Source organism: Hippichthys cyanospilos, chromosome 10 (assembly GCF_059441005.1).
Source record: "Hippichthys cyanospilos isolate Australia breed blue-spotted pipefish chromosome 10, RoL_Hcya_1.0, whole genome shotgun sequence".
In the NCBI taxonomy this organism is placed as follows: domain Eukaryota; kingdom Metazoa; phylum Chordata; class Actinopteri; order Syngnathiformes; family Syngnathidae; genus Hippichthys; species Hippichthys cyanospilos.
Genome location: NC_142378.1, coordinates 10,821,431 through 10,891,716, shown reverse-complemented (window position 1 = coordinate 10,891,716; position 70,286 = coordinate 10,821,431). Strand labels below are relative to the sequence as shown.

Below are 70,286 nucleotides of genomic sequence, written 5' to 3'. Positions count from 1 at the left end.
TTTTATTTGTTGAATCATCTACACTTCAGAAAATGAAATACATCTGTTTTTTTATGTTGAAATAAATCACAGTTCAACTTTATTGTGGCTGTTCTAGGTGTATTTTTACATGACTAGTTGACTATTTTAGCCTTTTTCAGCAAAGGAAATGTAATATTCTGTGTATAATTAATTTGTTTTGAAAAAAATCATGTAAAATAATACCTTGAAAACCACATTTTGATTTTGCTACATTCAGGAGAAAATGACATCTCATGTACCCAGGGCTCAAAATAATGTAGCTGTAAAATTATTAATAAGAAAAAATATGAACTTGTTTTCTGCTGAAATTGTTTGAATTAGTAAAGTATTGCTTTAATAAGCAAGCTGTAAAAATATTATAGTGAATATCAATGAAAGCCACTGATTCTCTCTTGAATGTTGTGAATAAAATTTATTATGTATTGGAATGGAAAGCAGACACAATAAATGTGTTAGTGCCTTTCCAAGCACAAGTATGACAGTGGCCTGCAAGCATGACTAAAATCTGTTTTCCATAGTAAACAAGTACATTAATATTCATTTATTTTATCCGACAAAAAGTTTTTAAATGTTTTTTTTAATCACATAAATGCATCACGGTGTTTGAAACGTGTGCATATTTCCAGTGGCAGCCAGCCATGTGGCGCTCTACCTGAGAGATTTTATGAAAGCAGACTCGAGCCCTGACAAGAGATTTCCTTCTTCAAACGTTGCATGGAACAAATTACAACATCTTAAAATGCCTGCAGATCCTAAAGATAGATGTAGGTAGGTCATTGGCCTGATGAAGTCCCTGCATCACGCACGTGATGCTGGCAACCATAACTTGTCCCAGCCCACCAACCCCCACAAACATTGGTCTTCAAACAACAAAACCAAAACTCACACCAAATCTGCGCTGATCAACACACATTCTGTTCAAAAGCTTAGGCAGGCTCGATTGTGAGGAATCCTCAGGAGTAATCATTGCAGGCGTCTACAGGAGAGGTTCAGTGAATTAACACTTATTTTCAGTGCTAATAATGTTGTCACCGCTGCTTCTCAAGTGGTAAGTGGCTCAACATGCCTCTCTGAGGTCATATCCTCGAAGGATTAAACGCAGACAGACCCCTGCCCCCAGTACTACGATTATACATATCCATTGAGCTCACATAGCCAAAAGCAAGCTTGTAGGGTGGTAGAAGAATAAAAGAAGTGAAACACACTTTTCTTACTTTTTTAAGGCGCAGCAAGAAATACTTGTTGCGGTTTGTAGTCGTTTGCGTCAGAGAGGCCAAACCGATTTGTATTGCACTTTACTTTTAAAAGTTTTGTAAGTGAATGTAATCAATTCAAAGGGATCATTTGTAGTGTTCGTGCACCAAAAAGGCATTCTTATGTGATGAATGTGGATGGAACTCAACTGAATCAGTCACTAAATGGGCCTTCTTCAGGGATTCTGTTTGTTTGTTTTGTTTTATTGTACACGACACAGGTTACTTACTATTTGGACCAGATTTTACATGATCATGATTTTTTAGGCTGATCACCGAACAGTTTAAAAATAATCACCAATCCAATTACAAGATGGTGCCATGCATCAATTTCAAGATGAGAGAGAGAGAGAAATATTTTTTGCAACAATTTATTGTAATGAAGTGACTTTATATTAGTTAAATTTCTTTATAGCACATTTTTTTATGTGGAGTGAATACAATAGCAATGAATTCCTATATTAAGTAGTATGCAGTATATGTGAGCTGAAATGAATTTGTTTTTATTGGTGAAGTCTTTACCCAAGCAGATCAATACTGTAGTGCAGCATGTGCCCTAGTGACATCTGTCTGGTGACATGGTGTTGTAAAGGAAGTCAGACAATGCTTCAAAATAAAATGTGAGATAATCAAGTAATGTATGAAATGAATATCATTGGGACCGTTTTATTTTGAAGTTAATCACAGAAGCATGATGTGAGAAAGTTGTCAAAAGTGGTAGTAAGTTGTCAAGTTTTGCTGAGTAAAAAAGTAGATTGATGATGATTAATGTTTTGATGTCAAAAAACAATGCATCCGGGGGACGCACGTTGATATGATAGTATGCGTATTTTTGAGGGCACAGTCTTGTGAGGCAGAAGTAACAACTGTCAATCGGTCATGGTAAAGGATGTGCTTTGTGTCATAGTGGCAATAAAGAAAAGTAAATGTACCCACTTCAACAAATGTGTGTGCTCTACTGAGTGTCCTTCTAGTTTTCTATGTGCTGCAACTCAGTGTTAGGTTTTGCACTTTTACTAAATTATCCCATCAGGGTCACTGATGACTTTAGAGATGAATAAATCCATGAATGGAGACAATGGGATCTGAAAGTGACTTTCCAACTCTATCTGGAACGTCTGTGCTGCATTCATGCTGACCATTGGCTCTTGTCAACTGTCAAGGTTGCTCGGTGACCAGGCTGCTTTGTGTGGCAGGGGTAAATGTGGGAAAAGTTAGTGACGCATAAAGACATAGACCAGACTTTCTCCTTTAAGAAGGCTCATTTCCGCTTTTTTTCAAGGATGCGGTGTCGGAATGGGGACACGAGTTGCACGTTGCACTAACAGTGGCGGTAAAGTGTTTGCAAAGTCATTTGGGTACCAAGTGGATGCAAAAAGGAATTGGAATTACTGCTCAGTTTCATTTGTAATTGTTTTGGCCACTAATTGCTAAAACATTGGTGGAACCTTTGGAAAACTCAATGCAACAACAGGCTGTTGTGTCTTTTATGATAATTTGCTGAGACACTGTGTGTATCTAATGCCACAACCAGTTCAAACAATCATTGCAATTCTTTAGCCAATCCAATTTTGTAATGTGGCAATGCCACATCAACTCACTGACCACACAGTAGTTGACAACTCTCAAGGAAAATTTGCAGTGTGCTTGTACAAATATGTGTGTAACACAATTTTCTCCATGAAAATCCTGCCAGAGTTCAACCCCTCGGTGTCAGTTTTGACCCATTTGGGCCTTTGAACTTGATGCACCAAAGCCAAAGCATTCAAAGAAAAACACTAGGAGCCTAAAAAAATTACAATAGATTATCAAAACTAGACAATCCAGGGGTTCTAAACAGCATCATATGTTCATTCTAGAGTTTAAACTAGGGACCTAACTAAAGTCACATAAAACTAGCATTTCGGGCTCCTATCAAGTAACATCATTCACTAAGTTATACTAAAGGAGGAATTCCCTTTTATCATTTGACGGACTTTAATGGCTCTAGGATTGACATCTAGAACTCTGTTTCTAAAGTACAATTTAATATTGGCAGATAAGTGCAATCAAAACCAGAAATGACATCCTGGAGGCCCTGCCGCTGGCAAATGACGAAGGACAGACAGGCAAAACTTATGGAATGAGGCAATTTATTGGGTTTTCAGCTCGGAACGGATTGCAGATTTGAGTTCTGGAACTTTGTCTTCTTTTACTTTTTTAGAACACTTTTATCCATAAACATCATTCATTCACCACATATTTTCACACATTTATTTAAAAGGTGTGACATTCAATCCCAGGTACTTAATTCTTTTTTTTTTTTTAATTGTTTGGATAAAGGACTGTCTAAAATTGGTCGGTACAAAATAAATTAAGTATCAACGTAATCAATTACTTTAGGCAATCAACTACTGAAATAATGGATTATACAATAATCCTTTACTTTTGGTACATTAGTAGGTAATTAGGTACAAAAGTACCTAATTACTTCAAGTAATTGATTAATTTAGTGCTTGGAGTACCTAAAGTAATCAAATACATAAGGATGTAAGTAAACAAGTCAATACTTAAGTATCTAAAGTAATTGCTTTCGTATCTAAAGTAATTGCTTTCGTACATATTATCTAAAGTAATTGATTACCTAAAGTAATTGATTGTCTTAGTACTTAACTGTGTAAAGTACTGTAGTCTATTATCATTTACTTTAGTTTTTATGATATTAGATTTAGTTCAATTACTTAATTTTGCAAAATCCCTCCTACCTTTGAGCATTTCTATTTTAATTAGTGTAGCTCTATGATCTCATTTAATATATTTATCATTTTGCAATATTTTTTTCTTTCATGGTTTTCTTCGAAAGAGCCTACTGTGGCATGACCATGGTTCTGTGCGATGGGTTCCGGCTCTGGGGGGCCCATGTTTATGGCCTGAATCCATGACTTTTGGTCCTGTCTCGTCACGGAAAGGTCCTTAAGTTGGTGATTTCAGTTTGTAAATGTCCTACAAACAGTAAAAACTGTTCAGAGGCCAAACAGATGTCGATAACGCTTTACACCTGAGGAATCGTACTTTTTCAAATATTCTGTAAGTCTGCCTTCAACACTAGATGTTCTGATTTTTTTTTTTTTTTTAACCACTGAATGTCCTGACTTTTCACTGTCCAGATTCATGGGTCAGCATCTTTACCAATGAATAAGCTATGATAAAAGGTTCGTCAATTGTCCTCAGACGTAGAGTTCCTTTCTGACTCACAGTACCAGTAAAGCGCAGCCTCTCAAGCTGTAGTCACCCTTGATTTAAAAACAGGGCCTCAACTTTGTTAAGGAAGGATATGGGCAACATTCAGTGGACTGCCGTGACTACCACGAAGACTGTCGTCATGGAACAAGGGATTTGTGTCACCGTTCTCTTCCTGTTGGCTGGGAATCTCAAACCCCGAGATAAGGGCTACCCCCAGAAATTGTAACATTGCAGGTGGATGAGAAAAGAAAAATACTTAACAAACTGAAACTTGCTCAATGATGTTGTACTGTATACGTCCAAGTGAGAGAAGCTTTGAGTTCTTTTGGCTTTCCCTTCATGTGTTGCCATAGGGAGTCAATGACATTAATTTTAGGTGAATGCCCTTCTCATTTACCAAAAGTATGATTAGAAAACACAAAGCAGTTAGTCTACCCAATGCAATACCTTTAACTTTCAGTATCTTTCTCTGAATCTGGCATTGTCACACCCACAAACTTCTGAATGAGAGACTTTCCTTCGAGACCCTTCAGAATGGCTCACACCCTGTGAAGGAAAAAAAATTCAGCTGCTTGATCTACTGACTTTGACCTTTTGGCCACAATTTAGTGCTCGAGCTCATTGAGAGCTTTTCCATGTTGGCAGAGCTCTCCCCTCTCCACTAAATTTTGATACAGCTACTGCATTATGTTGCACGCTGGATCAATCGGTCTGTTGATCCCATGATCTAATCTTCCCTCATTCATGAACAAGATGGCCAATACACATTAACATAAAATTTTCCAGTTTCCCTTGGATCATGAAAAACTTCTGGTGTAATCTGTTTCAAACGCCTTAAAGTTTAATAAGATCCAACAGCATATACGCATGACAATTTACAACCCAATATGATGAGATTGAATGGAGTTATACCATTTCTGTTTAAGACCTATAAACTCTGCCGAGTCACAATTAGCCATGCAAAAGTGAATTGACGAGGCAAAAGAGTTTGAGCTGTTCTCCAGAGGGTGAAACTCCACATTTGAATCGTTGGTGACTCTTGCCCAGTTCAGTCAGCCAAATTTGTTCTAATACACCATTCTGATGAACATACATGATGGAGGTCTACTCCAAATGACAATGGACTGATTTCTGTTTTGCCAAGACTAGATTTAAATACACCTCTTAAAATATGTATACACACCTTTTGTTATAACAGAATTAATACAGTATATTTAAGTATCTTTCAAATTGAAACGTTTTAAGAAAAACTGATTAGTAATTAATAATAATCCAGCTGGATCTTCGCATTAATGAAGAAGAATAGGCTGCTCACATTAGGTTAAAGTAAATCCAAATGTAATGTAATGTAATGTGAAGTAAATGCAGAATGTAGATGGATAGAGGACTGTGATGGTTGGACAAAGGTCTTAACAACATTTTCTGATTGCATGCTACCATGTATAAAATTTAACACTTTTGTTTGTTTTTCCTACGCCTGAATCCATTCAGACAAATGGCAATGTACACATAATTGCATTCTTTTATTATAATGCAAACCCACAAGTTGCAATGAAACAAGTCATAAAATATAATAGTTCCTCAGATTTTTATTGACAATATATACTATATGCCGGCCATTGGATTTAATGACAAGTACTTTGTTTTTATGATTTAATTTCTTCCCAAAGCCTAAAGAAGTTATGTTTTATCGCGTTGTTGTTTCATATAATAAAAGTGTATCACACACACACACACACACACACACACACACACACGTACGGGTTTTTAGGTTTAGCCAATGTATGAGTATTTTGGCCTTCATTTCCCTCCAAAGAGCTCTGTAATGGAGAAAGAGTTTTGTTTCTTCCCGCACTCAGTTTGTGAAAATGACAGTTTCTATAACACTTCTAGGTTTTACATGTAAACAAACAGGCAAGCCCAAATGTCCACTGGTTGGAGACAAAGAAGTATCACTATTGAGGCAAATTGGTTTTAAGGTAACTACACAAGGCGTACAATATACACTCACTCTAAAAGTATTAAAACAGGGAAATCCATTCCCTCTTGCTTTCTTTATGCTGCAAACTGAAAATATTTTGGTGACTGCTTATGAAATAAGTGATCACCATGTCCAATTTCATGCCATACCATTTGGCCTCTTTTTTTTTTAAATGGGGTGGAAATAGAGTTAGGCCTAGGTTAACATATTCAAAAAACAATAATTACTAGGATTACAGTTTACTGATTGAGAATCAGACAAGAATTACGGCTTGACCTGTGTCAGGATACAACATAAAACTGAAAGTGTGTATGTGGGTTCACAAGTACCAATCAAGAGAAGATTATTTTAGGAAGTGATAAGGTAAGTAGGTGGGGAAGAACCAGGAAAAGGGAGAGTCTTGGTTTGACTTAAGCACTGAGTCCCAAGCGTTTCCACCTCCTAAACAATTGTTGAGGTTCCTGCCCAGCAACAGTGTGCTTGAATTCAAATGTAAAGACATATATGTAACTGGGTCAACTCAGCCCAAATTTTACTCTGCCAGAAAGCATTCAAAAGAGCCTGTGAATTTGTTTATTTGGAGGTAAAACAACATACTCAAATTTTTCTCCTAAAAGACAAAGGTTTGAAGGGGAATTTGTGTCTTCATTTATAAAATGCATATTTACCTGAGTTAATACAAAAGAAATAGTCCTGTCTTCAATTTGCTTCCCGATTGTATAGTCAAATAATCCAGGATGTACCTCATGTAGAAATCTTGTCTAGGCCTTTTTATTCAGCATCTCGTTTGATGTTATCTGTTTTATTCCGGGCTTGTCAGTCGGAAAACTGCGTCTCTAATGACAATGTGCATTTGTATGAAACATACAAATACATAAAAATAAAGGTCTTTTACTTGAAAACTTTTGTTCTTTTATCTCAGTCTGACGAGTTTAACTTGGCGTTGAAAGCCATTGCCACTGTTACAAAGGCATTATATATGTAATTACAACAGTAGAGGAATCTGCATTGACTATGTGAAGGGATGCTTTCAAATGGTCCTGCTTGAGCAAAGTTCCATCTGGATGTGTACTTTAATGCCCCTGATGCACTAATTTGCCAGGACTGCAATGTCAAATTCTCAAACCAAATGATTGCCATTATTTGCTGGTAATGCATTTAGTTCACAAATCTACATAAAATTGCTATCTCTTTACGGTTGCTTCAATGTTTTAAAAATTGCGATTTATCACTTCAAGATTTCTGTTATGTAAGGGTTTTACAGGTAATTTTGTTCTGTTCCTGCTCATTCATTGTTTCCAGCGAATTAGCCAATGACTTTCTGAAAGACAGCATGACCAATCCACACACACACCTTCATGCACGCTTCCTTCCAAAATCATCACCAGCGTACGATTGTAATGTCTCTCTGTGTTTGTGTGGGTGGTATAGTCGGTTTTGCGTTGGGTGAACACACATTCATCAATTAAGTTGAGTACGGTTCCCTGAAGCACACCAGCGCAAAGCCTGCAGTGTACCAGGTTACACAGAGGACAGCACAGCTGCACAAAAGCAGGTATGTGGAAAACCAAGGTGATACAAAACAGAAACGCTGAGCAGAACACAAAAGGGGGTTAGTAGGCAGCAGAGGGCTCTCCATCCAAGAAGGGATAGTCACTCAATGGACATGGTGGATTTAGATTTTTTTTATACTATAAATCATCTACATTGACATAGGATTTGGCTGAATGATCATTATGATTTGTAGTCCTGTTGAAACTAGATATCAACTAAGTTTTGGAACTAAAGAAAATGTGGAAAAACCTGTTTTGGTTTAATGAAACCAAGGCATTTTGGCCACAACTCCCAAAGCTTTGCCGCAAAGTTTGGTGCAAAAACATTGTGTCTTATTTGAAGAACACCATATACCCATGAAGAAACATCATTAACCATTGGGCTTTTACTTCTTTGGCCTAAGGTGCGTATTTAGTAAGTAAGTAAATGGTCTTGTACCTTTTAGCAAAAAACCTTGAAAAGTCGACAAGAAAGCTCGAGCTGATGAGGAATTTTATTTTGTAACAGCGGTGTCGCAACACTGGGGAATAGCCCCAGGTGTTATTGCTCTGGTACAAATCTGTGAAGCCTTAGGTAATACGCCCAGCATTTTGGTATTCATTAGGGCTGTAAAAGTTAAAGCATTAAATATGAAGATTAAATTTGACTTTACAAAGCATTTAAAAAAACGTATACAAGGATACGCATTTAAGTACTGTAGTTTTATTTTCAAAATTGGCTCCACAACTTCATCGAAAAAAAATATTTGTGTGCACTTTACAAAGCTCAAAGTTCAAACACCATAGTATGAGTACACCTTTAGCGTACCATCTTGGAGCAAAATAACTCTAACAACCACAATCAAATTTGGTAGTTTTGTTAAACAGTTTTATTTTAAAGCTATTAAAACTGCTGAAACAAAACCTTTTTTATTTAATGATTTTTACACTAATTCCAATATTTTACTCAAGAAAATATGAACTTTGTAGAAAATTGTCATTCAGAGATAAAACTCACTGTGATTAATTATGGAAAATGTGCAATTAATTGGTCAAAACAACAAGGCTCCAACAATATATCAGGACAACCGAATAAGGAGAAGGCGCCAGATGGACTGTCATGTAGGGACAAAATACCGAACTTGCAAGTAGTGTTCAAAAAACATTTTTTTTTGTTCCCAACCTGTCTTTGAACATTTTCAACCAGCCTCTGGTGTCAAAATTAGGTAAGTGTGTGACTAACACCCTTCAAATGTATTCCTGCCCTCTGACAGTAACTATAACTACAATATGGCCCACAATGACTTTAACACCCCTGCCTTAATACATAAGTTACCCATTGAAATTAGTTGGTTAATGTAAAGACACAGTTTTCAAAAACAAATAATGACCACATTCCTAGAAATACACTGGATTAAATGGCAATAGTGTTTCTTTGTCTTCTGGAAAGTACAATTATTTATGAATTTACTTCATTTATTAGTCATCATGTGAGATCTGCTCTGTCTCAGTAGACGATTTTGATGTTGTTCTGGACCCCTTCAATCAAAACTGGCCATTCTGTCTGGACACCTGCACAGAAACCAGCTCAAACAGACAAATGCACATTTCACACACTGGAAAATATTCTTCAACATCCCGGTCGCAGTCCAGTTAAAACAGAATGTTATAAAACATTTGTTGTATGACAGTTGTATTTAATGTTTGTCATGTAAGATTTCCCAAGTTATTCATGGCATTCTTTTAATTCATTTTCAAACAAATGCGTAAACCAGAACTTGTTCCATGTCTGGAGGTGTTATTTAATTTAACACAGTTAGACAACTCTTAAATGTCACTATAAATCCTGTTTGTGAGTTACTTGCTGGGGTTTACTTTTTGGTTGATTTCACTCTCCATCAAAAACAGATTAAAACAAGGATATGGCATTTTGTTTTAAACCAGCTGCATACCAGTTAAAGAGAAAGGAAAGGGGTAGCATGAATGGAATTGAAACTAGCAAGAAATTCCAATTTTAAAAAAAAACTGAAAATGAAGAGCTGGGAAAATGATGATACATTCAGTCACAAATATGATGATGCAATGTAGAAGTATGTTATCACCAAGATATAATGGTCTTGCCTGACACAAAACTTTTTATTCAGTACCAAATTGCACTAGGCTAATGCCCTTGGGTGATTTCCTCCAACTTGTTGCACCAATATTGAGTTTCCCGTCCATTTTTGGTTCGGAACAACATTCCCGCCCAGAACAAATGGTCTACCTCAGATGACTCTCCAAATACAAGTTAGGCCCAGGTCTCCAGCCGTGTTTCCTATAACCTTTGATAGCCCTCGGAGGAGCCTCTTCTCATCGAGTGTTAGAGCGGAGGTTTTGGTGTTTTTCTGTCTGCTGTGCGTTTCCTGTCTATTCACTTGGCCAAATGACTTTAATTCAGATGGAGTACAGATGAAATTCAAAATACAGCTGTCATGTGCACCACAAATGAAACATCAGTGAGTGAGACCATTGTGAACTACAAACACATAATAGCAGAAGACCACAGTCTATCCCAGTGGACATCTTTTCTCATGGTATTCAACACATTAACTCAAACCAGCGATTGTAAGGCGTTTGCTCAATTTAGTGTAAAATTGTTAAATGAGATGTATTAAACCAAAAGTTGTATTTTTCTATTCACTATGAGATTCAACATTTGCAAAAAAAAAAAAACAAGATTTAACATAAAATGATTTTTAGTATAAAATGATTTTAATTCATTGAAAATCAAGAGTCAAATGCCCTGAAATCATCCAGTTCAGAATTCGACCCATAAAAGTGGAAAATTAAAATTATGATTTTATGAAAGTTATATTGTGTTGTAGACTTTCATTGGCGACAATATTAGCACATGGAGCTCTCCAATAGAAAGGAACAAAAGAGCTGAGCTTCCCAAAAAGCACTAGGGCAAGAAATATATATATATATATATATATATATATATATATATATATATATATATATATATATATATATATATATATATATATATATATATATATATATATATATATATATATATATAATCAACCATTCAACCGCTAGGTGGTGCACCAAAATAGCAAAAAGAGGTGTTTGTCAAGGTGGTTTTGCAATAAAGATGGGTTTTTTTGTTTATGTGCGGTAACAGTCGAAGTCATGGATGTTCCAATCATACACTATGCAGAGGGACGAGAAAATTGACGATGGAATTTCCACACAGATTAGGACAACCACCTTAACTCATACTGACACAAGACATTTTTAAGCACTACAAAGCATAGGTTCCACTCATGGAATAACAAGCAGGATGGATGAAGTGGCCAATTGCTAACATAATTGAGTTGTGGAACATCACTCTCTCCCATTGATGCCTGCCGTTTTTTCAAATGTGTTTGTTGTTTTAGTTACTAATCTTCTAGATTAGCTCGTAATGAAACAAAGCTGACAATCCAGCTCAGGAGCAAGGACCAAAGGAAACACACATGGGAAATGTGAGGTGGACCCACATCCTTGAGTATAATGCTTTAGACATGGACTTTAGGGCCATTACCAGTTCCTAATTCCGCCGAACAATCTGGAGCAATCAAGAATAGCCTCGTCTTAAAGGACAACTGGTAAAACTCAGCCAATGGAAAAGTCTGCCTGCATAGCAACATGGAGAAGATGCAATAACAGGCTCATTCGAACCCCTCTCAAGTCAGTTGTGTCATGAAGAAACAGGCTGGGTAAAGCCTCCACCTGAAGTAGACAAAAAGCAGTCTAGATTAGCTAGATTAGTCTACCATCAAAATGACTGAGTAGGCTACTATAATGAGCCTTTGTGGTTAAATATTCATGTTCACTGCAGCGCATGCATCTCGAGAAAATGGTGCACCACATTACGGCTGTACGATCGTGCGTTAAATTCAACTTCCGATACAATATTAAGCAATCTGTTTGATTGCATTGAGGAAATTAACTATTTTTGTGCATCTTTTCACAAATCATAAACACACTTAAAATTGTAACATTATCAAGATACTGTATTGTGTTTGTTAGGCATATTTTACTAAATCTGCTCAAAATTATTGACCTACTCTGTGTTGTAGTGTCAGGCAATAGCAGAGCTGGTGTAAGCACTACCAAGACATGTCTACATCTATTGGTGAACCGTGATATAGCAACTTAATACTACAATCAATTCCACACCCCCATGTGTCCATCCCTGGCATAAGAAATACAAAACCTTTTTTTACACATATTAATTCAACATTTAAGTCAATAAATAATTAATTTTACCAGGTTTTATTCAAGAAATTTTGTTTTACATCTTGATGGATATATTGTACGCTAAGGATGAAACTTTTTCATAAGAATATCTGTCATCTTAAAACCAAATAAGTCATGACTTAACTATATTTTAACACCGCTAACCTGTGTTTGCCTCACACAATCAAAATGACCAAAGTGTGCAGTAAAGTGATGCAGAGGTCATGCAAGACTGCATTTATTAACTTTAAAGACATATTTTTTAGTAATATATATTCATCTTTCGTGTTGTCAAATGCTGTGGTTCTACAGTCTGAGATTAATTTCCCAAGCAATATCACTGAGCCACACAGTAACAGTGCTTACTTAGCAAAAAGACAAACTAACAAAAATGCTGTCCTTTCTAAGCCCCTGACAAAGCGCCGCTACTTGCATTCACAGAAACAATACCCAGCCATACTTAAGTGAGCATGAAGCATAGTAGAGCGCCGGCTCCAAGTTTGTTTTACTAATAATATCTGTTGCTTTGGTGTTTGCCAACAGCTGTGAATGAATGACTTCACGTGAACACACTAGTATGCTGCCTTGCGTTTCAGCCACATAGTCCACAACCGCACCCTGGTTTTCCTCGCCGGCCATAATCTTACACTTGGAATCCAAGATGACCTCGCATGTTGGTTGATGATGCGCTTGTGGTTACTTGACTTTATCGCAGATGCGGTTAATTCAAGTTAGGGAAACCTAGACATGCAATGTCCACTTGTGAGCCAGGCAAAATAGTATGTCTGTGAAAAACACTGACCACTCTCATCTGGAACTACATTTGACCCCTGAAAGTACGAGGGAAGAGGTCACTCAGAGGTTATAGACCACTATCAGGAGTTTATGAGAGCAGTTTGACAGCAGAGCTGAGATTGTCTTCAGTACTGCCACTCATCCGCCCTTTCACAGCACTTGAGATTACCGACTCCTTTCTTCTCGTGTTTTGCGCTTAGCTGCCGCAGCGCATGTGATGAAAACAGATCTTTATTGAATTACTGACATTACTGACTGTAAAATTACCTGCAATCAAGCGAGGGACTTTTTCTCAGGTCTTACGCCAGCATGTTACTCTTGATACCCAAAAATCCAAGAGCCTCGCTCTGTCCATCACATACAACTGAATGAAGTTTTCATGCATGTAATTCAAACAATAAAATTTTAGAAACACAAATTCAACTAAATATTTCAATAAAAAAATAAGCTCATAGGCCAAATCTCAATTGCAAATGCGTTGTATTCACCAAAACAAAAGACGGAATTAAAAAATACGCAAATTGTATTTTGTGGATGGCCTGTGTTTTGCCGCTTGCCGACTTACTCATGAGAAACATGTGTGGCATTTGCGCAGGGCTACAAAGTTTGACGTCAGCAATCACCCGTTCAATCAGAGGCACACGAAACAGAAGAGTGAGCATTAGTTTGAACCCCCTCCTACCTGCCCATGCCAGACATGATTGATTTGACTGATTTGGGCTGGAATTCACATTGGTCACATTGAAATTGTGTGGTTATCCCTGCAGCCAGGGGCAGGTAGATTGCAAAATAGAAAATGCAACAATGCTTTAATGGCGCCTCGTTTTCAGCCAGCTAGAATGTTCTGCAACTTTTTTTTCCCTTCTGATTGGCTGTAATAACAGGCTCCTGGATTTTGGCACTACCGTTACGGTGACGAGAAAAATAATCTTTCTTTTATGACGAAGTACACCATGATACCCCCGATGAGTATCCAAAGGGATCAATTAAAATCTGATAAAGAACTTTTGATGGACAGAGGCACTTTTTTGTGGGGGTGCAAATGCCACCAACCATTTGGTCATGCAAGGAAAATTATTGATTGATTGATTGATTGATTGATTGATTGATTGATTGATTGATTGATTGATTGATTGATTGATTGATTGATTGATTGATTGATTGATTGATGCACTCCCCCTTGTGGAGGCACCAACTCGTCTGTAGGATTACCTGTGCATGCATTTAGTGAAGTGATGCATCTCAAGATACGACCTTCAAAACCCAGGAGCACTATTTGTATTTTTGAGGTGATACCAGGTGAAAAAAAAAAGATATGAGCAGCAAGATTATACTGTGCGAAACCAAATACAAGACAATCAAGAAGAAGCTGAGCTGAAAGCTGGTCTTGAGTTATAGATGATCAATGTGCATCGGTGAACTGTACTTTACTCTTTGAAAGGTTCATACTTATGTCCACATAGTCTTCACTCTGTTTAATGATGGCATGTCCAGCGATTAATTCATGACCAGCTTACGTAGATTCTCGATCTCTCGCTAAAGGTGGTAGTTACACCTTACATCCAATACATAGAACATTGGGGGGAAAACATCTAATTGTGTCTCTAATGTCAGTTATAGCCAAATGTTGTCTAATTGATGGACTTCCCCATCCACTGATAAAGATTAATACTAATAATAAATGCAACATATCATTTCTTAAGGTACCTGTTTAGATTGATTATGTCCAACTGCTCTATGTTCTAGGACTAGGCTCTTTATTTCAAAATTATACTTTATGATACTTTACTTATTTTCAGCAGTAAAGGGGCAATATTTTGTCTGTATTTTGTTTTCATGTACAATTCTGCTACAATCGATGATAGCGGGAACTCAAACTTTTCTGACTGAAGGAAAAGCGCACGAGAACACCCTTTTGAGCTGGGAGGTCCAAGTTGCAAAGTATGAAAAAATTGTCCGAATCAGCCATCTTTGTTGTTTACGTTTGCCTCAATCCAAGAGGGATAAAGCAGACTCGCCACTTTCCTTGAATGCAGCATTAAAGGACCTAGATGATGATATTTTTTTAATTTCCACAGTTAAATATGTGCACATAATTTACATTTGTCACACTGGCAGTTTAGTTTCCTATTAAATATCAGATTTACATGATTGACATTTCTTACCAGGGAGTAAAACGTCTCGTTGGTGGGATGCGCCTCCCATCGTATGGCAGCGACGCCCCCTTTGTGATGTAGTTCGATGCCGCCGACAAATGAATGTCCATCCAGCCAGCATTTTGACCGCTTATCCTGACAACGGTCACAGAGGGTATGAAGAAGACAAAACCAGCCGTTTTACTGACATTAAAATGCAAAACAGTGTCTATACACACTGACTTGAGATCCTTGTATCAAATCGGTCCCTGTAGGAACCACTTAATCATAAAAAAAAGATCTGCCCATGGGTGACTGACATTGAATATTCACCACCTAGGCATTTTCTACAGTAAATCATTGTTACTAATAAATGAAATGTTCCTGCTTACTAAGTCAACTAGGTGCAAAAGCTGTCCTCCTCCACCCCACAACTAAAAGGAAACTAAAAAACGCGGATAAATTTGACGTGGATAAGGTCGGCATATACGGCAGTGTGGGGGAGGTACGAATTTCTTCTGTCTTCATAAGCTTTTCTCAAGTCATATTTACCTGCTCGGATGGAGCCGGAGTGAGAGCGCAGAATAGGTAAGGAATGTTTAGTAAAATAACACTTTGGGGTGTTTAGTGTGAGAAATCAACATTCTACCATTGTTAAAAGTTACAAAAAGTTGATTTTTCATGACAGGCCCCTTGAATACCTTAAAAAACACATCGACTGAAAATGTCTTTACACGTACTCATGCCTGAGGTAACACCCAATCGCTGCTCAGTTTGCTGAAGTCACATGACCAAGCCCAAAATACAAGTGAGCTGTGATTGGTCTTTACCAGAGACTTGAACGTAAGTGATGTCAAGGGCCAAATGAGTTTTTAAAGCCATTATTTGTACATGACAAATATTCAGATCTCAAATTGTTCAGGCAAGATATTAACTTTTTACTATTGAAAATGGCTTAAGACATATAGTATCCCCTTTAAATTTGTTTTTGTCCTTGTTTTGTTCATGATTTGTTTTCTGTGTTTGCTAATTAGACTCATTAGTCTCACCTGCGTCTTTTCTGATTAGTTTCTTCTTTCCCCTTGTGTCCGAGCGCACCTGTTCACAGTCTTCACAGAAGACTCTTCAGTGTTTTTGGCTCCCTGCTTTTGTTTGGTTCTTGTCAAATCTTTGTTTCGTGATTTGTGATGCTGTTTCATGCTGTTCTCTCGTACTCCTTTTCAGTGTCTATGTCCAGTACTTTTCTGATGAGTTTCCTTGTTTATTTCAAAATCCATTCATACAGCCTTTTTGTTCTTCATCCACTCGCTGCTTTTCCTTCATTTTGTTCTCCTGGCCTTTCTTTTCACTGACAATTTATGTCAGAAGGGATCCTTCCAAAGAAAATGCACCCAGTGGAAAGAGAAATGGAATTAGTGAGCAAGAAATGTTTCAAATACCTCGACTATTTGGGAGTATCTAAAGCAAAATGAGTGGAAGAAGGTATCAATTGACACAATTTTGGTCATTAAAAAAAGCAATGTGCACATCAAATGTCATATGATACTAAAAGATGGAAGTTCTGTATGATGCTAAACTTGTTTAGCCGTTTTCCACAGTTAAAAGGTTCTGTTTTGCCAAAATAATTGATAACTAAATTATGATTCATGTACTGTTAAAACCTTTAAAAACAAATGACCACTAGCTGTCCGACTAAAAATGACAGCACGTGTTTAGACTTAGGTAAAGAATCAAAACTCACCTGTTTTCTGGATTTGGTCATGTGACTTTCGCAAGTTGGGCCGTGTTTGGTTCTTACCTGAGAACATGTGACTACAAGTGGAAAAATTTTATTTTCAGTCGACAATTTCAGTCGACAATGAGTAGAAAATGTGTTTGAATGGTATTAATTGAAAATAATTGAATCATTAAATAGTTTCTATACAAAATATTTTCACTACTTATGCTATAATATTTGTTTCATTATGTTATATTCCACTGGTTGTACTATGTATGCATGTGTCCCAGTGTAATTAAAAGGGCATGTACATTGAGCATACGTGCTCAATAAACTTTGGTTCACCTCTAATAAGTTGTGTCACATTTTACACAGAAAACCTCTCACACTATTAACTATACACTATTGTGTCTATTGCCCAATGATTCATTGTAAAATCAAGCAATGTGTCCATATCCGTAAATGTGTGGTTTGTGCAACACACTGACTGATTCAGTCTCACATAATAGGGTTTTCCCCAAGCATGAAACGTTTAGGGTCAGTTTTTACAGTGTCTGGTTGCTATCTCCTGCAGAAAAGTCAACTCAACTACTCCAATATTTATTTCTGGGAATATTAGGATGGATACAAGTCCTCGGTAGTATGAGCATGCCACCAGAATACCGCAATTGCTCTCCGGGAGCTGGAAAGCTCCCCGCTGCTCCACTTTCTCACTCATGTCTGTACTCAAGATTAGGTTAAAAGCGGAGGTCACATTTTGTATAGTGTATATGGCCAAGACAATAAAAAAGGTCTTGTCGAATGTGAAATGACGTTTGAAGACAGGTTGAGGGTCAAATCACTTACAGGTTTACGTCAAACTTGCTAAGTGTTATCATGGGCTGCTATTAATCTCTTTCACTTTGGATGATATTGATCCATTAAATCTGCCCAATGAGTGCAATTCCCTTCCCGGCACAGCAAACACTGCCACTCTGTGTCTCAAAACGACAGTGCTGCTTGAGAATGTGTAACATTCAGACTCAAAAAGTGTTCCCAGTGGTAAAGATCAAGGTTCTTACAATTTACTCTATTGTTTCTGATGTATGTGTCAACCGCCTAATTTTACATGTAATGTTTGTAAAACATTCAAACTGGTTATCATTTGAGTTTTACAAAAGCTGCATTTATATTTATGTACAACACAGCTAGGTCAATTTATAGTCTTGACTATAACTTTAGATTCTGCTTAAAATGTTTATACTGTATTAACAAGTAACGAAGTATCAAGTTCTCACATATGTGACAGTTTTATATAACCTTGTGTGCACTTTTATCAAAGAAAGCGCTCCTATATAGTGTTGTTCTCCTTTTAAAGAGATAAGGGTTTTAGCAAAAAAAAAAAATGCATGACATCTTGAAAACGTCTGTATTTTTGGAATATAACGCTGAACAATCCGAGTGGAGATTGCTATAACTTTTTTAGTTTGGAATTTTAGCTCCTCTATCATTTAAAGCTGGACAGCGTTAACTTAAACGTTAAATTTCTGACTAACTTGATTCAGCTGCATGTTCAATAAGGTCTAATTGCAAGATTACTAGTCAAAAGTGTGATATGTTTACAAATGATCATTTTTTGTGATCTCCACTTAGCGAAGAAACATGATCTAATTTTCAGTTGTGCTGTCATCCTTACACCAAAGTTGCTCCTACAGTTCTCAGCCTTTGAAACTACCTTTAGTTTCAGATGCTGCGTCCCAGCCAGCGTTTTAAAGTGGGGTGAAAAGAATGGATGCGTAATGATGGATCAAAGTCTTTCCCATTTCCTCCAAAGCCCCAATGACCGGAGCTTGTATCATTCAATTAATCCTTGGCATGACGTACTCAGGGGCAGGTAGAGAAAACAGGGAATTGGCGAGGAAGGACGACTATTACGCAGGTTGTCATGACATCACCGTGGGCTGGCTATAAAGTGCTCTAAGGGTTCATACACAAAACCAGAGGAGCACTTGAGGCGCTTTGGACTACAGGACGAATCTGAAGCTTTTATTGGCTTCCGTGCTACGTACGCCCATCCTCTTGTTGCGCTCTGACCAGAGGAATCCCCCTCAGAGTAGTATTTTGAAGATGAACTTGTCCTACTTGGTAGCTTGTGGACTTATGGTCACGCTGCTTTCGGGGAGGATGCGCGCAAAACCTTTATCTGAGGCGCAGCAGAAGGTAAGGTAATCAGACGGGCTCAGTGAGTGGGGAATTGATGCTGCCTCGGAGTTATTTACCTCCACTTACATTTCACGTTACGCCCTTTTATGTAAGGACTAAATATCTTTGCAGTTTTTTCTTCATTAAAAACTGAAGTTATCTCGTTTACACAACTTGACATGCGACACTTTTTTTCCATTCGTTCGTAAAATTACGCACCGACTTAAAGTTTAAGTGTTCCATTTTGGGCTAGTTGGCATTTTGTTCCTTTTTTTTTTAAATATATACATATGTATACAATGAGACTTCCATATATTTCTGTAACCTGATCCCGACTAGAAGAGCGGTCAAAAAGCACCTGCGCCGCGAACTAGAGGCTTTAAAGCAAAAATCCCGGTTCAAATTGTTGTCTTTTTTGGCGTCATTCAGTCATGTGCACATTGCAGCATTTTTTTTTAATCGCCCAAACAAAGTTATGCAAAACAAGCCCTTCCTTGTGACGTCACTAATATAATATTTCTGCTACATGTGTTTCAGTCTCTCAGAAGTTTGCTAGGGGACGAGCTGACGGAGCTTTTGGAGTCGGAGGAGCGGGACAGGCGGGTTGATGCTGTACGCGCTCGGATGCGCTTACTGCGAGATTTACGCATGGACACCCGGAGAGGGATGTGGGCTCGGCTGCTCAACGACCAGCCCACACCGAGGAGGCACAAATCCGGGAGCAAGAAAGGGGGCTCCACGGCAAGGAGTGGCTGTTTCGGACATAAGATGGATAGGATAGGGACCATCAGTGGCATGGGCTGCTAGTACTGGATCACAGCTTTTTGACGGTGAGTATTGACCATACTTCGTTTAGATTCTTTGCACTACTGGTCTTTATAAGATGATGCAGGAATACTAAAAATATTTAAAAGTTAGAAAAAATGAAGAGAATTTCTGTACTTCAATGGGTTGCAGGAAACTGAGCGTCTCCAAATATTCTCTGAAAAGCAAGATCTATTCCCTTATGTAGGTATAGAGGCTTTCAATTGAGCTGCTTCAGTACACATTAACAATACCACCAGAGGGACACAATTTTATTCCTACTCGACACTCTTCTTCTTTTGTTTTTGTCATGGTTGTATTCTACTACTAGTCTAATTGAAAAGCCAACATAACCATCACCTTTGTTATTTACTATTGTTGTCTTGACAACATAACCATCACCTTTGTGATTTACTATTGTTTGCTTGGCACCTTTAAGATGTCAACTCCTGTGCTGCGCATGAAACTGAACTCCCAAAGGGAAGCATGAAAGAAATGGGCCTGTCACTATTGAGAATATATTCAAAAGAGAGATGATGGTTGCAGCAATAATAGTGGCGTTTCATAATAGGAACATGCCTAATAGTTTATTATTATTGTGAAAGTCTGTAAATCTATCATGAGTACACTATATGACTCTGTTACAGTAAGTCATCGTTGTAATGAAATGGGGAGTGTGTATTACTAACACCCATCCTCCCTTCCATGTATTGTAAATGCATCATATGAGTATTTTTCAGCCTATGTGTGTTCAAAGGTGAAATGGCACAATGAAAGCACATCACAGTAGAATCCACTCAATATCTATGTCACAATGAATGAATCAATAAATAAAAATGTGTAACATTTTCTATCCTCTTCTCTTCTCCCCAGATCTCTGAAGGATGGGTTTGGAAAAGTTCATTTTATTCTCACCCTGAAGGGAAAAAAAAACTCAACAAGTGTCAGATTTTCGGTACGAAAGTCATCTTGACCAGCATTAATAGAGACTGCAATGACAGCTCTACAAAAGCCTCTTATAAAAAAAGATCTAATATGCAGGTACCTGTATATATAGAGATACATACCATGCAAAATGTTCCGACAAAGGTGTAAAAACTACAAACCGCAAAGCTGTATATTGTTGCTGCTGTACATTTGTGTACTTCATCTTCTCCCTACAAAAATGTATTTATGTTAAGAACTATTTATATGTTTATAAAAAAGAGATATTTATAAATGACTTTTATTTATGTAACATTATGAAAAAGGTTGCAAACTGCAGGTCAATTCTGTTTGTAACTTTTTCTTTTGACTGGAATAGTTGTAATTGTTTTCAAAAACGATATAAAAAAAATCCGTGTGCACTTTTTGTGTCTTTTCAAGCTTTTATGTTTTTGTGAATGGAGTAAAAGTTTAAAGAACACACTTGAAGTAAAATTATATGTGTTGTCAGCTGATGACAGCAACGACACAAGTGTCACATGAGAGACGATCAGATGTGCCACCATAAATGATCCAACGCCACTTAATTTGTCTGAAATGTGTTATTCATTCATTAAAATGCATCTGGTTCTTTTATTAATGCATTTGACGTACTAGGAACAATTATATGCTTCTCCACCAGATGGCACTGGTAACGCTAAACCTGTGTGTCCACCTTTCGTAATCATACAACTGAGAAATCATGGCCTCATGTGAGATTATTAAAATCGTACTCAATCAAACAGGCCCAGATTGCATACCATATAGGTCCGTTTGTTAGAACAATTCCCTTTCCATAATATAGTTCAATTTTCATACTTTTTGGCTTTTCTGTTTCGTGGTGTGCCTTGAAATCTTTCTCATGTAAAAGGTGGGTCAAAGCTCAATACAGGTTGGGAAATACTGCCTCAGTATTTCCACAACTTTGATGAGCATTGTTCTGATAAAAGACATTCATGACTACTTGGTGGCCACTGAGTGCCTACTTCACTCCTGGTCATTCTCCCAGCATTTTCACACAGATATGACATTCTTAATTAACTGTATAAATAAAGAATGAATATGCAATTACTCTGACTGCAAATGTATAGAATCTGTCTGGTTTAAAAAAAAAAAAAAAGAGTCAGGCAATGTCGAACAAATCATTACTTTGACGCTATAGCAAGCAAATAACAGAGGAGGATCTAATGTTTTTCATATCGGTCACTTTCATTTTTTTCTTGAAATAAGATGTACACAAATACAAATCTTGCCCCACGGTGTCATAATACTGTACAAACAAGAACTAACTCAATTTACAGGTGACATTTAGAATTATGAAGAATTAACAGTCTCATGTCAAAGTAATTTACCGATATGATTTGAAAGAATGAGCCATCTATTGTCGGGCCTCAGGGATAATTGATCACTCTGATTGATTGCTTCTCCAACTAGCAAATCAGTGAATGAGATGAGTACATGAAAGCAAAGCATCAGATAATAAAAGAGCAGTAAAGCATGATGCTGTTCTTCAGTTATCCTGCTTGTATTATGAGTGTGTTGAGCAAGTGTCTGTATATGTGTGCATTTGTTTTCATGAAACCTCAGCTGTGAATGATAAAGAATGACTTCTCAGTTACAGAGGGACAAATGTGTGCCTATGGCCACCCAAATGAAGAACAGCCCACTAAAAATGTTTCAGCAATTTATGAGGATTTTGTCAGTTCAAAAAGACAAGCATGAAAACAATGGTTTTCAACAAATAAAACAAGCAATCCAGATCTAAAACGAAAACATATGAAAGAAAAGTCCATGAAATTGGTTCAAGAGAAAACATAAGAATGAACTACAGTAGCCTATCTGATGTTTATTTTTGCCTGTTTATATTTTTAAACAGATTGTGCCACAGTGTCAGGCTAATCAACAGAGGTAGAAGGAAAATCAGGAGCGCAAGCGTCTCCTTGGCATCCACATATACTTTTACACCTTATAATATGATTGAAAACGTATTGGTTTAGCTAAAGCTCGACGGAACAATGGTTAGCACGTCTGCCTTACAGTTCAGGGACCAGAGTTCAACCTTGCTACTGTCCACCTTGCTACTGCCTTCCTGTGTGGAGTTTGCATGTTCACCCCGATCCCGTGTGGGTTCTCCCGGGGTACTCTGGCTTCCTCACACATTCAAAAAACATGCACGGCCGGTGTATTAGACAAAAATTTCCTTAGGTGTCATTGGGTGCATGAATAGTTGTTTGTCTCTGTGTGTCCTGTAATTGGCTGGCAAGCAGTACAGAGTGCCCCCCCCCCCCCCCCCCCCACTGCTTGAGGTCAACTGGGATAGTCACCAACAAGGATGGATGGATGGTTTAGCTGTTAACTTTAAGAACTGACACATTTACAAATTCTATTATACTAGGTTTTTTTTTATAGTATATGTATTTGTTTTCACTTTTGAATCCTTTAAAACATAGTGTACATTACTGTACAGCCCAGTGTTGTTAAACGATGCTCTGTAAAGATTGAATGTGAAGTACAGTTGTCCTCCACTAGAGGGCAAAAAAAAAAATCTGAAATGAAGAGAAGAAAACACATCAGCGACCAGTGATAACTTCTCCAAGTAACGCTCTAAAAAATGGTCGTCATCAATACAGTCTCGTAAATAACCCAAAATATGTGTTTACCCTGCAAACACAATCACGTCACACTAACTAACATACATTTTGTTAAAAAATTTACTAAAAACATAAATCTCATTAACAACTGTTACTGAGGCAGTAAATTGTTATTAAAAAAATATGTTGGCATAATATCTTGTGACATGCTGTATATACCTGTTATACTATGCATGAGCACAAAATTCAATCAATATAACAAAACTTAAACATCAATCCTCCCTTTCTTGGATTCTCTAATGCAGGGGTCACCAATGTGGTGCCTGCGGGCACTTGGTAGCCCCCGAGGACCAATGAGTAGTCCGCAGACCTGTTCTGCAAATAGGGGTAGCCCTTCGTATTACTCAGTACCAAAGAAGTAGCTCTCGGTTTCAAAAGCGTTGGCGACCCCTGCTCTATTGAGTAAATATGAATTTAATACAATTGTAAAAACATAATTTCACAGCATCATTGTGTCCTAATAGTGAATATCTGAACATGGGACTATGCGTATATTATAAAATATAGAGAGTGAATTGCTCTTCTACACAGTACAGTATACTGGATGTGATTGACTGGTGACTAGTCCAGGCTGTACTCTGTTTGTTCCCGATAAATCAGCTGGAATAGACTCCAGCAAGGTAGAAAAAAACATGGATGGATGAATGTTGAGAGGAGTTGGGACTCCAGTGTAATTGTTTATTGTTCAAAAAAAAAAAAAGAGTTCAATAAAGGAAAGTGCATCACAAGCCACCTTTTCTTTGCAGAAACTGTCTTGCCATCTATCTGACTCTTCTTTCAAACCACCTCTTCTCTGTCCGGAATGGGCACATACAGTATTTCTCATTTAAAAAACTCGTATTTCTCTGAGATGCAGGTAGAGCACATGGTCTGATGAAGCCCGCTGAGAGTTGAGGTGAAACATCTTGAACCAGAACAGTCCAGTTGCAATAGATTTAATGTTTCAAATACAGCATTTCATCAAGATTTTGGAATTGCCAACCACCTATCACATTAGCCTATGTGACTATATGTATGTGGATAAATATCACATATTTAATCCTTTAGATGCCAGAGTTTTTTCCCCAATATATTTTCATAACACTATTTGAAAAGGTTGTAGCTTGATATTGGTTAAACGCATGTGTAAATGTTGCTTGGTACGGTTTGCTACTTGCTGCTTAAAGGGTTAACGCTGCAATTTATAATCGGGGCTGTACGATTTTCGGTGCAACAGTAGTTTGTGGCATGGTAAGGTACATGTGCTACTTTTAAACACGTGGTTCTACGACAGCTGCACTTGGAAGACATACTCACCGCATGCTCACATGTAGAATGCAGTGTGGAGGAGGTTTAACAATTTGATTACTTTAATGTTAATTACCTTTCAGCTATTTTTTACTACCACTAGTTCAATCTGTATAATTTAAATCTCGTAAGAAAAATATAGTTGCAATATTTGATGGGCTTGAGAACAACTGTTTTGTGTTTTCGCCATTAGGCGAGGCGCGGTCACGAGTACAAAGATCTCCTTTACGATTGGACACCGCAGTCACGAGGGAGGGTCTCCCGTGAACGCGCTCAGCAAGAGGGTAGCGAGCGCGTCGTCTTCTCTGTCTTTCCTGCTCAGTACACCATCGTGTAGGCGAAGCCACGTGCATGCTGTAGTTTTTTACTTGTTTGATTTCAACGTCCATTTCACCGAAACGCACGGTACCACGATGGTGAAGTTAGCGAAGGTAAGACCAGCCGAAGTTCATTTTTTTGCGAAAAGGTTTGCTTTTTCAGTTGATAGTAGAAGATGGGTTCCGCGCGTGAGGCCTTCATGCTGTAGTTACTGCGTCTTTTAAGAAATGCCATGATTAACCTGCGGGGAATTACGTTTTTTTTTCCTTCGAAATAAATTGTTGAATTGAATTAAACATCTTTTGAATGCTAGACGCGAACCCGTCCAACGAGCTATTAAAGCGCTAAATGCACATCTTCCTGGATTTAGAGCGGCCATGTTGCCTTGCTACCGCGGCCTGCTAACAGTTAGCCACTCAAGATGGCATTCATGCGCGTTCTCGTCTTGATCCTGCGATTTCGACGCAAGGAAGACTTACAATTTACCGCCCGATTTGAATCGTTCGAAACGAGCCCGGGTAATAATGCGGCTTTTAGTAATATGTTCAACTAATTCATTCGCACGAGTGTTAGCTACTGAAATACATAACGATGATTTGTCTCTGTCGGGCGTTGTGAAATCGTCCTCTAGCTTTATAGTTGTTTATTGTGCAGCCATTTCGCTTCGTGTTTTTCCCGTTGACAATGTAACGCTCTAGCCCCAGACTTGGCCCACCGATTCGTCTTTATAGTGTAACTTTAGCTTAAATGTTAGCACGCAGATGAGCGGTGTTCCACGTGGGTTTTGCGCCTCCCCCACCGTCACACACGAGGCAGAACACACGTTGCCCACGCTGCGCCTCCAATTTAGCTTCCGATATTCATGCATGTTCATCTTAATCTACAGAATATCTACATTTTAGGTTATTATTTAGGGTTTCACCAGTAATTAAGTAGACAGAAAATTCCGCATTATTTTAGATTACGACTGCAATTGTCAAAATGATGTGAAAGAAAGAAACCGGGAACTTTGATTGAGCCACATTTCTATCCAATTTCAGGCAGCAAATAAACAGGTCAACCAGAAGAAAAAAGCCCCTCCGCCTCCCAAAGAAGTGGATGAGGAATCAAGTGAAGAGGAGAGCGAAGAGGAAGAGGTATGGCATGATTTCATGTTAAATGCTGTGTGTGGTTTTGTCATAAAACGAAAAAGATTAATTTTCATTGCTGTCGTGTTTTTCAGGCGCCCCCACCAAAAGTGGTAAAGAAAGCTACACCAGCCAAAGCCGCCAAGGTTAATGCTAAAAATGGCAAATCTGTCAAGAAAGCAGAAAGTGAGGAAGATGATTCCGGTGAGTTGTAGTATAGGCAAATACTAACATTTCCATTGATCAATAAAGTGAATTAAGAGAAGCCTGTTGCTTTTGAAACATTTTCCATTGATACTAAAGGCAGTAAATATTTCCATCCTTTACCTATTCAGAGTCTGAAGAGGCCCCACCCCCCAAGAAAACCCCTGCCAAAAAAGCAGCAAAACCCACACCCCCTGCGGCTGAAGAGTCTGATGATGATGATGATGACGACGAGGATGAGGATGGTATGTCCTACACGATTGTCTAATAACACCCCCCCCCCCCCCCCCCCTCCATTTCTTGGCATTCACGTGGTTGTCAGTCCATGTGTGTGTAATGTTCGGAGGAAGAGCAACCCACAGCGCTATGTCTTCGGTGCTGGTGTGTTTAGTTGTCCACCAGTTCTATCCTCAATCGCTGTGACATGCTTGCATGAATGTTTTTTTTGCTTTGCATGTTGCTGGGGGCAATCTGTTGATCTATTTTTTGGGGGTTTAGATGAAGAGTCCGAAGAGGAGCCCCCACCTCCCAAGAAAGCAGCCAAGCCTGCTGCAAAGGCCCCTGCCAAGCAAGTGAAGGCCAAACCTGCAAAGGAGCCCTCAGATGATGATGATGATGAAGATGAGGAGGATGACGAAGAATCTGAAGAAGAGGCCCCTCCCAAGAAGGCTGCAAAACAAGCTGCTAAGCCAAAGGCTAAGCCAGCTAAACAGGAGGAAGAGGAGGATGAGGACGATGATGAGGATGAAGACGAGGATGGTAAATCATATCATGTTGACCCCCCACCCCCTTTTTTTTGGCTTTGCAAATGATGATCAACAAGGGACTTAATACTGAAAAGTGTGTGATGTCACTTTAATATGTATCTGATGTGTTGCTAATGCGTACTTTGCACTTGACCGCTGCCTTATCCAAATGGCTGAATGGTTTCGTATTATTTCCAGAGTCAGAAGAGGAAATGGATACGACACCTGCTCCTGCAGCTGCCAAAGCCAAGAAGGCAGGCATGGTAAAAGCCAAGGAAGAGTCTGAGGAGGACGATGAGGAGGAAGATGACGACGATGAGGAGGAGGAAGATGATGAAGAGGAGGACGATGAGGAGGATGATGGTGAGTTATGGCTTAAACTCAAGAGGTTTGAATCCAACTTGTCATTATCTAAGAATTGTATGCCCCACCAATTCAATGGACATTCAAATTTGAAAGGCAGACTATTTAACTGCATTATTCAACAGAAGCCCCAGCGACTCCTGCTAAGAGGAAGGCAGAGGGTAAGAAGGAAACGCCGCCCGCCAAGAAGGCAAAGTCAGAAGGAAATGGTAATTTCTACCTTGCTGTTCAAATTTCCCTTTTGTAAATGTTTGGGTTTCAGTGTTGTCATTTGTACTTAACCCCCCCCCCCCCCCCCCCCCCCCTTTTTTTTTTTTTTTTTGTCTTCAAGACTTCTGTCTGTTTGTTGGCAACCTGGCCGCAAACAAAGACTTTGATGAACTCAAACATGGGATTAAGCAATTCTTCTCCAAGAATAACCTTGAGCCTACTGATGTCCGGCTAGGTGGATCCAAGTAAGATATTTTTGTTACAAATTCAGTGGACAAGTCAAGTTCATTTGCAATAAAGATCTTAATGCAAAATCCACCCATTTTTATCCATCTTGTGTGACATCTATTTTGCTTTTTCTGGTAATGACCAATCATGGTTCAGCTTGCCAACATCTCATGACCTATCAGGTGATCTGTGGTCAGTCATTTGAGCAATTGCGCTGCAATTTTTAGTTGGTGGCAATGTGACTGTCTTGAGATGGATACAAATGTTGGAACCATACTAAAAGTGATATGCTTCAACTTGGGCTTTTTAAGTATCAATTTTAATGCCCGTTGCATGACTTTCTTCAACAGAAAGTATGGCTATGTTGACTTTTCATCTGAGGAGGATATGGTAAAGGCACTGGAACTCAACGGCAAGAAAATTATGGGCCAGGAAATCAGGTTGAACAAAGCCAGGCCCAAGGACAGCTTCCAGGATTCCAAGAAAGGTATCACCGGTGTTCACTTTCTCTCCAGGCAATATAGTAGAGCATTAGTTACAATGTTGCCTTTGTGTTCACAGAAAGGGACTCGCGGACACTCTTTGTCAAAAACCTTCCCTTTTCTGCCACCGTTGATGACTTAAGAGAGGTTTTTGAAGATGCTGTAGATGTCAGGTTGCCAGTGGGCCAAAATGGCTCCAGCAGAGGGTAAGAGCGCGTTCACCAAGGACAACTTTTAAAAAAAAAAAAAAAATCAGAAGCATGAAATGTTTCTATGGTCTTTTCCAGGATTGCCTACATAGAGTTCAAAACCGAGGCCGAGGCAGAGAAGATGCTGGAAGACACACAGGGCTGTGATATTCAGGGGAGGTCCGTTATAGTAGACTTTGTGGGTGAAAAAAGCCAAAAGGAGTCCAAGCAAGCAGGTGAGATGAATCGAAACGCTTTTTCCTTTGTGGTGAATGTTGAAGTGGTCCAAAGAGCATCTGCACTAACATCCATCTTGTTGCTTCCTACAGCCACAGCCAGCAAGACGTTAGTGTTGAACAATCTAGCCTTCACCGCCACAGAAGAGATCGTGCAGTCCACGTTCGAGAAGGCCGTTTCCATTAGAATTCCACAGAGAGATGGCAGACCCAAAGGGTGAGTGAATCCTTCCGCAATGTTGGACATGCACTTTTGCTGCACCTTCTCATGAGCTCCTCATAATTTTGCCATGATTATGCTTGGATTCGCACGAGAAGCAGAGCCAGTGCGCGGTTCACACGGGCTCACCTCCAATCACATGAGGTTACTGCCCATGTCTGCTGTGCTACAAGTGGATTGACACATGCTGGCCTTTTGTTATTTCAATCCTGCATGTTCATCTTGTCTACAATGTCTCCCACAGGTTTGCGTTCTTAGAGTTTGAGACCGCAGAAGATGCCAAGGAAGCCTTGAACACACTGAACAATACAGACATTGAAGGGCGCTGCATCCGACTTGAGTACTGCCAGAACAGCGGTGGCGGCAGACAAGAAGGGGGCAGAGGAAACTCTGGTAGGTCTGCCAATTGGACAATCAGTTTCTGTGCTTTGGGAGACGTGATGAAAACTTGATGTTGTGAAATTCAGTGATGTCATCGAGGATAGTCAAGTCCTGATCTCCTCCGCGCACCGTTGCCTGCCGCTTGCCTCGTTACTCGGTCCAAATGAGCTTTCCCGCTGACTGCGTGTTTATTACCAGGTCCAACAAAGACCCTGTTTGTCAAGGGTCTGTCAGAGGATACCACGGATCAAACGCTCAAAGACGCATTTGATGGCGCAGTGGGTGCAAGGATTGTCACAGACAGAGAGACTGGCTCTTCTAAAGGGTATGTGAAGTTTCAAATTGTACATGTCCTGAAAATGTTCACTGGCTGTCCAACTGCTGCGTTACAATGATGGTTCAACCAAAGTTTGTGAAAACGAGGGTTAGTCCCAGTGAAGTGCAGAGCACAACCATTTTGTTCTGGTGACATGAAGTGTGTTTTCTCTAGCTTCGGCTTTGTGGACTTTGACAACGAGGATGACTGCAAGGCAGCCAGAGAAGCTATGGAGGACGGCGAAATCGACGGTAGCAAAGTGACCCTGGACTACGCCAAGCCCAAGGGTGAAGGCGGTTTTCGCGGAGGCCGCGGCGGAGGTGGTTTCGGAGGCGGATTTGGCGGCGGCTTTGGCGGCGGCTTTGGGGGTCGCGGCGGCAGAGGAGGTCGCGGCGGCTTCGGACGCGGTGGCGGCTTTGGCGGCAGAGGAAGAGGGGGTCCCCGTGGAGGCGGGCGTGGCGGTGGACGTGGCGGATTTGGCGGTAAATAAATCAGACGGGTGCTTTTGGCTTACCGTTTTTCCTGAAATCTGATTTGAAAGCTGTACCGATTTAAACTGTTTTCTTTTCAGGTGGCCGAGGCGGCGGCGGATTTGGTGCCAAGCCCCAAGGGAAAAAAATTAAGTTTGATGACTAAGTTTAGTTTAGGTTTTTTTCCTTTTGTATTTTTTTCTTTTTTTTTTTTTTTTTTGAATGGACTCTGGTTTCATCAGTTTTCAGAGCTTTTGGACATTCCAGAAAGCGTCATTGATAACTATTTAACTGTAAAGGGGCATTTTAGCCCTTGTGTTTAGAATCCAACACCTTTTACCCGCTGTTCTCTGCCAAAATGGCACATTTGACCTTTCGAGTCAAGCGAGTACCGAATGTCCTGAATTTAAAAATCTGCACCCCTCCAACCTCTTAAGTTTTGTAACTGTAAGTCGTATGGAATGGGTCTGGCAAAACAAGTTTGCTGTGAAAACTGAGACTAGTCTTTCTCCTCCTCCCTTTCTGATACATGTATAAATTAAACAGTTTGTATAATTTCTATTTTACCATTTTGTAAAAAAAAATACACTTGTATCCACATTTTTGTTTTTGTCATTTACTTCGTTTTAGTTTTACTGTTCTGTGTAAAACCTATTTTGATAGGATTTGAGTCCGCAAGTTGGATGTTATGGCGATAGTCGATTTTATCGGGACATGTTCTGTTAAAGTTGGAGAATGACCTGCACCTATAAAACGTGTAACATATTTGTAGTGTTGAGTGTTTCCCATCTGAGATTCTAATTGTCTCGAATAAACCTGGAAGGTGGTGATTTTTAAAACTGTCCTCATTTCAGTTGGTGTGTCAGTTGTCAGTAACGGAAGTCAGTTAAGACATTTGGCTCAGGGTATCAAGTAACTGTACTGGGATTATTCCTGGCTTTTTTTCTCCCAGTTCCGTCCTCAAAGCAAATGTATACAAAGATTGCCGGTAGTAAAATAAATTGCCATTGATCTGCCGATTGGGTCACAGGAAGCACTAATGTGAAAACTAAGCACGTACGGTTGTTGCCTTTCTTGAAGGTACGCTAATTGTCCACCAGGGGGTGACCTAACGTCGGTGTTCTGACGGGTGATTAACTGCTTTTGCTAAGTGAATGTCACACTCCTGCAATTTTCAAGACGAACGTTTCGAATAAATGTCCAACTCTAAAAGCAGATTTAGTTAACCAATCTTTACCCGTAATAATTAAAAGGAAATGCTAATTACATCAATTTGTCTTGCGATGTCTGTTAATGTGTTAATTTACTAAGATTTGTGATAGTGGATTTAGTCTATTAGAAAATGATCAGGCAAAGCAGACTCCCAACCAGGAGCTCGGTACTGCAAAAATCTTCAAAGATTGTTAGCCATTAATATCTAGTGTGGATGTTTTCACATAAGGAATACTTTATCCAAAATATGAACACTCACCTCTTCTTACGCCAATGAAGTTCACTCTTCTTGGGGCCATTGAGAAAAGATGGCGGGGTGGTGTTAAGGACTTTAATGGCCTCCAGCCAACCTCTTCACCAGACTGACATCCAAAGACTCCCCCGATTTGCGTCAACATATCAGCTGCTGATCAGCAGGCTACTATCGGAAGCAGGGTGTGTACTCACTTTCAAGCGGATAGCGTCACTTCAGTGGGAAATTTACCTTTGATGACTGCAATTTGGCCACTAATTGATAGGTAAATATTCACAATGAGCCCTAAATCCCAAGTGTGTGTGTGTGTGTGTGTATATGTATATATATATATATATATATATATATATATATATATAAAATACATTTTAGTACAATGAAGTCTAATCATGTTATCTTCAGACATAATGGAACTGATAAATGTGTCAGATGTGACGGAGAACTTCGTTGTACTATCATGTTGCAAGATTATAAGACAACCACAGGTTGTCACTAATAAATTGTAAATCCCAAAAGACTGTAAAATTAATGAGCAAAAAAATCTTTGTTTTGACTGCCGTTTCATGTTTCATGTCTCGTGAGGTGGTGCAGTAACAGTGTGTACTCTACCATTTACTGTAGTAGTGCGACTGCTACTTCAACAATGTGTCAACATTGGACACCACTGTTGGTTGACCTGTTGTATATTTTCCACAAAGATCATGAATGCTGATAAGGACAAAGACAAAAACTGCTGATCTGGGACAGATTTACAAAGAAAGGTTTTGCTGGTACCAACACAGGACATTTATTTACAGTCGTATTCTCATGTAATATCGCTTAACATCCACTCCCAACACACCGTTAATGGAACATTCCATGCTTTAAATTAATGATCAACCCCACATTTAACACCCTTTCGTCAAGAACAGGACTCTTAAATTAACATTTTACATATTCGTACCAGTCATAATTTTAGTACAGTGTCATAATGTAAACCTCTGTCAATGTCAAGTATATCAGCACATTCAATTACATGGGTAGCCCACATTCGATATTTTTAGCATTTTCGGCACTATGGGATAGGGAGTGTTGACGTCACTCACGTCCTTTCCCGAATGCAAGAACCTCTGCTATACAAAAACAGATTGAAATGCTCATGCACGTCGATTGTAATATAGTGGTGTAGGTGGATGGTTTACGTCAAATGGCATTTGATGTTTAAATAAAAAAAAGTGAGCCAAAAAAGGTCAAACCAATCACAGCAATATGCAAATGTTTACCAAATACATTGGGGACCGAATGGAGTCTGGATTTCCGAGGTACAGAGCCATTCTTTTACTTGTAATAAAGCCCTCATTGCACACATATATTTACTTGCCCGAGGCAAAGTAATGTGGAGGATTTCCAACTCTGAAATGCCCAAACAGCTGTGTGGCGATTGTTGGCCTCTCATGGGACTAAATATTAGCAAGGCATTTTAGCCCCCGAGATGGAAACAAAATTGAGAACATTCATTTTACTAATAATAACGTGTATTCACATTTATGGATATAACACCAGTTAGACCAACGGAAGAACAGTAGAGCATGTTGCAAATAATGCTGAAGGATGGAGGCCCACTGAAGCAGTTCCAAAGGTTACTTAACTGTCCACCGATGTGGCAGCATTCATATTTTGTCTTTGAAACGCCTTATAAATACCTCCATTTCCCACTGTCCTTTTTGGTGTACCACCGATGCCACGGCATTCATGTTACGTATATGAACTACCTTATAAATAGCACAATTTCCCACTCCATAAATTATGTGACTTTTGAAGAACTTTTCAAGAAAAGCGCAGAGCTAGCAAAAAAAAAAATCGCTCTCCAAAAAAAGGAGAGTACGCACGTATGAAGATTTGGGGAATCATGAAGATGTAGCTCGCTGTCCGTTCCTCGTCCTCGCCAAGCTATAGGAACTCGACTTTCTGTGAGCAGACCAGGTCGCTGTTGACCAGGTTCCACATGTGTCTAAGTTCCCTTGGGAGCAATTTGTGAACAACAATCATGCTCCTGAAGAAACAAGGTTCTCTGTTCAACTTACTGCTCTTGTTTTTCACAATGCCGAAGGTCTTGAAGGCGTTGTGTTTAATGGGAGTCACCTGAAGCACTTCGAGGCACATACCCAAGAAGACATCATCGATGGGGTACAACTCTAAGGTCTCTGCTACCCAGTGAAGCCTCCGTGCCAACGTTCTGTCCATCAAAAAGCCACCTCCGCCTGCATACGGAGGATAATGGGTCTTATTATACAGCGCTTGCGGGATGTAGTACTTATTTTCCTTTCTACGGATTGGCTTGGCCTGAAAAATCACATCCCCAACAAAGAGATTCCTCGCACGGTTAGTGCCCTCAAGAAACTCGAAGATGTTCTCCACGTTGACAAAGACGTCGTCGTCCCCTTTGAAGATGTACTGAACATTTGGGCAGTAGGTGTGGAACCATTTGAGAAAATGGGTCTCCTTCAGTGTGAGATTGAAGAAGCTATCCAAAAAGCCCCACTGGAGAATGTCCCCGTAGATTTGGTTCTCGTACTCCACGAGCTTCTGATGGTTCGCCCTTTCGGCGTGGTTGGATGGTTCACCGAGAAGGAAAAGCGTCCTTATCTTCTTGCCGTTCAGGACGCGCTCCTTCCCCCAGGTTTTCCGAATAACCTCTCTACGGTCATGCTGGGTCGCCACCGTCTTGATCACCATGAGTAAATATATGTCCCCTGAGCACTTCTCTGGGTGGTTGAGGAGCATCGGGAAGTAACGGCAGTGGCGATAAAGCATGAACTGCTTGAAACTTTCCTCCAGTCCCCGAAACCAATCTTGGCCTGAGAAATTGAGGTTGGCGCTACAGTTGGAGCTGGTTACATCCCAGGTTGTCGCGCTCTTGTCTGCAGTGACATTGGGAACATGGGTGGTTGACCCATGTTGGTCCACCGTCCAAAAACTTTTTAATCTCTGAGAGGAGAGTGAAGCTCCAGACTCCGCTCCCCCTGACGCATCCATGCGAGCTTGCCTCTCGAGTTGGAACGGAGCCCCCACGATGATGTTTCCCCTCTGAACAGCGGTTAGTCCGGCCACCGCCAGGCAGAACATGACAGCCACCTTCTTGTACACCCTCCAGCGATCTCTGTTATTCATCCTGGTCAAAACGAAGACAAGACAGAGCAAGAGAGTTCAACTCAGCACATTTTTATGGCGTTTCCATTTAGCAAGATTGAGGGAAAAAAGGTGCTATGAAAGCAATTCGAGAAGCAATTTTCTAATTTTGTGGAGCTTTTTTGCAATTAAATTCTAGGGACTTGAAACACTGGGTTTTATTGAAGAATAATATGGCATATTACCAATTATGATTTCTATAATTATTATTACAGTTATTAATGTTTATTGCATTGATAGCCTTTTTCTGAGTTTGAAATGTACGACTGTATAGGAATGCCCCATTCGTCTCCTCATGCTAGCTAACAGAGACTTGTTTCATAATGGCAGTGTAACTGATGAGAGAATTTTAGCGTCTTTAATCAGCGATTGATTATAGTACTTTAATGGCAATGCATTAATTTTGGTAGTCACGTATGTAATGTGAAGGCTAGCTGGTATCCACTCCGCCAAAACATTGCTAGCGCTGCTGCTATGCAATCCATGAATTTGGTGGCTTTATTTTGGAGTTAGCCTACGTAGCGTGTGCTGGTGCACGTTAAATAAAAAGAAACCTAGGAATATAAAATTGAGAAAAGTCCTCACTGACTTTTTTTTTTTAGTACCCGTGCTACTCAAGAACTCGTTTCACCCCGAGTTGCCGAAATCCTCCTATACTTGCGACCTACATGATTGATTGACATGTCTCTTCCTGCCCCTCCTCCGACAGCAGATGTGCAACATCAATTGAACACACAGCCTTCAGAAGAAGCGTACATTTTTTCACGTGCGAGCCACAAACCTCTCTATGGATCGCGCGCTAAGTCTTACAAAATTTGGCACCCTTGAACAAAAATTAACTGGCTTTCAAAAATCATTTGGGGCCATTGGCCAGTGCTTGATTCTCAGTCAAAGCGATTCTCTGTATTTATATGAGGTGTAAAGTCCAAAATTTAATTTGCAAAGAGCAATGCCAAACCACTTTTTTTCGAGCTTTGGAATGCCAAACATTGAGTTCGACCTGAGGTGTCCAAACTACAGTACGAGGACCATTTCTGGTCCGCCATGTGATTTTCAGCAGCCTGCAGGATACATTAATTATTATAATTATATTAATTATTTGCCTCTTGACTTTAAAAAAAGTGCCATTCTCTAGCAGTTTATCAAATTAATGTGAAAATACAAACAGTGTGTAATTGCAACCTTGACTGACTATAGCACGGGAAAAGCTCCTTATTACAATCATACCTCAGCTGTCAGTCACCATATTAGATGTAATTTCAGCCGAGATCAAAGGATACCTTCTTCCTTTTTCTATTCACTTCCTGGATAGAGGTTGCCAGTCATTTGTAGGACTCAAGTAGACACATGTTGTAATAGAAGTCAAATTTAGTCCTCAATTTACCAATCTAGCACGATTTTGCAATGTGGAAGAATACTTTTCTACCCGAGACACAGTCTAGTCATTTGTGTTCACTGTTGTGTCCTTTTTGTCCCACAAAGAAAGCATTCTATCCAAACACACGAAACATCATTGGAAAGGCCAGGACGTCCCTATTAAAAACTTTGGACTTTAGTAGTTTAGCTTGAAAGGGTCAAAATATAGGCCAAAAAAACACACACAAAGGAAAAGGTCTCGATAGTATGTTCTTGACTGGAAACCAATCCAGGTCAATTTATCTATCTGGGACAGGCTCCAAATATCCAGAATAAGTAGTATAATACATGGATGGACTGAAAGTTTGGCATGAGTCAGGGAAGAAACGAATCCTAATGTATCCTGTTGTATTTTTTTCTCTTCACTTTCCACTGAGAACTCAACACAAACTCAAAGTAAACACACTTCAAAGGAAGATATTAATATACAGAACACAGTATGTTTATGAATGTTAATTTGTCAGACTAAACTTTCAAAGGGGAAAAAAACTATTAATTAGCAAGTACTCTAAGAGGACTTTAATTTGAGGTTTGGTTGCCATCACGTTTTTCCACATTTTATTCCGGGGATTTAGGGGATAATACAGTTTCACATTTTTTCTAATCTCCCTTAGTGTAGCAAAACAAAGTTCCCTGCACAAAAAAGTGTATGTATGTTTTTTTTTTTTTTTACTGTATTTATTTTCAATTTAGTTTTCATGCCATTCAACATAATTTCTAATAATTTAAAATTGTTATATACGTATTCACTATGACGACAATATGATGTCACATGTAGAAAAATGTAAGGAATGCTATGTCACTTGAAAAGAGAAATAAAGCCCTCTCTTGTTAATTGTCGCGTTTTCATTCATGCCGAGGCTCGTTGCACTCTCAAAGACACTCCCTCGTGAATCTTTAGCTCTTTTGTTTCAACTTTTAAATATTGTTTTGCAGAGCAAATGCCGATGGAGACAAGCCATTTAAACTGGGCTTTTACAATTTGTGATACGTTTGGGCAATACAAACTCTCATCAATTCCGTCATTAGCATTCATTGTCGCCCTTAAAGAACTGTGGAAAGTTTTACAAATCATTGCTTTTCTCATCAAATAAAATTAATCAACTGTAAGAAAAAGCAATATAAAGAACATATTAAAATGACTTACATCGTGCCCAGGTGTGACGAAGCTGACGTAAAGAAACGAACCAATTAACTGTTGATATGCTTCAGCCGAGGAAAAGTCGAGCTGTGAAGCCGGTGACGACTTTGAGGGAGGGCAGGATGATAAAAAGAGTCCTTGACATGAAAAGGCAACTTTTTGCAACCTCTTGCGAACTCATAAACGCATAGATCAAAGATGAAAGAAAGACGCCTGTGTGCAGTGAAGCAGCAGACTGCTCACTACCTCCTGGTTTGCGCTTATCATCACCCGCCAGCATCAGCGCACTTTGTACGTCACAGTAGAAAAGCCCACCCACAAAATAGAACACCGCCGCTCTCGTTTATCGGTTTCCAATATATCAGGCTCAAAAACGTTACTTTTTTTTCTTTCTTTTTCTAAACAAACCTTCCTTCTTGTCATATAATATTTTTCTACTTAATACTGGCCAAATTATTAAAAAAAAAAGTATACTACACTACTAATGATGATAATAACCCTTGTCCGGTATTTTTGGGTCATTTTCTTCCACATTCTTACTGTACACTCCTGGTAATGTGATAACTGAGTTGTCAAGCCATGTTGAACTTTGAAATGTTGTCACCATCTGGGTGAAATTTCAGCTCCCTGGTGCCTTCTTTTAACCTTTAAATGATTGGTCAAATACCGCACAAGCGCTAATAATAATAATACTAAAAATAATAGTTTGTATCTGTATAACTCAGACACCGGCAAAGTAATATTAGTGTTTAGTTTTATTTCCTAGACCGCAGTTCACATCTTTTTACACTATTATCTTAGTACCAAATTTTAACTTAAAACATTGCTGGTACGGTTAAGTAACTAAGAAGGGTACATTTCTATTCGGAGTATTCCATTGGGAGAACACTTTTGATTCACCTTTTCTGATGAAATATATATCAGCATATGCTTTTTAGGTATTATTGTTATAATGCAATCCCATATTTTATTTGGAACAGGATTTCCTTTACACAGGAACTTGTTACTTTTCTTGCGTATGAGGAAATTAAATTAAAAAGATAACAAAACGCCAGCACATGCACATGCACAGCAATGACTCACTTAACTTGCTGACTTGTTCGTGGTGTGGACAACCTATTGTGACATCAGCAAGAGGTCCTGTTGTTAATGATCTGTGATTGTACAAATAATTAAGGGTTTTATGAGCTAGCAAGCCTTTTTTTTGTTACTGTTTGATGAAGGCTTATCACAGATATCATTGCATATACTGTATATCAGGATGAGTTTTTCCGGGCTGGTGTGATTTAATTATTTACCTCCCCAAGAGTCCCACCAAAAAATGAGTGGGAACAGCCCATTAAACCACATACAAAATAGATAGCAATCTTTACCGGTGAACATCAGTGGCAGAGCTTTTTGGTAGTCAGGCAGGGTGGCCGAGAGTCATGCCTGACTACACGTTTGATGAAAATCTGTCTTCAAATTCCACCATACTCCACAAGTTTTAAGGATGCAACCAAAATATTGTGTAGATATTATCCATCCATCCATCCATCCGTTTTCTAGAGCCGCTTATCCCCACAGGGGCCGCACCATTCCAGATTTAAGTTGAAAGTCAAACTAAGAAACATAAAGCAAATTACACTTTGTGTACTTAAAACAACCACACTGGTTATTTCATTAACTTGTCTAGTAGCTTAATACTAACATAAAGCGGCATCACTGTTGCAGCAGAATTAAGCAGCAGCTTGAACACAAATGGCGCAGCAACAGTTGTAGACAGACAACTTAACAGTCTATTTTATTGTCTGTTATATTTGTTTTGTACTGATGATCTCAGAGAAGTTGAGGTGTGTCTTAATGAACAATATATCTGCATTTTGTTTTCGGTTGCCGGGTGGTCAAGACAGGCACAATAGTCACAATGACTTTATTGTATGTTTTTGAAATACAATATAATGGGGTGCTATTTCTTCCCTCTTAAAGTACAAAGTAGAAAATTGAAGGCATCTACATTCATTTTGCTGGGAAACCATGATTTTTGAAAGAATGCCTTGAATTTTGAGAGGTCATTTAACAAATTAAACTGGTTTAAGTCACCGCCGTGTAATATAGTTATAAAGAAATCTATTTATTCACGTTCCGATTTTTTTTAGAGAAATATAATGAGAAAATACAAGTTACTAATGTTGGACCGGAGAGGATGCGTGGCTCATCATCTCTGTTGTGGCATTACGTGAAAGGTATTTCATGGAGTGGAAGTCAAGAGCGCTGCAATTTTTTATTTCTGTTATAACTGGCATTGAAACACAAAGCAACAATGACAAGCACAACGCTGGGGACCAACTGTGCTCTTCCGCCGCTTTATCAACTCGTGAAAGGACAGCAACATGCGCTTCATAAACAGGAATTTTCTCAATCCGAGCACAGCTGTGATCCAAACGGCCCCCTTCCTCTCCTTCTCTCCATTTCCTGCATCCAACAAGTTATCCTTCTCAGGGCCATGTGCATCCTGTTGCCTGCCTACGCTGCTTTTTCCCTTTTGCCACCCCCCTCGCCGCCAACCCTACACCCCTGCAGCTGCAGAGCGGCAAAACATTGTTCGGCCGCACTTGTTGTAACTCATGTCTAGTCTCCTCATCAAGAGGTTACAAGGCATCTATACAGTGCAGCTCTTCTCACCTCCATGAGGCATTTTAGCACCTCTTGGCACTTGGTGCTGCTTTTACAGCCCGTACACATTAGTTCCCGACAGGTGCAGGATGTTATTTACAGCTTAAAAGGTGGAAAAGCAAGGCTTACCGGTCAGGATACGAAGTCAAACGCTGACTTTTAAAGACATATTAACCTATAACTACTTGATTAGATCTTGATAATATTGTTCTTCACATCGCAGTCATTCCTGTCTTTCAGATGATGACATTGCCAAAATATGCACGTGAGGTGAATTGACCAATCAATATTGCCATTTTGTTTGCGATGCTTGTCTGTGTGTACCTCGGGATCAAGTTTCACAGGATGGAGAAAAGTTGAAATTTAACAATGTAAGAAAAGAATGAACCAATCAAAGGCTCAAAAAACCTTTCATCCGCTTTTTCCCCGACAGAAATGAACAATTAAACAAACAAAAAAGGTGATATGTCCTTCTCATTGTCCTGTTGACACATTAGTTTGGCAGAATGTAAAAAGACTTGGTGAGGAATAGAGTATCAGCCAGTAAAAGGTAACAATAAATCATCGAAGGTCACACTTAAAACAAACAAAAAAACCTTCACCCAACTGCTTCCTTGTTTGATAAACCTGTTTGGCCTTTGCATGGACACATACATAATTTTTTAAACAAGTTATTTGATCACATCTTTTTTTCCTGTTTAAAAAAAAAAAAACTTTTGTTGCAGTTCACGCAAGAACAAAAGAAAGGTGTCAAGGTGAGCAGCATTGAAAGAGAAACAGGCTGAAGTGGAAATTTCAAGATTTTCAGCCCAACGGAAGTTTGCCCTGATCCTATTGTTGAGTTAAGCCCACCTGAGAGGAGGATTACCTGAAGTCTGTCAGGTGTCTTGTGCTCAGAGGCTCACTGCTCCCTTTAAGTCACCATGAAGGAATTTACTTCTGGGGGAGGGGGGCATGCTTGAGGGGATACCAACCCCCTCCACACACACCATTCCCACTCAGCCATCAAGTGAGGATGTTCTTCTGCGATGAGAGAACAGGAGGCATTTTCTCCAAAACACACAGCGGCCTGTACTAGTGTCATTGAGAATGAAATTTTCCTATCCCTGTTCATCGTCTTACTGACCTTTTTTCTGGACTCACCAAAACATGAGCTGAAAGTGTCAACAACAGTGTTGTTGGAAGAGGTGGTGGGCTGCCTTGGTTTGATCTCTCAAGCTTGGTCGAGAGGTAACAAGAGGCCAATGACAAAAGCGCACTGAAATGCTCTTCTAGGCTGGCGTTGATCGTTATCAGCGGTGCACATGGCCACTGCAAAATATTTGAATGGGATGCTTCTGGTTCTAACGTGCATGATATCCTAAAACTGTTGTTGAAAAAGTATTTGTTTTCAGAAATAAGCAATGAGTCAAATATTCCAACTGAAAAGGCACAGTTGAGTATGGTTTCTTTAAATGTGATCAAGTAGGAACAGAAACTTAATGTCTCTTATGCCAGCCAATATGGAGCACTTGAGTGCTGCCGGGTAGTGGGTAATTCATGCAAGAGGCAGAGCCGAGGCATTAAAAAAAAAAAAAAAGTTTATCTTGGTCTCATTTATAAATCTATCACCTGACCTCGACCTGCATACTTTTATATCCACCATATTTCCACTTAATTCCATTGTAAAGGTAAATGATGGTTTATTGGGATGAGATTGTCCTGACTTAAGTTCCATCAAACACTTTGATGATGAGTTAAAAATAGTTCAAAATCAGGGTTCTCACAAGGATTAAAAACAAATAAGCAAAAATTCTCAGGACCACTCCAGGAAATAACCTTCTTTCGACACTCTTTTGCAATGAATGGTACTCTGACTCAAGTGGACTATGTCCTAAAGTGACACTGCTAGTTCTCAACAAACTTGTGAAACGGCAGATGAGCCTTTCCGTTTTTACGAGCAACTGAGAGCTTTCCGGTACATGATGCCATGCCTTGTTGTTTGTATCCAGCCTTATCAGCTTGACATTTTTATCCTGAAATAGCGCATGTGACACACATATCAGTCCACACTTGATGCTGTGGTAAACCTTTCCATTCTTTTGTGTTACAAGTCAAAAGACACATCTATCTATTTTCCCCTCTCCGTCTCTTCGTCCATTGTTTTGTTTGGATAAAAAGCAGCGGCTTCTTCCTCCGGCTGCGATGACAGCTGGACGGTACCAGCATGCTGGAGCAAAGGGTTATTAAGCCACCTGCATGCAAGTGCGTCAATGTGTCATGTGCGACTTGTTTCCTCACATTGTGCTGCTGCTTGCCGGCAGCATCCTCAATGCGGGTCGCTGGACACGTCATCCGTCAGGAAACTAAAAGTGACTTAGGGAAAAGCAAAACAAGCAGTATTGCAATTACGAACAAACAAGAAAACTAATACTAATAGCGTAATTTATGGACAAATATCACCTTGGACTTATATAAGTAAAACTATTAATAATATGTACGTTATAGTATAAAAACAAACAGACTGTCTTTGTGTCAAAATAATGTTCGGCGTTATATTTTTAGAGGGCTAAATGGATAAAGGGTGGTCCTCTCCGCTTTCAAGGTACTGAGTGTGAATCTCGCCCCAGACCTTACTTTGTGGAGTTTTCATTTTCTCCTGTTGATGTGTTTTCACTCCAGGTATTTCAACTTAGTTCCAAATTCTGGACCCTGTCAATAATATCTTGTATATAATAATCTGGATAATTGTTATGTTTAGAAAGAAAAAAATGACATATTACTGTCTTATTTGTTTCAACGCTGTTTTAACGGGGTTCATTCATGCATTTGTGAAATGTTTGATTTCAGGCCACTTATCTTGTGTAAAACAACATTTTAATCAAGAAACACACAAAAAGTGTTGCATTCTACATACATATACATGACTGGAGTCGGAACAGTGCAAATGTAAGATGTTAGCTAATACAGTCATACAATTCCATTTTTTGCAGAATGCTGTGAGACATTGTAATTGCTATTAATATAAAAAGACTGTACCATTAGGAAGTAGCAGTGCTGCCTAATAAGCGAAAGACATTACAAATAGTAATTCTGACAAGACATTCAGGTTTTTGATTTATGAATGCAAGGCTTCTCAATCATGTCATTCAAAATGATTACTAAATCTGCATATATTTAAGACGTTGAAAAATTGTGATGCGTAGTTGTTACCCAAACACCAGCCAATACATACACAAACATTCATAGCACACACAAACGTGGTTCTGCAGATCACTAACATTTGTGGGGGGAGAAAAAAAGTCAGTCCATAGAAAATAAGAAATTTAAAGTCCATGATTTTCCAACAATGCAACAATATAAACAGCCATTTCAATTAGCATGAATTTAGGATTACTGTGATACATTCGAAATGACAGCATGCTATTATTGCAAAAAACACACTGTACATGTTTTAAAACATAATTATTGACAATAAAAGTAAATTGATTAGACTGTTATTTAAAAAAAATCTATTATTTTAATTGCCTGACTCACATTAGGAAAACACTGCCACCATAAATGCAAATATAAATACAGTAGCTAATGAATCAACCACTTAACAGCGACACACTTTTGTTTGTTCGATGCCCCTGTCACTTACAAGCCAAACGATCCTGCCTGGCAATATAAAAAAAATATTGTGAGTGCTGACAGTGATTGGGTTGATGCCATTCAAGCTACGACCTTTCTTCAGCATGCTTCTAGATAAGGGTTAGAGGGATAGATTAGGGTGGTGGGATTGAAAAGTTATCCAGATGACTTGTGCAGTAATGCTATTAAGCTAACATTTGATCATTAATGTCACTGTTTTGTTATGGTCCTTTAAACTCTTTATCAGCAAAGGATGTGCTATCTCCAGTTTCAAAACTAAGACTTATTAGTTGTGTCATGGTGGCAGGATGTTCCACATATTCAGGTGTGCCAAGTGACCTTGTTGAGAAAGAAAGGCAGAGAGCAGAGAATTGAGGGCCATAGTGGGGCGAAAAGAGCACCGGTTGGCCGGCTGGGGGATGCGATTATTGTCTGACCCCGTATTGGGTTGCAAAAGTCTGTGCTGAAGCCAGGAGAAAAATGCAGTACCACAAACCTTTGCATTGTTCAAGCCTGTCTGCCTCCCGCTGCTGATTCTCGACCCTCTCACTGTAGCCCTGACCCTGATCAAAACCTGGCAGGATGATGTTACAGGAAGCGTGATGTGGCGGGGGAGATAAATCTACGCCGTGGTGACAGCTACCTCCTCACCTCCGCGTTGACTTGCTGCCTGGAGGACGACACAGGAGTTGAGATGAAGGTTTGGAGGGATAAGGTATAGGACCGAAGGCATTTATTAAGTCAGACGACTAAGGATTTTTTTTTTACTTCAAAGTGGTGTGATTGTGCCAGAAACGTGCCTGTCCTAACATATTAACCCATTCAGTGCCATGGACGGAAATTCTCGTCTTTTAAAATAGTAATACCAGTAATAAATAATAAAATTCTGGTCGTATACGTTTTTTTATGGTGAAGAGCTGACACCCTTGACTAATGCTTACCTAAGATACCCAATTGAGCTCTGTAGTGCTAACTGTGACCATTGGATGGCAGTGCTTCCATACTACTGAAGAATGGAAGTCTATCTTTCATTGGGCAGACCCCATATTTACATAGAGATAGCACATAATATTCTGTTGGCCTAGAAAGGTGAGTGAAAATGCTAAATATACTGGCTCGCTAGAGGTTTCCTTTTTTTTTCCATACAATGATAGTAATTTTACACAGTAATTTTATTTTCAAATTAAAAGCAAGCCTATTGGAACATGAAGCAAATGAACACTAAACTGTGTTATTTTTTTGCAAAGTATTGGATGCCTTTATTTTGTTTAGGTCTAAATTGTCATTAGTGACTCAAGCAGACGAGCCAGAAAAAAAAAAAAAAAAACACTGCAGCGTTACTGACTACAAAAAGCAGCGGGATAACACTGCAAAAGTAGTTCCCACATTTAATAGATAAGACAAGGGTGGCGCAACGCAATGTTTTTCTTCCAAAAAACTGGCTTACTCACTTGTATGCATCAAGTTACAGGAATTTGTCACTTCAAAGTGTAGTATCAGTACCATGTTGACATATTTTCCTTTCTTTCCATTCTTCCATTCTCCTTCCTTGTTTACTTGCAGAATGGTTGGCCGGGCCCGACACATGTTTATTGTGTAGCAAATGTAGGCCTGAAGGGGAATGTGTCTCAACGTGCGGCTGCTGGTCTCCCACTTTAAGCATCAGGAAACTAGCAAACTGCAAATATTAGTGATAATAAAAGCTGATGGTCAGCAGAAACTGCAGTCATGTGTAAACCAATAGGACTAATAGCAGAGAAGTTGTGGATAAAAGCAACGGAAGCACACAATAAATGCCCACTTATTCTGTTTGCTGTGCCATGTGCCTTCGCTTATTTGCCTCAAAGGTTCGATTAAGTGACTTCCGTATGACTTCACCGATAGATGACAAATGCCAGACCTCAAAAACACACTTAGTATGGTGCTTGATTGTAAGATATATGGATAGGATTAGGGCCAGAGCTACGGGCTCATCAAATGCAATGAAGATGCATAAGTACAGAGTTGAGGTGACCATCCATTTAAGAACACTGGACTTGCAAGCTCTGTGGTTGCAAACTCAAAACATTGCTGTTTCTATCAAATGTGATAAGCTACATGGCAATTTGATTCCAATTCAACTAGTAAGACCTCCAATTACATCAAGGAGGAAATTCTAGCTCAAAGCTATATGCTTTTTGGGCGATGTGGCCAAAAGATAAAATCATGATTTTCACCAGGCCTTCTGGATGATGACGATTTTATTAGGTTTTAATTGAAGTAATAAATCCAACAAACATTGATTTAATTGTCTAATCAAACAAACAAACAAAAAAACTGGAAAGACAACGATAAAATATACTACTTCTAAATTAGTTTAACATAAAGTTAACATTCATAGCTTGTGTATAACTTGCTTACATGTCACAATTAACCCATTCAATCCCAATGACTTCTTTTTATGTAGCTTTCATGATTCTAGGCCAGGGGTGTCATGCTCATTTTAGCTCAGGGGACAAATGTAGGAAAATCTATTCTTAATTAGGCTGGACTGGTAAAATCATGGTATATACCTTAACAATAATTAAGGTCACTTACAGTGGCTGAAATAGGTATTGAACATGTCATAATTTTTATCACTAAATATATTTCCAAAGGTGCTATTGATATGACATTGTCACCGTATGTAGGGAACATCCAAATTAATCCATTCATGCAAAGAAAGCAAAACAAATGGTTGTACATTTTTTTTTTCAAGGAGTTAAGTGAAGTGTAAAGAAAATAAAACAGAATAAATATCGTCTCTCATTTTGGACATTGGGTGGCGTCCACATATTGACATATATAACAGAAGTTAAAACTCACAAAGAAGAAGTCAGGATGTTACATCAAAAATGGAAGCGCTGTGTGCTAACTGCTGAGCCGTAAATAAGGTTTTTGGGTGATCGAAAGATTTTACTTGTGATGTGTTCATGATGCTAAAGTAAATGCTAGTGTAGTGTCATAAACGCTTGTATTGTGTATCACCTTCTATTTTGCGCAAAGTTGTGCGAGTTGGGTCCCGTTCATTTATCTGCTTCACCAAATCACCCAATCTCTGGTCTAGGCATTCAATCATAGGTGTGTGTGTGTGTATATTTATATTAAAAGAGGGTTGAAAAATAGCTGGCTTTGATTGAGTTCAGCAGTTAGTAACTATTGTAAACATGACTTATAAACCGCTAAATTTCACGATTTAGCTCATTTTAAAATATTCGAGTTTTAAAATGACATTATATGAATTGATTTTATTGCCCAGACTAGAAAAGACTAAAAAAAGTACTTTGAGATGCATCCTATCAAAAATTAAAACAAAAAACAAAAAACAACCAACAAAACATTGTTTTCAACTTAATAAGCCTACCTTTTTTCTGTCGTCCACTTCCACTCGTGGAACTTGAGGAACATGGCCGGCTACACTGCTGAGGTTCAGCTTGAGAAAATTTTGGTGCAAGACTATATGCGGCGTTTCTCTGAGCTTCTCCTGGCTCGGGACTCCATACTAACAGCGGCCTGCTAATAAACGCGGAAATGGAATCTCCACTGGTGACAAAAAAAAGAAGGCGAGAATTGAGTAAATGCATATAATCCTTGCTAATCTATTAGTTTTATTGATGGGAAAATGAAGCCTCATGACCTACTACTTTTAAAAGCTAGTGCAATGGAAATGCATTGAATTTACACTTCATGAGATGCTATTATGCTGATTATGACCTCCAGACATGACATTCATGAGACTCAACTTTGACTGACTTGAACTCAGCCTTCAGAAGTCATTCAGTGCACATTTGCAAATCTTAAAAAAACATGATGTGGATTAAGTTTTTTGAAAAAAAAGTTATTTTTTGAGTCATACATGCAACCAGTCTGGCAACCTCTGTCACCACCAGTATGCCTCAGCTGAGGACACCGATGTGCAAGTTCCATGGAGGAAGCCACAAACGTGCCTCAAAAAGTCCCATCAAGTTATTATTTTTTTTTTTTGCTCCAATGTCATTAAATTTGCTGGTTTGAAGCTTTTTAATGTGCTCTCCCCATGAGGTATATTTTTGTGGCATATGAGAGGCAGGTAGAAAATATAACATGAAATGCAAATTTTCCATATGTTCTCCTTCAAATGAGGCATCAGATCTAGGTAAACATGCCATTCGACAACTATGGAGAATTACAAAGAATTACAGTGGGGCAAGCAACCATTGGTCGGATCAAAGAATGTGAAGTTCAAATTTCATAGCTGTCTTAATAGATACAGGACATAATAAGGTAACATGAAGCCGAAAGCCCTACCAAAACACTTAATCACGCTGCAAATTGAAGTATGCAACTAGAACAGACCATCCATTGTGTCAAAATGTACAGTATTTCTTTCAACACATGTATTTGCAAGTAGTTACCAATGTGTCTTAAATGTATCTCTATGGGAAGACTTTTTGCAACCCTAATAATAGACCAGACAATTAAAATAGAATAGCTGAAAACATCATAAAATCACACCTTTTTTTAAGTACGGTTAGCCTGATGTGTATTTACCTGCCAAAATATCCATTGTGTTTCTGTTGGAGGGCTCCTTTTCTGGGTTGTGCCTCAATAGATTGGTCCAGTTCAGAAGCCGAAGCTGGCCGGCGGTACTCTAAGTCTGAATATCAGAGCGTAAGTTTGTGAATTTTTTTTAAAACGTAAAGATGTTCCAAAAACAAAAAAATATGGTCAGTGGCACCATGACAGTTGCCAGGAAGCAGACTAATATTTTTTCAGCAACTCCATGCTTAATTTTTACCCAAACCAACAACTAAACTGTGGCTCTGGTTTCAAAGCTACAAGGATACAGGCAAACAGATGTATATCATTCGCTGCCATTGAAGACTCAATATGTTAAAAGTTTTTTTTTTTTTTTTTTTTTTAGAACTTAATCAAAGCCATTGAGAAATATGTAAATCAAATGTAATATGTAACGTGTATGTCATATATGCATAATAGTTAGTAAATTTCCTAGAAAATCACAATGTTCTATCAAATGTAAACTATTAGCAGAACAGATTTGCGGGCTACTCATGTGATACTCGGGGCTACCCAGTGCCTGCGGACACCACGTTGGTGACCCCTGCTCTTGTCTTTGTGAACCCCTGCTGCCAAATCATATTGGCACAAGAAAAAAGCATGGTTTGGCCCATTTTGGTCCATCCAAAAACAGCCACAAGATTTATGAATTAGGGCACAGTCATGAGCCACATCCTAAGACTGTTGTCATACAGTAGATTTATGCATATTTGCAACATTCTCACCACCTGGACTGTGACGCAAGGAGTCAGCCGTGCGTGGTCGATTGCTATAGCTGGTGTCAGGCCGAGAGTCGTTCTTGGAAGAAGGGGAGGTTACCTTTTCGGTCCTGTGTCCAATGTGAGGGTTTACCCCCTCTCTTCCACTTATGCCGCCCTGGCTGCCTGGACGGTAATTTCTATGCATGGAGCACAAATACAGAAGAAAAGCTACCTCAGCCCAAGCTACCTCAGTTTTTTTTTTGGGATACTTTTCCATTTTGTTGTTAGCTGGCATGAAAAGTTAAACCAATTAATAGTTGACATTAATTTATTTACAGGTGTTTTCAATGACCCACACTTTTTAACATTTATTTCTTACCTCAACCTAAAAGAACCCAGGCAGTTTCATTTCAAACTACATTGTGAATAAGGTTTTCTCTGACCCACTGCTCTAGATATCAATATTCTACAAGGTTGAAAGGTTATAGCAGCATATGCTATCATTGCCACAATGACCTATTTGGTCTCTATTGTTGTAGCTGTACTTTATTTTCCAATCGTAAGCTTTGACAATGCACTACTTGAGGTTCTTTGTGCTAAAGTCATGTGAGCTCTCTCTGAAGAATTAAAAGCTTTTGAATTTAGATATCCAATTCTAAATGTAATCTTTTGAACACTAAGTGAGGCAGCATTTGGCTGCATAACCACACAAAGCACACACAGATTCTTATGTCACTTACAAAACATTAGTGTTACGATGGGAGCTTGGGGTCACTGGTCGCTGTAGAGGTTCATCAATGCTTGGTTGATGCTGTGGGCTTGACTTCTTTTTCACTTTGGGTAGATTGGTAATAATCTGAATGGTCAATACAAAGATTAATTAACATAGACAATGTAATAATTTTTACATATATGTTTGGTACTTTCAAAAATGAAACTCCCTTCATTTTATTTGGTTAACTCAATATCTCCCCAAAATAGCACTATTCAGGAACAAAATCATGGGAACATAGGAAATTAAAACAGAAAATACTTCAACTCTCTTGGGAAGTCACAGAACAAAATTAGGGAATTTTTCCATTCATTCATGTAAGATGAAAGAGCTTTAAAAAACATTTGCATACTGCTGGCATCATGTGAAATTATTAAATTACTAAATCATTATTTTTCAGGAGACCCAAAAAAAAGTTTGCTCAACCTTTAGGATTGTATGTTTGAAAAGAGCAAGCAATTTTCGACATTTAAGATTGGTTAATAATTTGTAAAAGTAAGACCCACATAGGTGGACTAACCAGAATATATTTTGGAAGAAAATAAATCAATTAAAGAAATTCACTAAAATGTGACTTATGACATTTCAGCCTGAAGCCAGCTATATGTTTGTATACACAAGTATTAGGGATGTCTGATACCACTTTTTACCAGACTGGTATCAGCATAAGCAACTCCTCTCTTGAATTGTCTTCCGATATTGATACCAAGTTCCGAAACTACTATTTTCATTTGCAAAATTTCCCCCAAGAAACAATTATATAATTATAAGAAAGACCTATATATTCTAATAAAGCATTTTCCTTCAAATTTAACGTGATTACTGGCAATTTTCTATTTTTTCATCCATTCATTTTCTATTTCTGCTTATCCTTACTAGGGCCGCTGGCTTGCTGATGCCTACCCCAGCCATGTTTGTGCAGTAGGCGGGGACACCCCGGACTGGTTGCCAGTCACAGGATTTTTTATTCTTCTAATTTGTAAATTCGTTTGTAAAAAAGTTTGTAATCATAAAACTGCTTCAAGAGAGTACAGCAAGTACAGATATTCATATATATAATGTCCATCAAAAAGCAGTTTCACATCTACAGTATTTATCCAATACGGACTGTAGCCAAGATAATGATAAAACATTTTCTATATCATTAAAGGCCACTCAATGGAATCTATGCCAACTGTCGAGTCTGCACTGCTTCCTGGTAGGTTTACAGTTGTTTTAACCTTGCTAGGTATGACGGTCACTGTGAGGCATGTGGTGAGTGTGTCTGCAGCACAGTCAAAGGGAATAGGAGTCGTCAAGTGTGCGTGTGTGTACATTTTGCACTTACACCCAGATACTCTGTAGTAAGCAGACTTTCTCCAGACAGCTCACTGGGCTTTGGCTGAAGGACTTCCTCCTTGTCCCGGTCGGACTCTATTAAGTCTTCCTGTCACAAGAAATCACAAAGACCAAAGGGTATTATCTGCTGTTTTTAGTTGCATTTAGAAACAATTAGTTTAAAAATATATTATGTAAACTTAACCACTGAAATCTGGAAACGCACACTTGCATACAAACAACTGAACAAATGACGCTCAATATCTGTGCCATGTCAAGATTACCATCTACTGTACAAAGAGTGAAGTGTACACTTTTTCACTCATCATCATTTTCCATAATGCTGTAATTCAAGATGTGCTAACCTTTTTCTTACTATTGTGTGATGCAACGATAGATGTGTAGGAGCAAAGTATAAAATATACATATCGAACTTACATCATTGTCATCATCTTCAGCTTCATCATCTGACTCTGGTCCTTCTTCCTCCGCTGGATAAAACATAGCATTTATGTAATTAATGAATTAAAATACATATTCCTAAATAGTACACGGGAAGAAAAACATCTAAATAAAATGTTGCGCTCGGAGCTTGCAGCATTTTTAGATGATATTAAAAATATATTTGCTAGATCAATTACTTACAGATTATAATTCACTAATCACTCATTTTTTTAAATATCTTGACAGTACATTCACTGACCTGAGTTGAGCTGTTTAATAATGAAGCCAATTTGTCTATGAAGGTCCGGATTATCCTCCTTGCAGAAGCAGCGGAGGATCTCCTCCACACTCTTCACACATTTGAGCAAAACACATTCATTTGGTTTATGAATCTGACATGAGCTGGAAATATCTTCAAAAACAATGAACATCTGCTAGGTGTAGGAAAAAGAAACAAGCTAGTGAAGATAACTCCTTATCTCACCATCTCTTTTGCTTCTTGTCTGACAGAGGGGATACATAGGATGCTGTAAAGCGCTCCATTCACATATGGAAGAATCTGGAGGTAATATATCAATGCACATGCATCTCAATATGAAAAAATAACATGTTACATCTTTAAGGGAACGTATGCATCACCTCATGGTTGTCATGTCCAAGGAGGTTAGTTAGAACCTTGAGCACATGTTGGGCGTTTTCTGCACACTTCCTTTTTCCTATTAAGAGACAGACCCGTTAAACATATACACATGATTTCAGAGCACCGATTAATTGCTAATTGAAAAAAACTCAAAATCAGTTGTTCATTATCTTTGCGTGTACCTTTTGTTCGCAGGCACAAGTTCATGAGAAGAGATGCAGAATATTCCAGGGTATAGTCATTCAGACAGTCTGAGTCATGCAATTCATCCACCAGCCAGCCAATCAGATCATCTTCTATCATGGCTGTCTGTTGGCTCCGCCTACAAAACAGATGTAACGATCAGAATAAAATGCCTTTTTTTTTTTGTTGTTCCCTGTAAAATTGCTGATTGAGATACTGTTTTATGACTGGTAATGTTGACATCCTCTTCATTACATTAGACTGAGTTTCTGCAGCGCCACCAGCACATTTTCATGGGTCAACGAGTCCTTCTTCTCCTCTCTGAGTGTTTCCAACAGGAGTTTTAGGAGCAATGGGATTTGTGAGAGGTAGATGCGCCCTGGAAGTTTAAATGCAACCTGTTATTTTTGTCATATTTTTTCTCAGTGTGGTAATAAATAAAACACATCTTACCATTACTGTAGCTTTGAATTTGACTTTATTGACTGTTAATCTCAAAGTAGAATTTTTACATTTCTTCCATTAGTCTTGACGATCAATCCCTGGCACTTATTTGTGTTTTAAGTGGTAGGGTAAAAGAGTTGGAAAATGGCTGGCACTGAGTTAAATTAGTGCTGCATTTTCTTCATGTTTAAGAGCAGAAGGTTCTTTCTACTGAAAACCAAAAGGCTTTTTCTACCCATTTTTAAAATACATTCTTCTTATCAGGAACCACGTATGTGTTATTTATATGAAAGGCCCCACAAAAGAGCTGAGACAGTACTATACCAAAATGTTATATGACATTGTTGATACACACCGTCTGCAAATGAGGAAAATGTATTGATGAGACGAGCCATGTACTGCCGCACTATTTCATTCTTTGAAGTCAGTAAATGCAGCACTGTTTCCTACAGACACAAAAATCCAAATATGAAGAATTGCCCTAATAGAAATGCCCTAATTAACTTTTTCATTCCTAACGATGGCAAAGAACATCAATGATCCATTTTGACTTGGGTGGCAGTGGATCAGTTAAAAAAAAAAAAAAAAAAAAGAAAAAAATACGATTGGGCACCACCTGCTTTGTGCTGTACTGTTCAAGTAGATCATTGCTGATGTAAGCTTGAAGTGCAGTGTCCCTCTGTTCACCAGGAAGTGAGCGAGTAAGTCTCTAAAATTGATTGACAGGTTGGGAATGTTAAATCTGACTGGCACAAAGTCTGGAAACAACATGCCAGAGGTCAGCCATCTTAGAACAGCAGTGCTCAAAAAAAAAAAAAAAGTAACATGAAGTTGAGAGGAAAATGTACAAACCCAGCGCAGCGCTTGAAGCAACAGGGACTTCAGACGGTCTGATCCTTCCAGCAGGTCCTTTTTCAGCTTCACATAATCCAGAGAGGGCAGCATTGGCACTTCCTTGGGTCTGCTGAAAAGTGTTAGCAAAGACATCCAAGATACATTTCATTATCAGCATGTACAAGCGATAACTGTAGAAACACTTACTATGGCGCAATGGATGCTCGAAGTATTGAGGAAGCCTGGAGGAACAAAAAAAAAAAAAAAAGGAAAAGAAAACAATTCATCACATTGTTGTTTCAAACTTATGCAATTGTTAGATAAATGAGTTATCACCATTTAGTGTATGCTTGCCCTGTTAATCACCTAATTCCTCAACGATTAACAGAAAACATACAGTACATGGACATGCTTATATCATGCGTGTGGCACATGCTGAATCCCCAAACTTTTATTTCTGTTTGGAAAAATACCACATGCAGAAAATGGGATAGGATCATTTAAGTTAATGAATGAGCCACTGAGACCTTAATTAAATATTTTATGTAAAATGAGTGCCAACTTCAATCTAAAATTAAACCAGACAAAAGGTATTTTCATTTTGAGTCCATCAACAAAAACACTTAAAATCAAAATCAAACAATTTTATGGACACTTGAATGCAATGTTAGTAGAACTATAAAAACTGTAATGTGTAGCAGTTATATGTTACTTTATTTTTAGTTATTTCAAAACTCCAAATGATTAGAGCCTCAAAGGTATGATGTGGCGGGAGAAACTATATGCATTGCTTTTTTGTGTGATACGATTGAATGATACAAATATCAATATTTTCATTGTTGGGTGGGAGCATATGACATCGATATATATATCACTCGATAATGTGAGTGAGACATACAATGACATATGAGCTGTTGCTGATGTAATTTTGGATAAAAAGGTGCACTTAACTAAACCATCTTTCATTTTATTTGAAAACCAAGCTTGGTCTTAAATTGCATTTTTCCATTTGCACAAAGAGAAATAACTCAGGATATACAGGGTTTATATTATTGTTGACTATTCTATAATCAAACCATTACTGTCATATAAAGTCTTTTATAGGTCATATTATTGACTTCATTGATAGCTCTGCTTTGACTTTCTCCCATCATGTAAAATGCAAGTAAATAGACAAAACAAACTGTCCATTATGATCGATCATGGTTATTCAAGTTGGTACAGGGGCCTTGTACAATGCTGATGTTATCTCACGCTTTAAAAAAAAAAAGCATCACTTGATTTACATATTTACTACAGCTGTTCCATAATTATTGCGAGAAATCATCAACATGATCGGTATCTTCACATGAACTCGTGCCCTTCATATTAGTGAGTACCAAAGTACCAATAGTAATCGATTTCTTTCATACTTAATAACCTAAAGTAATTAGTTAATTATCAGACATTTTTAGTCCCTTATTTAGAAAAAACACATTAATATTAAAATATATACAGTAAAGTAATCGATTACTTAAGCACTGTACTTAGCATCAGCCTTTGGGAGCACAAGGAGAGTTTTAAAGGAGAGCCCTAAAATATGGATTGTACATGTTTGGTAAGGAACTGTCAATGGGGAGAATCTAGCAGGTTTAGGAGACAAATGACAAGGAAGACAGGTGGACACAAATGAGTTTGCGAAGGTTATTTGTAGAGAAAGCGTAGAACGGGGTGTGGACAAGGACACAGTAAGGGCAGAGTAAGTTAGCAAGAGATGATGTGTAATAAAGATGAAAGCATGACGAACTTACATAGCCATCATCATAGGGACTCATAGAGTAATATCCCTTTGGGGACAAAAGTGTCATACAAACAGAAAAATGGTTCAGTTCAAACAATAAAGTCTGCGTTTAGTTCGCATATTTATCAGCGTGTTCGTATCAGAATTGAATTGCTATACTTACTGTTTGATATGTTTACATCAGTACCCCGCCCCAACATACAAGGTGTAAAATGATTATTCCACTCACAGTGCCAGGCCTGGTAAGGTCACTTATCGGCACCGCGCTCTGCCTCATCTGGCTGCTGAAGAGACGAGCACACACACTTTGCAGGTACTCAGGCGAAATCTGCATAAATAAAGCAAAGTGCCCCATTACGCGTTTCTGAGATGCGAGCAATTTGTGATTTTCTTTTACCTTGACTTGCAAAAAATGGTTTGTTTTAAGAGTGTGATTCAGTAGTTCTAGTAAAGTAAATAAAATATGTTCTCAAGGTACGGGTGGATTAATGGCATTTTCTTTCATTTGAAAGGAGTAATTGATTTGATTTAAACTATGAGTATTCTGAGGCAATGATAAGGAACAACTTAGACTTGTACTCCAAGCACAAATTCTAGATTTTCTTTTCACAGTTTGATCTATACATATTTCACCTGTACGTGTCACTTTTAACTCATTCGCTGCCAACCCAATTAAAATGGATTTTCGACTTGTTGACAATGACATTGAACGAACTGACACTGAGCATCGTTGGCGTAAAAGGATGTAACCGTAAATTCTATTAAGGAGTGCCATTGATGACAATTGAAGGTAACAATGTTTTTTGTTTTTATTTTGTGAACTCAAAAACAGTTGGGTCAAAAATAACTCATTATATGTCAAAAAAGGACTGACCCAATATTTGCGTCAATTAGACAACCCCTTTTTTAGGTTGTCTGGTCAAGACCCATTTTGGGGGCTTGTTTTGTGCAAAACAACCTAGAAAATTGGGTCAGATTTACTAAATAATTGGGTCCGTCCTTTTTTGACCCATAGTTAGGTTATTTTTAACCCAAATATTTTAATATTGTGGATTGGCGGAGAATAGGTTTAGGACTAAAAGCAGAATAAAAACACTATGGTCTGCCAGAATGCTTAAAATTGTTGACCAGATCTCAATTTGGTTTAATGGCTGGCATTAAAATACTGGTAGTTAGTTACTGATTGCCAGCTCAGAAAATATGGACTCTTTGACATGATGAGTTTGATTGGGTTAGTATACATTTTTTTAACCTATACTGTATTACAATTTGTGTTGTGGGCTTGTGTGAGTTTGCAATCCACACTACATTTTGTCCGCTGATGGTAGCCTCCAAGGAGTCAACCAGCTCAGCAGTGATGCCAATGAGCTGGTAGTAGTCTGCTTGCATCTTGTTGTACTTGCGCATGTAGCTGGTAGAGCGGCGCTCTGACTCAACCAGCTGTACCTGAAGCTGCTGCAAAGCTTCTGCGGAAAGTTAATAAAAAACAAAAACCCCACAAGTGTTAGTGCATTTTTAATGTTTTTCAAGTTGGTCGTACATTAAACACAAACATATTTTAAGTAACATCTGCTTACCTTTTGAACACTTTCCGCCCTCCTTCTGCATACCGTCTGTTAAAGGACACACGTAAGCACTTATCTGACCAGCCATTCAACATTTCTAATGTGTGTCCGGGTCCCTCAGTGAGACAAAATGATGCATAAAGAATATGAGTCACAATACGCCCTACATCCTGCTGGAAGCCTGGCCGAGACAATTTGTACAGGATTAAGACAATCCATTTTATAGTGTGACGGCAAACTGGTGTCTATTATGTGATAGATAATAGTTTGTTTTGTAGGGAGGGATGCATACATTTCTTTTTAGAAATTTTCATTGACCAACACTGTTGTATAGGCAAACACAGCTGTCATGCATGACTTTACATGCACTTAACAGTCAAACTCCAGTTAACTTTTTGTGTGACAAATACAGGTTTGCCAAGCAGCAGCCTGTTTAATGTGTGTGTATATAAGTATTTGACACATCAGCTGTGTGAGTGTTTACATAAGAAACTATTATACGCGTCAGATGATCTTAATGATTTTGTTTATTCCGTATGGAGAGAGGAAAAAATATTTTTCTTTGAACCTCTCTTGAGACGTTAATGTGACTAACATTAGTTATATCACATTAATATACAAGTAAAAATAGCTATACTTCAGTTGCTTTTTTTTCTCTGCTACGTTCTGCAACGAAATTTTTATTAATAATATTTTTACATGCAAATTACTCAGAGAATGCCAATATAACATGAAATGGCAAGACAGTATTATACGTTCGGCAATAATTCCTGTTAGTCTAATTTGAATTCCACAAAAAATAAAATAACCAAAAATCTCCTCTGGTAGCCAACATTTCTTTTTGCCATGTAATCATTCATTTCCATTTTCACTACTTTACAAAGGATACATATAAAGTCAGCAGCCTTGGGCAGTCTGGAGGCTTCAATGTCATTAGCACAAATTCTTGAAGTTTATTCTTCAACTCTGGTATCCAGGTTTCCTAAAAAAATATATATGTTCATTGAATATGGATCCCAGACAAAATGCTTTTTATTGTCAACAATGTTATAATAGTTTCATGACGAACCTGAAAGAGCTCCTTGAAGAAGGGATGGACAGCGGGGTTGGACACATAAGGTAAAGCATAATAAGGAAGAAATTCTGTGGTCTGGCTCAGTGCCCTTCCTCGTGTCTCTAGGTATTTCTTGAAATCAGAAAGTCTCTCTTCAAACTCTGCCTGGTCCTGTAGAAGAATTCAGTTCTCTTTAATTTATGTTAATCTTAGGTTTAGGTGGTTTAGGTAAGTTTAGGTGATTTCAAAGCACTCAACCTACCCTATACAATATTTTTAATAACTATGTCTTTTGGTCACCAACTATTAACAAACTTGTTTTAAGGGGGAAGTTCTGCGTCATCATTGCTGCAAACAGTGAACGCATCAATTGTATATTCACTCATCGAGGCTGCTCTTTATCACCATTATTTAACAATTGTTGGTTATTTATCCACCTTTTACTAGATTTGGCAAGTTGCCAAGAATTGTTGGTGCATGAAATCAGCATCTCACATGAGGAAACCATGGATGACCTTCCTCTAACCATTTCTTGCATAGGGTGTCCCCAGTTATTCTGGTTTCCTGCCGCAATTCCAAAAATACGCCTAGTCTGCTTGTGTGTGTGAATGATTGTTTGTCTCTGTGTGCCCTGCTATTTGCTGGGAAACAGTTCGGGGTGTACCCCGACTACAAAAGACAGCTGGGATAGACTCGATCCAGCATGTCTACCATCCTAGTGAAGACAAGCGGCTGAGAAAATCGATGGATGAATCTATAGCACAGCTTAGTGGTCATGTTGGGCAGTTGACACTTGTGTGCTGTCGGGATAAGAACGGTCCTACAATGTACCGGAAATAATAGAAAACATACTTGTTTATCAGGATGGCTCCTCAGTGGGTATATGGTAAAATGGATATAAAGGTAGAACTCCAGCTTTTGGGCTTCAGTATCTGTGTTTAATACATCAGAAGGAATATTGTTCTCCCACAACTCAAAGAACAACTTGTGGTCGCCATCACTGAAGGAATTGAGGAGGTCTTTCTGCACAGATGGACAGATGGGGTTAAAAGGAAAACGAAAAGTACAATATACGTTTGCTTGTGATCCATCTTAAACAGAGCTTGTCATTTTACATTCTACAAATGAAATTAAATGGTTCAGTTTTTTACCTGGACAATGTGAGTCTTTGCGGCACTCAGAGCATTTCCTTGAGGCTTGGAAATAAGGTTTCCTTTACTCTTGCACTCCATGTCAAAACTGTTAACTGTGTTATCAAACTGTTTAACCTTAAGGTACTATGGCAGGAAAACAAGCAAACAGTACTGATCAATGACAGCAGATCAGAGAGAAAACACAATTTTGATATACTGCACACACTGTTGACATATTTATCAGATTGACAGAAACATTTATACCTCTTTGATCATCCCAAGAAGATGGGCTTCAGTGGCTAAACTGTCGCCCATTATGGTTTCCTCCTCGGAACTCATGTGAGTATCCACAACTTTGTAAACCACACATAAAAAAAAAAAATAATTAGTACTTCTTGATAACAGAACAATGATTTTTTTTCACTTTCAGCATTGGTTCTTCCAGGTGTGTTTGTTATGCCCTGTAAACATGTCACGGATTCTATTAAACTACAAGAAAAAAAAACAAGAACAAACAAGCACACACACACACACACACACACACACACAAGAGCACAGACCAAATTTAGGCTGCAGTACTTATAAAAAAAAAAGATAACACCCTAGTGTTCAGTTTGGGTTAATTTCAAATAAGGATGGGTTTGCATCTATTTCTTCATTATTCAAAATAACGTAAACATACAACCGCCAATGGAAATTTAAGCAAACACGTAGCTGTTTGATATCTTAGCATCATTAATATTTCTCCAGCAGAACCGATCAACATTTACTCTCGCCCTCTTCTATTGCCACCTAAGATAATATTTCAACAGCCACCGTCATCCTCGCTACAAAAGTCACAATCTTATGCCAATATCAATTTAAAAAAAATGTATTGTGTACAGTACCTCAATATTAGCACGACAACCATTAGCTAGCAACCGTACACGGAAAAGACGCTAACCACATAGCAACCAAAGAGTTGTGACAGGAAAGTAGAAGTGAGTGTCGTAAAGCATTGTTTAACGTCAAAAAACATTTTCATATAATTTGTTTTAATTTTGTTAATTGCGCAACAAGAACAACTTGCATTGAGTTTGTTTTATCAAAGAATGTATGTATCTGAATATTTAGGTATTTTAAACATTTCAAAAACAACAGCATTTGAAACTCACCGGAAGTAGATGTTGTGTCAAAGGTTGAGCACATTGTGTGGTTGCACCGCCATACGCTGTATTGAATGAATGACGAGTTAACCATACAAGAAATTAAGTGCAAACTCTTTTTGCGTTCTTTGCAACAATCCACAACCGAGTGCTGGAAAACATTGGCTGTGCACAAAAAAGAAGAGCGTCGTTCAGCAACGTCCAAGAGGTAATGTTTGAAATGGGTACACAACACGCTAACGCTATCAGCTAGCATTTTAACATTTTTGGATAAGTGAAGTTTAAGGTCCATTTAAGAACCCCTTACTAGCCCTCACAGGGCTTCTTGTGGTGGTAGGTTTTACGTTTTTTAGGCTAACTAATTCGTTTTAGAAGCTTCTCATTCTAAGTATTTTTTTCCTCCCCATTTTTACAGCTTAATTGTTGTAAACTGAGTGTTTCTTGCACTTCTGTTGGCAGAAACAGGGAAACAAATGGCTGGAATTCTTTTTGAGGATATATTCGACGTAAAAGACATCGATCCAGATGGCAAGAAGTTTGACCGAGGTGTGTAATGTTTTCTGTTGAATATTACGTACAGGGAAGTATCCAGCGATTTGTCAGTGGGGCAGCCATTTAACATTTTTTTCATTTGACAGCTATAGTTGCACAAATATGTTTTTAAGATGCACTTTTTACCTGTCAGCAATTTCAAACAGTCAGCATTGCCTCCCCGTGGACGCAAGTGGAATACAACTGATAATATCTTAGGAAATCATTGTTTGTCATGCTTAATTTTTGCTTTAAGTGCATCTAAATGACTTGTATTCTTGACTATTCTCCACAGTGTCCCGTCTACATTGTGAAAGTGAATCTTTCAAGATGGACCTCATCTTGGATGTGAACATTCAAATCTATCCAGTAGATCTTGGTGAAGTCTTAGACCTTTATACTAAGTAAACTTGTTGCAGTCATTTAAGTGAAATGTATTCGACTTAGAAATGTATAAATCACAGTGTGATGCTATACAGAAAACATGAAAGTACACATTAAAATTAAGTGTTCATCTCATGAAGGTGACAAGTTCAGACTGGTAATCGCCAGCACATTATATGAAGACGGAACGCCAGATGATGGGGAATACAATCCTCAAGATGACAGACCATCTCGGTATGTTACTCCTAAAGCTCAATGACACCTTTGTGTTTAAGTAGTACGTTTTTTTTTAATCATCTGCAGTACATACTCATTGAGTAATTGTGTGTTTGTGTTATATGTGCAGTATACAAGCTTGAGTTTGAATGTTGTTTTAACTTTCAGATCAGACCAATTTGATTATGTGATGTATGGGAAGGTTTATAAGATAGAGGGTGATGAGACTTCAACAGAAGCTGCAACAAGACTGTGAGTACTTGTTTTTAAAAATCTCTACTCAATTTATCTTCCATATTAACCCATATAATTGACTCAGTATTAATGTATGAATTGGTTTTACTATATTGTTAAAATGCTTCGTAACTTCTTGCTGTATACTAGTTATTATAGGCTTAAATGATTATACAGTGTATTTGTATGGTATCACAGTTATAATGGTTGCAAATTGTTACTTTGAATATCTTATTAAGCTGTTGGGTAAGCATAAAAAATATGAAACTTTGGTCCAGTATTTCCTGCATGAACTGACTTGAATATTCGTCTCCACTTTCAGCTCTGCCTATGTCTCTTACGGCGGCCTCCTCATGAGGCTGCAGGGAGATGCCAACAACCTTCACGGCTTCGAGGTGGATTCCAGGGTGTACCTCCTCATGAAGAAGCTGGCTTTCTAAAACTCAGCACTGACCTCATTGCATCATTTTTTTCTATCACAGTCCGCATGAAAACCATACAGAACTGAGCACAGTGATAACCAACTGAGGTTTTAAAGGTGTGTTTCTGTTTAAATTTATGGATACAAAACAACATTTCTCTTGAAAAATGGACTAACAAGCGGACTGTGATACTTAAGAACAGCTACCACCTTCATCCCCTAATAATCTGTAAATAGATTATTTTTATATATATGTACAAAAGGGCTCTTTCATTTTTGAATACTGTACAATTAAATTCATTTTGTGGCTTCAGAATTATGTAAATTCGCCAAAAACATACTGTGTCTTTGGCTTTTAAAACAGCTTTTTTATGTTGTCTTGGAATTTTTTTGACAAAATGAACCCTCAAAAAATAGAACAAACATGCAAAATGTTTTATTCTTTATTTTCATTTAAAGGCTTTTTAATTACCTGGGTTTCGACATTTTGCTGAGTCTGCTCTCCTGTAACATACAAACACATTACACTTAAATACTACTCGGATGGTTATGTTTATGATACAGTATTTGGATATCCAAATATTCACAGTGCAGAATAGAGGCATATAAATGAATCCTTGAACGCTATCATTGTAGCATTTAAAATGCATTGGACCGAGTGTGTTAATAGAAATTCGAAAGATTTTCCTCCCCGGAAGACAATTTAGTTCCCGCATGCTGGAGCCTGTTACACCAAGAATAGTGGACACTGAGTCAAAATTTAATTAAGGGAAGAACTGAAAGGGGCAGAGTGTTGTGTGGAATTTCAGCACAATGTCACATTGGTAATGGATGTCACAGGATGGTGACATCATAAGGAGGACTGCAAAGCCTCTAGCACAAAATGAGCTTGCACATTTTAATGTAAAAGACGTTTTTCCTATAATGTAATATGAATCTCAAAATATACAGATATCCCGTTCTTAATTAGGCATGCTTTTATGCCAACCAAAAATGAATACCTGTTATTTTCAGTTAATTGATAGTGTAGGGATCCACTTGGCTGACTGCATCGTAATACTGACCGGCTGAATAAATAAATGCTTTTCGATTAGACTTTTGAATTAACCCTCTTTATCCACCTGTTGCCACTTTTACAGTGCAACAGAATAATCAAATGCTTGGATGTCACTCTGAATCAGTAAATTTGCGAATAAAGGTGGAGCACATGTTTTCAGTGAATTTACTTTTTATCCGGAACGGTGGTGTGGCGTGAGGTATTCTAATTTAAAATGTGTTGTTTGGTTATCAAATTGGAATGGGGCAAATTTTAAGGAACCAAGTCAAGAAACCACACTACAGTAGATTTGAACGCGTCATTTTAAAGAGTACACGTAATGTACCGATTGAGTTGAGGCGAATCCGAGTTTGTGATTGGTCGAGGTGTAATCAGATACCCGGAAGTGATGCTTGGTGGATTAAAACACGCAGTAGTCGGCCGGGTGCTGGTGCAACCTTTTCCCACAGATGTGCGATTGGTAATTCCTGTCGGGTACCTGAATACAATCTGCCCCAAATTTTAGATTTAATTGGAAGAAGCAAAGTATTCCGACTGTTAAGAGTAAATTTTTATGTCACGTAGACGTGTTACATGGTATAAACGCACTGGCTGTAATTGGAGGCAACGCCGATAGGATTATAGTCGTTGTAGTCATCCGCCACGGTGATTTGATTACTGGAGAAGTTTACCTATACCTGTGGAATAATGAGGGTGAACATTACAAGTGTATAGCAGATCATCACCATGGATCATCGACGGAAAAAGAAGTTGACCTTTTTCACTATCGGACTTATATTTCTGTTGAGCGGTGTGGAATATGGTAACGATCTCTTTGTGTGATGTAATGCTATCTTGCATACAAAGTCTTTTATGTTTTCGTACTTGAGGATATTTTAGCCATTATCTTGACCTGGAGTTAATCACATTGAACCAGCTGTTTTTATACATTGTGTTTATACATAAAATGTGGAATATTTTAATAGCCAGGGTGATTGCTTTATTCTATATAAATATTTACAGTTATGTGCATCCTAACATAACAGCCGAGAAAATATGATCAATTTCAATTTACTGTTAACATGTTGACAACATTTTTATGCAGGTGTATTTTTTTTAAAACAGCCGGAGACTGTACGTTAACATTTTAGGTTAATGTCTGAACTAGGAAAACGAACGTGTTCTTATTTAAGTGGTCGGAGACGTTATATTAACATTTTATCTAACTGCATAAAAGGAAAACATTCGTGCATATTCTTAGTTTTTTATTCAGCTTGCATGGAAACGCAAGTGTGAGCCTCATCTTAAATAGACTTTACAATGTTGTAGCAATTTATTTTGATTTTGATTTGTTCCTAAGAATACCATAGATTTACTACATTTATTACGTATTTAGCCTGTCAGTATTCTCACGCTCTAAATAAAATAGAATAAATAAATAGAATATAACACACGTTGTAACTCATCACTTAACTAGTCTCACATAAAGCCACCATTGTCAGGTAGATGTGACAATGGCCTTCATTACATGAAAACAAATGTCTACAAATTTCGTCCTAGTCTGCCCAATTTGAGTTCATTGTGTGGACACCCATTTGGGAAATGTGAATTTTGTCAGCGAACCGCTTTATCCAAATAATAAAGTAGGCAATAAAACAAACAAAACAAAAATAGAGCTATCAGGGCAGTAATAATGAACCATTAATTAATCAATAGACTTACATTAGGAGCATAGTATATATTAGATGAGGTGGAAGAATAATTACGATGAACCATAAGAGACATTTACAATCATAAGAATTTATCAAATTTTGGTAATAATAACAATCATGTCAATAGAATGCCCAAACTCCCTAAATCATCTTTGATTAAAACGATAATAATACTGCAAATGTTGTGTATCTGTGGTTCCAAGTACATCTTTTTCATCTTTGTCGCCAGCTGTGATTCTGCCCACTATATGGAGGTATTTGCAAACATTAGAGGCACCATCATACTTCCTGGGTATGACCCTATCAGCATTCAGCTTGAGCGGCCTTCTGTCGGGCCCGCTGTTTGGCCACTGGTCTGACAGAACCCGAACAACTAAGAAAATTATCTTGTTTGCCAACCTTTTTGAGATTGTGGGTGAGTTCACACTTCTTATGCACTCAGGTCACTGACTTGCTTTTGCTTGTAAAAAGCAAACTTTATTCTTATTCATTATTCAACCGTTCCCTTCTTTTGTCCGTTCAGGTAACTTCATGTACTTTATGGGCTTTTCCAAGTGGCTCCTACTGTCGAGCAGACTGGTGGCGGGTAAGGCCATGTGATGCATTTACATGACACATTGTCATTGTTTCTGCACTTTTAAAAGATGTTACAGTACTTTGCACAGTACTCAGTACTAAGTAATTCGAAGAGCCATTACTCATGAGCTATATACTTCTAAGGCTTTGTCAAGATTTACTACACGCCAATTTTAGTCTATTCATTGAATGATTGTCAAAATACTTTGGGGTTAAAGTAATGGCCGAGTAATAGTTAATATATTTTGGACATTTCAATTGTTTTCACATTATTACATGAAAACAAAAGTGTATTTGTATAGGAAAACGATACAGTGGGATTGTGCCAAGTCTTAATGGAGGTGCTGTTAACCCTTTACTGGGCACAGTAGCCGCTTTCAGACGATAGTCTAAACAAGCAAAAATGACGTTTATTAGGCACAGGTTTTTCTATACTGAAGCCCTAAACAGGTTAGAATTTTCAGGATTTTAGAGAAATGGAGAGGTACATTAGAATTTAAGCAGTGGCCGTTACGGACACATTCGACCATTTTGCCTGTTCATACTATCGGCTGAAAGGGGCCGCTGTGGCCAATAAAGGGTTAAATAAGCAATTACTATTTACACAGTTTTAGTTTGCTCTTTAAAAGCGTACATTTTTTCATGTTTACAAATATGTATAATGTAACTTTATTGTATTGTTATGATACATATAGCGCTCTGCCTTATTGGCCAGATACCCTTGAACAAATTCCTGTGTCAATATACTGTACCTATTCCCGGCTGTATGTGAAACTTGTTATGCAAGCGCCTACTAGAATATAAAACGGGTTTCTGACCCATCAGGTTTTGTTGCGCAAGTCTAAGTTGTTGAAGTCTATTTACATATCAATATGTAACCTAGTTTTGTTTGCCTCCAAGGATTGTCTGTAATGGATTGTAAGAATAAGTGTTCCAAAATGCTTGAAGTTACCTCATATTTATTCAAGCCTTCATCTTAACGTTATTGAGTACCAGTACTACAAATCCATCTCCTTCTATTAAGCTTGAGCATTTTAATTTTTTTTTCAGGCATTGGCACAGGCGCTGGCTCATCCATCTTTGGTTTCCTGACCAGAAGCACAGCCCCAGAAGATCGCTCCACTGTGTTCGCGGCTGTCATGGTCTGTCGACAAGTGGGCCTTCTGATTGGTGGGTGTTCTCATTCTATATAAAATGAATTTATCAGGATGGATCCTTTTTCCATTTTTTGGAGAAGTAGGGCTGGGATAGATAGGTTCCGGTCCACTGGTGACCACTTACAGAATAAGCTTTAGGAAATGGATTGATAGATCACCCGTCTCTGTTATAATGACTACAATCATTTTTTAATTGTTTTTCCAATGCATAATCCCCCCTGCTTAGCTAAACCTAAGGCTTAAACATACTGATTCCATTGTGCTGACTTGAGGCCTGTTTACCACATTTTACATGTGCCTTTGACGTAGGTCCAGCATTTAACATCTTCCTGAGACTATGTGATTTCCATCTGGGTCCTTTTGTGGTCAATACATTCACTGCGCCAGGGGTAAGGAGTCAACAATTGTCTAGAGCAAATATTTTAATTAAATATGTTTCTCATTTTTGTAGTATAGTAGTTTGAGCCTGCTCAATCATACTTCTGAGGTTTTTTTTTTTTAGGTTTTTTTTTTTTAAATACCCACAGTCACATTTTAGTCACTCTGCATGTGACAGTTCAGTTGTACTTAATAGAAAATCTTAACGGTTTTGGTGACATAATTGTTTTGCACTTACAAATAACTCATAATCAGTTCATTCATAGTAACTCATAATAAATTACATAATTTTGACAAAATAGTACCATGTTTCAAATAGAATTGCCTTAAATATCAAAAAAGTGAAACCAAAATGTGATGAACCACATGACTGGTATGCTAGCATCCATCCATTAATTGAGCTTTCTTTTAAGCAAAACTATAAAGTGTATGTATTCTTCTTCTTTTTTTCTGTGATAATAATGATAGGTCCAAAATGCTACATTTCCCATAAAGACACTCGCCAGACTAAAATCCAGGCATGTTCACAACGTAACAATAGCTAACACACATAAGCTCGGAATGTGTGTAAAATTTAAACCGATAACAATCCTTTAGACGTTAGCATCAATCATTCGAGCTCCGTTTTGCTGAAATATCTTGCGATGAGCACACAATAACTTTGACGGAATACCTGTGAATGCTTTTCAGGCCATGTGGTCCTGTCAACAAAATATTACACTTTGTCTCATTATGACTTAACCGTCACAGAGATATGATTGCCATGAACGAACAAAATCATTTAGGCATTTTGATTAAAAACAATACTAACTGCAAAAAATAAATTCAATCGAACACGTTGAAAAAAATATCGCAAATGGTAAATACTCCTTTTGTGTAACTTTTTTATGTTTTCTTTTTGTTCCCTCTAGTTATTCATGTGCTTTTTGTGGATTCTTCTCCAATTTGCTGTGGTCTTCATGTATTGGGACCTGCCATCTCTTGAGAGGGGGAAGGAGACTCCTAAAACCGAATGCAGTGACATTAAGGATACACATAGAACTGAGGAAGAGCGAGAGGAAGCTGAGGATGAGGAAGTTGAGGAGATAAAGCCACTAATGCAATCTCAGGAACTGGTTGGCTCCTATGGCTCTGTGGCTGCCAAGAATTCGCACAGAAATCACACGATTGCAACTTCTGATGCAACTTTGGATCAAATTTCGCCCTCTCCTGAGCTATCAGTGTCCCATGAGTCCTCCAATCCCTTCAAAAATTTCAGTCTCTCACGAGGTAGGTGGCTTGGATGGTATAGCGTGTATAAGGTCCACGTGGACATGGATTTTTATTTTTATTTTTTTCCCATGGTTTTTCGCTATCGTTGACTGAGCAGAGTTCCTGAGAGAGGAGGTGGTTGTGTTGCTGGCTGCTCAATTCATCACCCTCTTTAATCAAACAGCTTTGGAGGTACAATACATACACAATTTTTTATTTGAATGAAAACATCAATCTCTTATAGTGTGTAATGAGCATAATGTGGCTTTTTTACTTTGTGTTTATGCATGTTTATAATTAAGCCACTTGTTTTTCAGACCATGGTGACACCACTGACCCAAAAGTACTTTAATTATGGGGAGTTGGAAAACAGTCTGATGTACTGTCTCTGCGGCGTAGAAGTGATTGCCGGCTTCCTATTTGTGCGCTGGCTGAGTCGGCGAGTTGCTGAGCGAGTGATTCTAGCTGTTGGCCTTAGCATTTGCAACATTTCCTGTGTCTGGTGCCTCATCTTCCTGGCGAACCCAATTGGTCAGTCTGAGTTTCGGCTCATGTCTAATGTTACTCTCAACACAGTGCGCGGTGTTACTTGTTGAGAAATATTTTTTTCTTCGGAATTAAAGCATGGACAAAAAGCAATGAAAGCTTCTGATGATTCTGTGAATTAGGTTTGTGCTAGTAAACTTATAACAGCAAACTTTGATCAAGTAAGGTTTATTCAAGTAAATGTTCACAACTTGTTTGGGAATTGTCTTAAAAATGTCTTGGTCTAAATTTAAAGAAACGATTACTTAGGTTCACCTGCGAAAATGGCTTACCTCCTAAAAACTTGCCAGCCATGAACCTATTCTGATCATGTCTTTTTGTAGGTGGGTTCCCATGGCAGCTGGCAGAGTTTGTCATAGGCGTGTTTCTGCAGGTTCTGGGTCTACCATTCGTCGCTGTAGCCCAGGTTTCTCTCTTCTCCAAAGTTACCTCTGAAAAAACACAAGGTAAGAAACTGCAGCTTAAAATGTGTTTGTAGTACAACATTTGCTGAAAATCAGATGTGACCCTAAAAGATCAGAATATGTGTTATAGAATGTGGATGGATGCCGCTGAATTAAAAAAAACTCTTTTTTAACAGACAATCTCATAATGTTCTGTTATATTATAACAGAATATTATGAGATTGTCTGATAAAAACAGTTATAACAACGTACATTTTCCGCAAAGCACACATATTGTTTGCCCTAATTGGTATCTATAAGAAGAAGTGTTGTTTGCCTTGCAGGTTTCAGTCAGGGGGTGCGTCGCTCAGTCGGCGGTCTCGCGACCATTCTGGGCCCGCTGTGGGCTGGTGGCCTCACTGACAACATGTATATTATGATGGGTGTGATGATGGTGCTGCTGGCCCTCCTAACGGTAAGCAGCGGACGGGAAAAGCAAAGGAAGAATGTTTCTGAATTCTCAAAAAGAAAATAATCATGAAGATGAGAAAATAGTGGCCAGGCTACTGTTTTGAAAAATTAAAATAAAGCATCTTTTATGACTTTACCATTGTTTTTCTGTAGATGATGCTGGCCTTCTCCTACAAGCGGTTGGTTGAACCTGCTCAAGTAGAAGAAGCGGAAAGCGGAGTGCACTGTTAATCAATCTGGTAAGGTTGACAGCAGTAAGTTGTGGGTAAATATACTATATTATAGGGTGTTGGTACTTTTTTTTTCTTCAGGGAATTTAAAATGTGATGTCGTTAGAATTAGAAAGCACGGTCTTAGGTAATGGGTTCTAAGACAGGGTAATAAACCCAAACAGAAGGAAACGCATCCCTGAAAAATAACACATGGGACTATTCCAAATGATTGCACATTTAATATTTTGTTTGTTTTTTTCATAAGACAGAGATGCAAATGAAAGTCACAATGATTTTCAAATCATCAATTAACAATAATTCAAATGTTTGACCAAAATGGTGACGGGTGGTTAGCTCATTAATGCTTGAAATATTAACAACTGTAATGCAGTTTTCAGTCAACTGCAGTAATTTTGTCTGCCATTTATCTGCCA

General features: G+C 38.4%; 6 protein-coding genes and 2 non-coding genes across 13 annotated transcripts in view; 6 read left to right on the top strand and 2 right to left on the bottom strand.

Moving 5' to 3' along the window:
* Window positions 1–18,923: 18,923 nt before the first annotated feature.
* nppc (natriuretic peptide C) lies at window positions 18,924–21,235 on the top strand. Its single transcript, XM_088426118.1, has 3 exons — window positions 18,924–19,124; window positions 19,644–19,936; window positions 20,784–21,235. The coding sequence occupies exons 1-2, from the start codon at window positions 19,032–19,034 to the stop codon at window positions 19,911–19,913; spliced, it is 363 nt and encodes a 120-aa protein (XP_088282244.1). The 5' UTR covers window positions 18,924–19,031; the 3' UTR covers window positions 19,914–19,936; window positions 20,784–21,235.
* Window positions 21,236–25,075: 3,840 nt separating this feature from the next.
* Window positions 25,076–31,139, top strand: nucleolin (nucleolin multifunctional protein). The gene is made up of 16 exons (XM_088426284.1): window positions 25,076–25,242; window positions 26,170–26,265; window positions 26,352–26,460; window positions 26,592–26,705; window positions 26,959–27,219; window positions 27,405–27,569; window positions 27,695–27,778; window positions 27,901–28,024; window positions 28,358–28,494; window positions 28,569–28,695; window positions 28,777–28,913; window positions 29,007–29,130; window positions 29,378–29,526; window positions 29,713–29,839; window positions 30,005–30,312; window positions 30,402–31,139. Exons 1-16 carry the CDS (start codon window positions 25,225–25,227, stop codon window positions 30,464–30,466), a joined length of 2,145 nt encoding a protein of 714 aa, XP_088282410.1. The 5' UTR covers window positions 25,076–25,224; the 3' UTR covers window positions 30,467–31,139.
* LOC148417058 (small nucleolar RNA SNORA57) lies at window positions 26,751–26,888 on the top strand. The gene has a single exon (XR_015867103.1). It is a non-coding gene; the product is annotated as a small nucleolar RNA SNORA57 (small nucleolar RNA).
* LOC148417057 (small nucleolar RNA SNORD82) lies at window positions 27,262–27,335 on the top strand. The gene has a single exon (XR_015867102.1). It is a non-coding gene; the product is annotated as a small nucleolar RNA SNORD82 (small nucleolar RNA).
* A 1,388-nt stretch (window positions 31,140–32,527) lies between the features above and the next one.
* On the bottom strand, window positions 32,528–37,715 carry b3gnt7 (UDP-GlcNAc:betaGal beta-1,3-N-acetylglucosaminyltransferase 7). Its single transcript, XM_088425848.1, has 2 exons — window positions 37,497–37,715; window positions 32,528–34,916 (listed from the first exon to the last, which is right to left on the bottom strand). Coding segments are annotated over exons 1-2 (1,224 nt in total). The 5' UTR covers window positions 37,499–37,715; the 3' UTR covers window positions 32,528–33,694.
* A 3,339-nt stretch (window positions 37,716–41,054) lies between these two features.
* Window positions 41,055–60,153, bottom strand: armc9 (armadillo repeat containing 9). Of its 6 annotated transcripts, XR_015867049.1 has the most exons (29): window positions 60,087–60,153; window positions 59,464–59,552; window positions 59,218–59,343; window positions 58,919–59,089; window positions 58,082–58,237; window positions 57,902–57,994; window positions 57,025–57,049; window positions 56,756–56,913; window positions 55,677–55,775; window positions 55,458–55,493; window positions 53,875–53,909; window positions 53,686–53,797; window positions 53,450–53,542; window positions 53,189–53,279; window positions 52,645–52,768; window positions 52,389–52,528; window positions 52,206–52,282; window positions 52,051–52,125; window positions 51,826–51,916; window positions 51,561–51,613; window positions 51,133–51,231; window positions 49,774–49,889; window positions 49,058–49,230; window positions 48,306–48,411; window positions 47,140–47,318; window positions 44,254–44,427; window positions 42,426–42,500; window positions 41,289–41,456; window positions 41,055–41,168 (listed from the first exon to the last, which is right to left on the bottom strand). XR_015867049.1 is itself a non-coding variant. In XM_088426422.1 (26 exons), exons 2-26 carry the CDS (start codon window positions 59,536–59,538, stop codon window positions 44,405–44,407), a joined length of 2,526 nt encoding a protein of 841 aa, XP_088282548.1. In that variant the 5' UTR covers window positions 59,539–59,552; window positions 60,087–60,153; the 3' UTR covers window positions 42,980–44,404. The 6 variants fall into 6 exon arrangements, 5 of the variants coding, with proteins under 5 accessions (XP_088282548.1, XP_088282549.1, XP_088282550.1 ...); XM_088426422.1 differs by lacking the exons at window positions 41,055–41,168; window positions 41,289–41,456; window positions 42,426–42,500 and having other exon boundaries at window positions 42,980–44,427; XM_088426423.1 differs by lacking the exons at window positions 41,055–41,168; window positions 41,289–41,456; window positions 42,426–42,500 and having other exon boundaries at window positions 42,980–44,427; window positions 49,061–49,230.
* Window positions 60,154–60,381: 228 nt separating this feature from the next.
* On the top strand, window positions 60,382–62,562 carry polr2h (RNA polymerase II, I and III subunit H). The gene is made up of 6 exons (XM_088425815.1): window positions 60,382–60,552; window positions 60,804–60,890; window positions 61,171–61,254; window positions 61,400–61,493; window positions 61,644–61,727; window positions 62,032–62,562. The coding sequence occupies exons 2-6, from the start codon at window positions 60,818–60,820 to the stop codon at window positions 62,147–62,149; spliced, it is 453 nt and encodes a 150-aa protein (XP_088281941.1). The 5' UTR covers window positions 60,382–60,552; window positions 60,804–60,817; the 3' UTR covers window positions 62,150–62,562.
* A 1,011-nt stretch (window positions 62,563–63,573) lies between these two features.
* mfsd8l1 (major facilitator superfamily domain containing 8-like 1) overlaps window positions 63,574–70,286 on the top strand; it is a 7,521-nt gene continuing 808 nt past the window's right edge. The window contains exons 1-11 of the mRNA XM_088426619.1: window positions 63,574–63,989; window positions 65,108–65,293; window positions 65,402–65,464; window positions 66,505–66,624; window positions 66,921–67,000; window positions 67,901–68,258; window positions 68,359–68,432; window positions 68,558–68,771; window positions 69,110–69,232; window positions 69,514–69,644; window positions 69,794–69,879. Of these exons, the coding sequence (XP_088282745.1) occupies window positions 63,914–63,989; window positions 65,108–65,293; window positions 65,402–65,464; window positions 66,505–66,624; window positions 66,921–67,000; window positions 67,901–68,258; window positions 68,359–68,432; window positions 68,558–68,771; window positions 69,110–69,232; window positions 69,514–69,644; window positions 69,794–69,871 (1,503 nt within the window). The 5' untranslated portion in view covers window positions 63,574–63,913 and the 3' untranslated portion in view covers window positions 69,872–69,879. The remainder of the gene's footprint in view (window positions 63,990–65,107; window positions 65,294–65,401; window positions 65,465–66,504; window positions 66,625–66,920; window positions 67,001–67,900; window positions 68,259–68,358; window positions 68,433–68,557; window positions 68,772–69,109; window positions 69,233–69,513; window positions 69,645–69,793; window positions 69,880–70,286) is intronic.

Excerpts from the sequence above, each read along its gene's own strand:
- nppc (XM_088426118.1), top strand. The coding sequence starts at position 19,032 with ATGAACTTGTCCTACTTGGTAGCTTGTGGACTTATGGTCACGCTGCTT. Across the intron at positions 19,125-19,643 it reads TATCTGAGGCGCAGCAGAAG|TCTCTCAGAAGTTTGCTAGG; the intron begins GTAAGGTAATCA and ends CATGTGTTTCAG.
- nucleolin (XM_088426284.1), top strand. Across the intron at positions 27,570-27,694 it reads GGACGATGAGGAGGATGATG|AAGCCCCAGCGACTCCTGCT; the intron begins GTGAGTTATGGC and ends ATTATTCAACAG. Across the intron at positions 28,025-28,357 it reads GTCCGGCTAGGTGGATCCAA|AAAGTATGGCTATGTTGACT; the intron begins GTAAGATATTTT and ends TTTCTTCAACAG.
- armc9 (XM_088426422.1), bottom strand. The coding sequence starts at position 59,538 with ATGAGTTCCGAGGAGGAAACCATAATGGGCGACAGTTTAGCCACTGAA. Across the intron at positions 58,238-58,918 it reads GGAGCCATCCTGATAAACAA|GACCAGGCAGAGTTTGAAGA; the intron begins GTATGTTTTCTA and ends ATTCTTCTACAG. Across the intron at positions 55,494-55,676 it reads ACCTTACCAGGCCTGGCACT|GGATATTACTCTATGAGTCC; the intron begins GTGAGTGGAATA and ends TTGTCCCCAAAG.
- polr2h (XM_088425815.1), top strand. The coding sequence starts at position 60,818 with ATGGCTGGAATTCTTTTTGAGGATATATTCGACGTAAAAGACATCGAT. Across the intron at positions 60,891-61,170 it reads TGGCAAGAAGTTTGACCGAG|TGTCCCGTCTACATTGTGAA; the intron begins GTGTGTAATGTT and ends TATTCTCCACAG. Across the intron at positions 61,728-62,031 it reads ACAGAAGCTGCAACAAGACT|CTCTGCCTATGTCTCTTACG; the intron begins GTGAGTACTTGT and ends CTCCACTTTCAG.